Raw genomic sequence first — 72089 nt, 5'->3', positions numbered from 1 at the left:
TCTCCATAATTCTGCTGTCTTGGAGTAGTGTTTTGGTGCTGGATGAAAACTCAGCCCTCATCTGGCCATGCTTGGGTAACATTGAATGTACACTAGTGACTTTGTGTCATTAAACAATCTCATTTGAGTAATCAAAAAAATAAAAACTTAAAAATTAAAATTAAAAAATCCAGCAGGTCTAACATGTAAACCAGTAAATCCTTAACATTAATAGGGAAGAAAGTAAAAAACAAATACTCAACCAGGAAAACAATTAATAAAATTACAATGATTTGTAAGCCTCTCTCAATAATGACTCTAAATTTAAATATTAACTTACCAACACAGAGAAACAGAATGGCTGATTGGAATAAACACTGACTCCAACTCTCTTTTGTGTCTATGAAACATACCTCATTGTAAAGATACCCACAGACTGAGAGTCAAAGGGTGAAAGTCAACCAATCAAACAAATGGAAGTTGGAAATAAGTTTTGATAGTTATTTTGATATCTGGTAAATGAAGACTTTAAAATAAAATTAGTCAGAAGAAACAAATATTTCTACATACTAAGAGATAATTAAACATGAAGATGTATGGTGGTGATGGTGGTATGTATATGGCATGATTAATCAAATTTATGGGCTCCCAATTTCATAAAACAAAACTAATGGACATAAAAATCTGATAGGCACTGACACATTACACTAGTTAACTTCAGTACCTGTTCACATCTTTAGACGGTCAACCAAACTACAAATCAACAACAAAAAACCTTCAAAATTACATCATTGATCAAATGGATCTAACAGACATCTATAGAATATTTCATCCACCAGAAAGAGAATATATATTCTTCTCAGCAACCAAGAAACATTCTCTAGTATAGACCACATTCTAGGTCATCAAGTCTTAATGAATCCAAAATGAATCAAAATAATTCCATGTCTCTTATTAGTTCAGTGGAAATAAATCTGAAATTAGTAGCAAGAGAAGCTACAGATGAATTAACAAAAAAATACAGTACACATGCACAGTGAATATTTTTCAGCCATAAAGCAAAATGATATTTTTAGGAAAATGAGGATCATTATGCTAAACAAAATAAGCTAGATTCAGAAAGGCAAATGTCATGTGTTTTCTCTCATATATAACATCTAGGTTTAGGTGTATGATGTGTGTTTTCATGTGTGTATATGCTTGTAAGTCATAAAAGTAGGAAGGGGACCATGCAAGGATAAGAAGAGATTTTAAGGGAAGGAGAAGGGAGGGCAAAAGAGAATAAAGTGATACCTGTTACACGAAAGCAGAAGACAGAGTTCCTTAGGAGAAGGAAAAGGAGCAGCAAGAGCAGAAGAAGAGGGAAAGAACAGGACAAAGGGGAAGAGGGAAGAACAAGAACAAAGTGTAATGACATATATATATGAAAATGTCATAATGAAACCCATTACTTTGTATGCTAGCTTTAAAAAATTAGTTTAGCCAGGTGTGGTGGTGCACACCTTTTTGTTTGTTTGTTTGTTTGTTTTTCCAAAGGAGTTTGTTGTTTATTCCTTAAGCAAACATTGATTTATTTCCTCAATTTGGGGTGGGGGGCAAAGATTCCTTTGGTTGAACTGCTTCGACCGAAACAAGTCTCTTGCCTTCAAAGTCTCAGTGCTCTTGTAGTAAGAGTATTTTGGTCTCTTGCAGCAGCTGCAGAAACTGGCAAAGAGAAGGTAAGGACAAGACTGTGCCCTACCGCCGCCCGTGGAGTTTGCAACTATCAGAAACTAGAGATCACATGTTATAAATAGAGGCAGCAGCCAGGGAGGTCTGCTCAGAAAAAGACATCCATGTTGTATGCTTTGGACATCATCCGTTTTTGGATAACCAACGTCAATAAATACAGTCAAGTTCAACGCCCAGGAACTTGAATGGTGTGGCCAAATCATATGGAGGACCAGGAGTCCCTGCCCTGGAGATCTCAGACCTGTAAAACCCCTGAAATTTTTTTTCTCAAATTTTTATTAACATTTTCCATTATTATAAAAAAATAACCTATGGTAATACCCTCCCTCCACCCCTCAGTTTCCCCTTTGAAATTCCATTCTCCATCATATCCCCTACCCATCTCAATCATTCTACTTAAATATATACAATACCAACCTATTAAGTACCCTTCTCCCTGCCTTTCTCTTCCCTTTTTTTCTCCTTTTTAACTTACTGGCCTCTGCTACTAAGTATTTTCCTTCTCACGCAGAAGCCCAATCATCTGCAGCTAGGATCCATACATGAGGGAGAACATGTGGCGCTTGGCTTTCTGGGCCTGGGTTACCTCACTTAGTATAATCCTTTCCAGATCTATCCACTTTTTATACAAATTTCATAACTTCATTTTTCTTTACCGCTGAGTAGAACTCCATTGTATAAATGTGCCACATCTTCATTATCCACTCATCAGTTGAGGGACATCTAGGCTGGTTCCATTTCCCAGCTATTATAAATTGAGTAGCAATAAACATGATTGAGCATGTACTTCTAAGGAAATGAGATGAGTCCTTAGGATATATGCCTAGGAGTGCTATAGCTGGGTCATATGGTAGATCAATCTTTAGCTGGTTTAGGAACCTCCACACTGATTTCCACAATGGCTGGACCAGATTGCATTCCCACCAGCAGTGTAGAAGAGTTCCTCTTTTTCCACATCCCCGCCAACATTTATGATCATTTTGTTTTCATGATGGTAGCCAATCTGACAGGAGTGAGATGGAAACTCAATGTAGTTTTAATCTGCATTTCCCTGATGACTAGTGATGAAGAACATTTTTTTAGATGCTTATATGCCATTCGTATTTCTTCCTTTGAGAATGCTCTATTTAGCTCCATAGCCCATTTTTTGATTGGCTTGTTTGCTTCCTTATTATTTAACTTTTTGAGTTCTTTGTATATACTAGATATTAATCCTCTATCAGATATATAGCTGGCAAAGATTTTTTCCCATTCTGTAGGTTGCCTCTTTGCTTTATTCTCAGTGTCCTTTGCAGTGCAAAATCTTTGTAATTCATGAGGGACAGTGTTTTAATCTGTGGTTTTATTGCCTGAGCAATTGGGGTTGTATTCAGAAAGTCTTTGCCTAGACTAATATGTTGAAGGGTTTCCTCTACTTTTTCATCTAGCAGTTTGAGAGTCTCTGGTCTGATGTTAAGGTCTTTAATTCATTTGGACTTAATTCTTGTGCATGGACAGATAGAAGGATCTATTTTCATCCTTCTACAGATATATATCCAGTTTTCCCAACAACATTTGCTGAAGATGCTGTCTTTTCTCCAATGAATATTTTTGGCATTTTTATCGAATATCAGATGGCTATAGCTACCTGGACTTACATCTGGTTCCTCTAATCTGTTCCATTGATCGACATGTCTGCTTTTGTGCCAGTACCACACTGTTTTTGTTACTATGGCTCTGTAGTATAGGTTAAAATCAGGTATGGTGATACCACCAGCCTAATTTTTGTTGCTCAGCATTATTTTAGATATTTGAGGATTTTTGTGATTCCAAATGAATGTTTGGATTGTTTTTTCTATTTCCATGAAGAATGTCTTTGGAATTTTGATAGGGATTGCATTAAATGTGTAGATTGCTTTTGGTAACATTGTCATTTTCACAATATTGATTCTTACACTCCAGGAAAAAGGGATGTTTTTCCACGTCCTAGTGTCTGCTTTCTAGCTTGAGAGTTTTAAATTTCTTATTGTAGAGATTCTTCATTTCCTTGGTTAGGTTTATTCCAAGGTACTTTTTTTGTTTTGTTTTGTTTTGTTTTGTTTTGTTTTGTTTTTTGATTCAATTGTGAATGGGAGTGAGTCTCTGATTTCATCCTCTGTGTGTTTGTTGTTAGCCTATATGAAGGCTATTGATTTCTGTGTATTTATTTTATAGACTGCTGCATGGCTATAGGTTTTTGTCAGCTCTAACAGTTTGCTGGTAGAGTCTTTAGGGTCCTTTATATACAGAATCATGTCATCTGCAAATAATGATAACTTGATCTCTTCCTTTCTAATTTGTATCCCTCTTATGTGTGTCTCTTGCCTTATTACTATGGCTAAGAGTTCCAGAACTATATTAAATAAAAGTGGGGACAGTGGACACCCTTGTCTTGTTCCTGACTTTAGTTGAAAAGCTTCTAGTATTTCCCCATTTAGTAATATGTTGGCTGTAGTCTTGAAGTAGCCTTTATTATATTGATATATGTTCCTTCTATTCCCAGTCTCTGTAGGACTTTTATCATGAAGGGATGTTGGATTTTCTCAAACGCTTTCTCTGCATCTAATGATATGATCATGTGATTTTTGTCCTTCAATCCATTTATATGATGTATTACATTTATAGATTTGCATATATTGAAACATCCCTGCATCTCTGGAATAAAGCCTACTTGGTCAGGGTGAATAATCTTTCTGATATACTCTTGTATTCTGTTTGCCAATATTTTGTTGAGAATTTTTGCATCTATGTTCATGAGGGAGATTGGTCTGTAATTTTCTTTTTTTTGTTCTATCTTTGCCTAGTTTCGGTGTCAGGGTGATGCTGGCCTCATAGAAGGAGTTTGGTAGAATTCCTTCTTTTTCTATTTCCTGGAAAAGCTTAAGAAGCAAAGGTGTTATCTCTTCCTTGAAGGTCTGGTAAAATTCTGCAGTGAATCCATCTGGGCCTGGGATTTTTTTAGTTGGGAGATTTTTGAGAACTATTGGATCTCCATGCTTGTTATAGGTCTATTTAAGTAATTAGTCTCATCTTGATTTAATTTAGGTAGGTCATATAAATCAAGGAACTCATACATTTCTTTTAGCATTTCATACTTTGTGGAGTATATGCTTTTGTAGTACGTCCCTATGATTTTTTGAATTTCTCTGGCATCTGTTGTGATGTTAACTTTTTCATCTCTAATTTTATTAATTTGAGTCTCTTCTCTTTTTCTTTTGGTCATATTTGCTAAGGGTTTATCAATCTTGTTTATCCTTTCAAAGAACCAACTCTTTGTTTCATTAATTCTTTGGATTGTTTTTTGTTTGTTTCTATTTCATTAATTTCTGCCCTAATCTTTATTATTTCTTCTCATCTACTTGTTCTTCTTTACCCAAGGCTTTAAGGTGAAGCAGTAGGTCGTTTACTTGCGACCTTTCTAATTTCTTAATAAAGGCACTTAAAGCTATAAATTTACCTCTTAGAACTGCCTTCATTGTGTCCCAGAGATTTTGGTATGTTGTGTTCTCATTATCATTTGACTCTATAAATTTTTTGATTTCCTTCTTGATTTCTTCATTGACCCATTCATCATTTAGTAGTGTACTGTTTAGTTTCCATGATTTTGTGTATGCTCTATAGCCCTTCTTGCTATTGATTTGTAGTTTGCTTCCATTGTGGTCAGAGAGAATGCAAGGAATTATTTCAATTTTCCTATATTTGTTAAGATTTGCTTTGTGTCCTAATATATGGTCTATTTTAGAGAATGTACCATGTGCTGCTGAAAAGAATGTATATTCTGCAGAATTTGGATGAAATGTCCTGCATATATCTGTTAGGTCCATTTCTTCTATGAACTCATTTAGTCCAGATGCCTCTCTTTATTTTTTCCCAATATGACCGGTCAATTGATGAGAGTGGGGTGTTGAAGTCACCTACTACTGCTGTGTTTGCTGTTATTTGTGGCTTTAGTTCTAATAGTGTTCGTTTGATGAGATTGGGTGTCCCCATGTTAGGCGCATATATGTTTAGGATTGTAATGTCCTCCTGTTGGAGTGTGCCTTTAATCAATATAAAATGACCTTCCTTATCTTTCTTGACTAACGTTGGACTGAAGTCTACCTTGTCAGATATTAGGATAGCAACCCCTGCTTGTTTTCTAGGCCCATTTGCTTGAAACACCATTTTCCATCCTTTCACCCTAAGATAATGTCCATCCTTTGTAGAAAGGTGAATTTCTTGGAGACAACAAATTGTAGGCTCCTGCTCTGTAACCCAGTCTTCAAACCTATGTCTTTTGTTTGGGGCATTGAGGCCGCTGATATTAAGTGATATTATTGAAAGATGTATATTTATGTTTGCCTTTTTTTTTTTTTGTGGTTCCGGTTCTACCTTTGCTCTCTTGTATTAATTAGTATTTGAGTATTGCTTGTTTTTTCCAGGTTCCTTATATGTGTGCTTTTCCTTCTCTTCAGCATTGAGGAGTCTTTCAAGTATTTTCTGTAGAGCTGGTTTTGTCTTCAAATACTCCTTTAGCTTGCTTTTGTCATGGAATGTCCTTATTTCTCTGTCTATTTGAATGGATAGCTTTGCAGGATAAAGTAACTTTGGTTGACAGTTGCTATCTTTCAGAATTTGGAATACATCACTCTAAGCCCTTCTGGCTTTAAAAGTTTGTGTTGAATAATCTGCTGTAATCCTGATGGGCTTGCCTTTGTAGGTAACTTGATTTTTCTCTCTAACTGCTTTCAATATTTTTTCTTTGGTTTGTGTGTTTGGTAGTTTGATTATAAAATGGTGAGATGAGGTTTTTCCAGGTTTTGTCTGGCTGGGGTTCTAAAGGCTTCCTGTATCTGCATTGGCACCTCTTTCCCAATTTGAAGGAAGTTTTCTTCTATGATTTTGTTGAGGACATCTACTATGTCTTTGGAGTGAAATTCTTCTCTTTATACTATGCCCTGAATTCTTATATTTGACCTTTTCATAGTGTCCTGAATATCTTGAAATTCCCATTCATACTTTTCTATAAGTTTGTCTTTCTCTTTGTTGAACTGTATTAGATCTGCCACCTGGTGTTCTAGCTTAGATATCCTGTCCTCTCCTTCATCCATTCTGGTTTCTGTATCAGGGTGAGATTTTCTACAGTTTTTTATTTCATTAACTGTGTTCTTCATTGCTAGTAATTCTGACTGGTTTTTCTTTATTATTTCTATTTCCTTATTTATGTCTTGTATTACCTTCTTTATTTCATTAAATTGGTGTCTTGCATCTTCTTTGATTCATTTGATTTCTTCTTTGTTTCTTTTGATTTGTCTTTTGACTTCTTTGAACTTATTTACAATCATTCTTTTGAAATCTTTCTCAGGCATTTCCTCCAACTTGTTCTCACTGGAGGTCATCTCTTATGCATTAATACTTTTTGGTGGATTTATATTGTCTTGGTTTTTGGTGTTTCTTGTGTTATAATGTATATATGTTTGCATCTTGAATTAAGTTAATGCTTGTATTTTCTAGTTTGCTGGGTATTCTTAGCTATATCAATTGATCTGATGCTATATATCTTCAGTCTAGGAGATTAAGATGCTAGGTGTGGCTCTTAACAGTCTCACAATATCTAGAAAAGTGTTCCTAGGCATTGAGTTTGCCTGCTATGGGAGTAGTCAAGTAGGCTGAGTGGAACAGAATACAGGTAGATTCTAAAATTTAACTAAACGCTGTGTACTTTCAATCAACAACAGCAGCAAGTATTTATGCAAGAGTAAGTGTTATAACAACCATATCCTCTATCAACAAAGAGGTTAAATTTCTGGTCTGTTGAGGGATCCAAGTCAGCTTGTGACCAAGTGAGACCCTTCCCTGGTGCAATCCCAGTTACCTTTTTGGATGATTTTGGTCTCAGTCAAGTAGGGTGGCTGGGTCGCTGGACTGCTGTTCTGTTTTCTGGAGCTGGACACTGGCTGTTCCTTTGGGGCAAACCAAGCCTGGCAACTGTGGCCCTGCAGATGGGCACCCCCACTGCTGGAACTGCCACTGTTGCTGCTGCCGAAGCTGCCACTGCTGGGTCTGCTGCTGCTGCTGCTTAAGCTACCACTGCCACTGCTGAAGCCACCACTGCTGAGTCCGCCACTGCTGCTGCTGGAGCTGCTGCTGCTGGTGCCACTGCTGCTGGAACCACTGCTGCCACTCCTGGAGCCACTGTTCCCAGTGCCAGAGCTGCTGCTGTTGCTGTTGCTGCTGCTGGAGCCATGGCTTCCACTGCTAGAGCCGGGGCGCCGCTACCAGAGCTGCTTCAGCCTGCCTGTGTGGGCTCTGCATGCTCCACAACTCTCCTTCTTGTCTGCTGCCATTTTAATTTCTCATACACCTGACTCTTTAGTAAAAGTGTGTATTTTGCTATGTTTTCTTTGGCTTTTTTTCCCCTTGACTGCTTTGGCATGGTTCCTATGTCACCATCTTAACCGGAAGTCTCGGTGCACACCTTTAAGCCCAGCACTCAGGAGGCAGAGGTAGGGGGATTGCCATGAGTTCAAGGGCACCCTGAGACTCTGTAGTGAATTCCAGGTCAGACTGGGCTAGAGTGAGACCCTACCTGGAAAAAAAAAATAGTTTAAAAAGTAAAAGATACAGTGAAAAATTTGCATCTTCCCTGAACACATGCCCTTTTTTTTTTGTTCTCATTATCTCCTAAACAGTACAATAACTATTTACATGGTACTTGTGTTGCATTAGGTATTATAAGTTATCTACAGGTGATTTGAATTTGCATTTTCTACAAAGGACTTCTGCCTCTAGGCATCTTGGTATCTAGGTTTCCACAGAGGACAGTTCTGGAACCAGTTTCCAACAGACAACAAGATGCAGCTGGTCTTTCAAATGCCATCATTTATGTAGCCCTTATGTTGGATTTCTACATCCATGTTTTGCAACTATAATCTCCCATTCAAGCTTTTCTAGGATAGTATTTCTTCATCAAAGAGTAAGACATTTTTAATGCATTTGATACATTTTTGAATGTATAATTTTAAGAAATTTGAATCAAACAATTCTATTAATTAACAAGCATTATATTAACTAATTAAGAACTCAATATGTCCTAGAGTCAACATTGTGGTTTTAGATAAGACATAACATATCAGATATGTGCACAGTGCATGTGGAGGCTCTATAACACAGATTGTCATAGGATTTTATGCAAAATTCAATTTTTGTGCTTTTGTGATGTATATAATTGATTGTACCTGTAAGATATAAGTTGATTCATATAGAATATAGTTCACTTCTACAGAAATTTATTTTGATAAGTTATTTTTAGGAAAGAGCAGATCCAAAAAAGTAAACCTGTACAAATGAGATATTCAGTGATGTTTACAGTAATTACACGGCAGCAGAGGAGTGAAAGCTGGCTGGACAGAGACGACTGTTAGAGGACTATGTCTAACAAAATACTTAGGGCTAGGGGAGATGGTTCACTAGGTGAAGTGCTTGCCAAGCAAGCATGAGGACCTATGTTCATATCCAGGCACGGTGGCATGCACCTGTCATCCCAGCCCTGAGGAGACACATCCCTGTGGTTAGTTGAAGCAGTGAATTCCAGTTTCAGTGAGAGACCCTGTCTCACAAAATTTAGGTGAGGAGTAATTGAGGAAGACACCCATCACTGACTTCCACACACATGTAATACACACATGAATGTGAACCCAGGGGTGGAAGCATGTGCATGGGCAAGGGAGCACAGGTGATTCTGTAACATGATTGGGACATATTCAGTAGAGATCTTCTAGGGGACAATAGATTTCAGAAGAAAAGCTTGCACAGAGAGACTGAACCAGTGGATGTTTACACTCATTCTCTTTGCATCCAGAAATTATGTGAGGTTTGGGGGAAATTGAGTGACAAGACCACGACCCCATTTTAGAAAATTGTTCTGCAGAACACAATGAGGCAGATTGGGAGCCTCGTGGAGGTGGAGGTGGGTAGGAAGAGCAGCTTGGCCATATCAACTTGCTGACATTAAATTGACTGCTGTTGTTGGAACATGTTTCTCTGTCATCTTAATGACCAATTTCTGTAGTCATTTGGACTGGTTGTACAGTTGGTTCAGAGCAGTTGTTAAGTCATCTAGGAACCTGAAATGATTATTGATCTTGTTGTGAACAGCCAAACAAGTTTAGAAAAAAAACAAGCCTTGACTAGGTTCTATCAAGCCAAAGAAAGCATAAAGGAATAAAAGCCTTTTAGCCCAGGTCCTCAATGCACCAACTAGAGCAGAAAATATAAAAGGAACTTGTGATTCCAGAAAAATGTGCATGTGCTAGAAATTCAGCTCTGAAAGCATTGCTGGTAAGGCAAGGAGCAGGGGGCAGGTTCAGGTGAAGGTCACTCAGCTGTGAGCCTTGAGTGCTCAAGGGGTTTTACAGGAGAAAACTTCCCATTTATATTCTGCACACAAAAGTGCCATAAAAGTCCTTACTGTGGTTCTTCATGACCTGAGTGTGGTGGTTGGAGTCAGGTGTCCCCCATAAACTTAGGTGTTCCAGAGGCTAGCTTCCCCAGCTGATGGCAATTGGAAATTAACGCTTCCTGGAGGCAGTGTATTGTTTGGGGGCAGGCTTATGGGTATTATAGCCAGTTTCCCCATGCAGGTGTTTGGCACACTCTCCTGTTGCTATCGTCCACTTTATGTTGGCCAGGGGGTGATGTCCACCCTCTGCTTCATGCCACTGTTTTCCCCTGCCATTGTGGAGCCTCCCCTTGAGCCTGTAAGCCAAAATAAATCTATTTTCCCACCAGCTGCTCTTGGTCAGGTGATTTCTATCAGCAATGTGAATGTGACTGCAATAGTAAAGTGGTACCAAGGAGTGGGATTGCTGCTAGACACCTGACTATGTAGCTTTGGCCTTTTGGAGTTTATTTTCAAGAAGAATGTGGAAGGACTTGAAACCTTTGCCTAAGAGATGCCTTGCAGTGCTGTAAGTATAGCTTGATGGACTATTCTGGTCAGAGTTGAAAGACCTGAATGCACTAAGAACTATGGACTATGAGGTTTGGCATATGAGGGTGAGAAAGAGCTTTGAATTGGGCTAGCAGTTTGTGTGAGAAACCTGCTGTTATTCCCAGGTCCTGAGAAGTTGGGCTGGGTTGCTTTGCATAGAAATGAACTGGTATGAGCAAAGGGATATGGCACAGAAAGAAAAATCTTTGGGTGAACTGCTGCCTGTTCAGCTGCAATTCAGAGATTACAACCTTTGAGATTGGGCCAGCTGAGCTGCACTGGGGCAACAGGAAGAATGTAGACTCTTTTGAAGGGGACTGGGTGCTCAAGGAGTGTCCTGTTCTTCAGTCTGCTTTATTCCCCCCTGGATGAACAAATTGGCACCCTACCTGGTATTGTGGAGTATAAGAAATGCTGGAAAGGGGGTCATTGAGTTTGCAACACAGTCTTTGTTTTGGAAATGGCCATGGGCAATGTGAAGCAGGTTTGCTGGATGCCTGCATGGAGACCCCATGGGGCCATGAGTATGAACCGTGGGTTGCAGTGGAGACCCAGTGGAGATGCTGGGACCATGAGATGGCTGCTAAGGAAAGCTGCCAGCCTGATGAAGTTTTCCAGGACTGTGAATAGCCTAGCTGGAGGGACAGAATCAGAATTCCAGAGACTTGCTGCTGGTTAGAATTATTGCAGTGTTTTGATCTTTTCAAAGGATTCATGTATTGCTTGAATATTTCTTTGCTATGCCCAATGCCATCTTTTGCAGTGTGAATATTTATTCTGTACCATTATGGTTTTTGGGGGGAAGGATTTTTTTTATTATTATGGCTCAGTTAAAAGATCTTGGACTATGGAGATGTTTGAACATCATTGAACATTGAACATCTTTGCAATTGGTAAAACTATGGGGACTTTTAGAGTTGGTTGAGTGCATTGCATTTTACATCATGTATATTTACCAGTTTATGGGGACCAGGGACAGAATGTGGTGGTTTGAGTCAGGTGTCCCCCATAAATTTAGTGTTCTGGATGTTAGGTTCCCCAGCTGATGGCAATTGGAAATAAACGCTTCCTGGAGGCAGTGTATTGTTGGGAGTTGGCTTATGGGTATTATAGCCAGTTTCCCCATGCCAGTGTTTGGCACACTCTCCTGTTGCTATTGTCCACCTTATGTCAGCCAGGGGGTGATGTCCACCTTTGTCTGCTCATGCCATTGTTTCCCCTGCCATTGTGGAGCTTCCCCTTGAGCCTGTAAGCCAAAATAAATCTCCTTTTCCCATAAGCTGCTCTTGGTCAGGTGATTTCTACCGGCAATGCGAACCTGACTGCAACACTGAGCATATAGTTCCTTCCACTATAATTTAAGTTCCAGCTAGAGATAGTTTGTGGGGCATTACAACACACCCCTTTCACCACCAAGGGCACTGACAGAGCCTGAGCCAGTTGGGCTTATTGTATCTGACCAGCTTGATCATAAAGGGTAGCAACTTTTCAAGTCCAGAGGAAGAGACCTTCCTGAAGCTTCCCACCTGGGCTTGGCTATTCTATCAGAGCAACTCCAAATTCAAACACAAGAGTTTATTTCTAGCTCATGTACTTATCCACTGGGCATCAGTGGAAGTCTCCGAATCACAACATGCTTATGCTACCTAACCAGCCTCGTTTTACCTGCTGCCTGTGCACCAATCTGAGATGACCAGTTTTGCAACATAGAAAGTTTCACTTATGAGGCAATAAGCAGGAGTCCTGACACAAATCTGCCTCCCCAGGATAGAATGAGTCCAGGGCTATTCATGGAAGAAGCAAGCACCACGGTCTGAGGCATGGGGAAAGGTAATTAGAAACAGGGAAAAGGGATTGAATCAGTGGTCTGTGTTTATATATACAAATTATAACTTTCCATAAGATACCTGCTCAGAAAATACTGATGTTACAGTTACGTGAGGGGGGACCATGGAGCAAGCCTAAGAGAAGGACCATTGGTTCAATCAGTTTGAGATAGGCAACAGCAGCCTCCTACTTCCTGGAAAACTATTTAAACAAGTGTCACCATAGTGACCACACACTAGACGTGCAAAACTAATCGAAGAATACTGCCTGGCCACACAACCTCCAGCACTGATGGCAAAGACAAGTAACAAAAGTGAGTAACGCAAGGGGGTTGACTGCAGTTTCCAGTAATGCTACTTCCTCCCAGACTCACGATTGTACGTCATAGGGAAAGCTACTGAAGTGGGTGAAAAACAAGGAGGCTTCTAGAAGCTTTTACATGCAGAATTTTTAATATTTGTGTCCACATACCACTGAGGCTACAACTCATAGCTCAGAACTGAGTTCTGAGTAAGCATGTTCTGGTACACGGCAATAGGGATGTGTTGTCTGCCTATGTGTTGGGAAGGGGAAGAGAACTGAATACACATGAAGATCAAGCTTCCATCCCTTTCAATGCATATGTAGGTGTCTACTCAGCTGACCCCCTGGGAAATGTGTTTTGCATAACAAGAAACAGGCCAAGGAAGGGCTGGTCTACAGAGGCCTTGAATATCAGAGGTCCATTTAGTGACCCGCCCACGACTACTCTCTGAAGAGCACACAGCTTACCCTCTTCCAAAGAAATATGACAAGCTCCAGTGAAGTGTGAAGTGCTGTATTTTGTACAGCAAAGTATTTCTTCAGGATCCACTTGTGACTATTAAGGAGGGAAGAATGACCCATGGTGTGACAGTGAGAATCAGGTCCTGTTGGCTGTCGCCCCGGGCATCTCTGATTGCACACCTCCTTCTTGGTGCCACCTCTGCTGGGGTCTTTTTCCTGCCTTCAAAGGCTGATGGTTTTGCATTCTTTCAACTTTCTTCTCTTCTCAGTTTATGTTCCACTCTCCACTCCTTCCCTTGCTTAACTGCCACCTACACTTTAAGCTTGTTTCGGCAGTCATCTTGTGTAAGCCCTCTCTGAATTCCTGGGCTGGACACCAAGCCCCTCTTCTGTGTTCCCAAAGCCTTAGGGGATATTTTTATTACAGCGGCTCTTATATTACATGGAAAGTTACAGTCTCCTCTTCAAAGTCTCTAGAAATCAGGAGCTGTCGTTCATCCTTCTGTTCCCACTGCCTATCTGGAACTAATAGATACTGAACAAATAGAGGACTAAATTCTCACAAAGTCTCTTGGGCCAGGATAGCACCCACCTATAGGAGTCCTAGGAGGCCTCTTCTGCTGCTTTCCTCTAGGTGTAAATTTTCTATGCACCGTGAGTCACAAGTTGCAAGCCTGGCAAGGTTGTGGAATTACTGAGATTTGATGAGTCATTGTTAACACTTATAACAAGTAGTGGGCAGCAAGTGGGCATCTGAACTCCGTAGACAATTTCTGTTATTAGAATTACTTTCCATCCCAAGTCCTTGTTCTGCTATCAGTCATTATATGGTGAAAGAGACTGGAGATGGAGAGCCTGGGACCACTGCCAAGAGGGATCTTAGACTGTTGTTTGGTCACATCAGTTCTGCCTATGCACAGACAGTAAGGAAAGTGCCTGTTCTGAAAGAGCTGATCTTTTCCAGTTTAAGGCATGCAGCTGTTGGTTGAGTGAAATCAGCCCAAAGCTCCACCCACTTCAATTTCCACAGTACCCAATTCTATTGGAATTACAGATATCCCTAATACAGATTTAACTGGTTTCCAGATTATTAGCTGAGGAAGTTACCATTAAATATGCATCAGCAATAGTGTAGTTTATTGTTCATATCAGACCAAAAATGAAGCTACTTGAAATAAGAGGGGCATGAAGAAAAGGAGTTAACTCACTCTGGCTAAAGAAGACATATGTCAACTATTCTGAAGGCCAAAATCTGTCCTGATCTACAGAGAATCTTCCAAGTTGTTTAGATGAAGGCAATGTGGTTTTCTTCTTGATAATGTATTTATACTAGATGATCCCATAACTTAATGCCTGTCTTTGGGAGGGGTGTGTGTGTATGATATCTATCAGTTATCAGTACAAAAACTAATAGACCAAAGAAGGCTGCCTGCAACATCCTCTGTGAAGAGATCTTGAAGGGGCCTGGACTTGGACATCTGTTATAAAAATATTTTCATGGTACTCAGAATACAGGGAGGTTCTGGCCCATCCTCCTGTCTCTATCAATAGCATTAGACTTAGTTGAAATGCCAGAGATTAAGACTGTTTGCCTACATCTGTCAAAGTTGAGTAGATGTGCTGCTGGTGAGAATAGTGTTAGGGTGAGAGGTTGTCATTTTCTGATAGGTAAGTGTTTCATATATAAAGACTGGAATTAGGAAACATTGGTGGTAAGACAAGAAGAGCTTAATTGTTTTGAAGCATGATGTTTTCAGATAGTTAATACTAGCTACAATAGCACACAAATCCCAAAGTATCAGTAGATTAACACAATAGAAATCTATTTCTCATTCATATATCAAATGTTACTATAAGTGTGGCTTTCCTCCATGTAAAGACCAGAGATCCAGACCTCTTGCACTTGTTGGTCCTTGAATCATCAGCTTCCAGCTGAAATAGAAAGGAAAGAGTATTCTAAACCCCATGATAAGCAACATTCCACTTGTCTGTGGCCCCATCGCATGAACATAAGGGAATATACTCCCTGACAGGGGAATTACTTCCCAGCCACAACCCCAAAGAGAATTTGCTACTTAAACTTCCCATCCCTGTGACACACACCTGAAACAAACACTATAAAAGGATAGATTTTGGTTCACAGTTTTAGAGAGCAGTCCCTGGTGAGATGGCATCAACATTCCTGGGCCATGAGACAGAATATGATGGCAGAAAGGCATAGTGGAGCATAGCTCCTCGTCTCATGATAGCCAGAATGTACTCAACTGAAAGAGAGAAGATGGATGTAGCCCCGAGACTCTAACTCATTGATGTGTGGTCACTTTCACTCTGCTGTCAAAAAGGAGCAAGTGATCCACCGCAACTGTGATTCAGGCTTCCTTTCTTCCCGCCCTCCCCTTCTCTTCTGCTTTAGGAAGGGGAGTTTAAAGCAATGCGTTCATTCTCAGGAAAGGAAAGACAGCTCAGAAAGAGAGTAACTGAAATGAAACATCAATGTACAATGAGTTTTATTTCATAGTTTCTTAATTGTTAGACAAAATTGCATGCATCTATCATATGCATCATGATGCCTTGAAGAACACATAAGTTGTGGAATGGTTAAATCTACCAAATTAACAAATGTATTACCTTGGGAAGGTTTTTTTTTTTTTTTTTCAAGAAAAATACTTTGTTGGCATTAACTGTCATTACCATGCTACTAAGCAATCTCTTAAATTTATTTCTCCTACCTAATGCTTTTATATGCCCTACTATCAACATCTTAATTTGAATATGGGGTTCACTGGGGGAGAGGCCAGAGCAAGAACTGACCACACTGGCCCTGCTTATGCTCAATAGGGTGGGAGGTGACACTAACCCAGCAGAAATGATTGCTGGTGCATGGATCCAGGTGAGCAGGCATGGGAAGCTCAGAAGAGCTATTAGATGAGGATCGGATCCATTAGTCTTTTGCAAGAGTCCTAAACTTGTTTACCTCAAAGACCAGCATCCTGGGTAGCAGGTTAAAGCCTGTCTGGTTTGGTAACATAAGCAAAATATGCACAGACTCTCACTAATGCCTAAAGGAACCAGTGCATGAGCAAGAAATTAACCCTTGTATTTGAATTTGGAGTTGCTATTGCAGTATAATTGAGCCCAGCTGGAAAACTGCAGAAAGGCCTCTTTCCTTAGACTTGAAAAGGTGCCACCCTGTGGTGGTTTGATTCAGGTGTACCCCATAAACTTATGCATTCTGAATGCCAGGTCCCAAGCTAGTGGCAATTTGGGAATTGGATCTTCCTGAAGGCAGTGTATTGTCAGGGATGGGCTTATGGGCATTATAGCCAGCTTCCCCTTGCCAATGTTTGGCACACTCTCCTGCTGCTATTGTCCACTTGATGTTGGTCCAGCCTCTGATTAGGCCATGCTTTTTCCTGTCATCATAGAGTTCCCCCTCCAGTCTGTAAGCCAAAACAAATCCTTCAAATTTTGAATAGTCATAGCCTATAAATAAGGTTGTGTCATAAAATTACTTGCTTTAACAACATAAAAGTATAGATATTAGCAAGGCATGGCAAATGCCAAGGATTTCATTGCAAAAACTTAGTAAGAAAGGCTTTCTAAGCTATGTTTCCTTGTACCCCTACACATTGGTTCTACCTCTGTGGAGAGCCCTTTCTGCAGATTTTACTGATGGAAGATCTGAATTCTACAATGCTGATGGACAGCAAGTATAACTCTATTCCAAGACAGGTATTAGGTGTCAAATTTACTGGATTAAGAGAGACATATCTAGAGAAGTAATGAGTCATTATATTGGGGTGTTCTGTGAGAGAGTTTTCTATGGAGACTGGAGTATAGGTGATTGGACTAAATGGGGATTATCTGCTCTCATGAGTGAGAGACACCATTCAGCCTGCTGAAAGCTACATAGAACAAATTCAGAGGAAAGGCAACTTGGCTCTCTCTCTCTCTCTCTCTTGCTCTCTTTCTCTCTCTCTCTCTCTCTCCTGGAGCTGAATACTCTTTGACACCAAAAGTTGAGTATCTCCAATCTTTAGAGCCCAGGGCTTATATCCATGCTCTCCCAGATCCTTGGACTCCTGGATCTGGGCTGGACACACTATCAGCATCTCAGGCTCCCAGATTTCAGATGGTCTAAGTGAGATTGTTTCAGCCTTCATAATGGTATAACACGGTTTCCCTAACTAATTCCTATTTAAATCCATCTATCAATTGCTATCTATCTATCCAATCTATTTAGAGATGGTATTGGTTCTGAATCAATAGGGAATCCTTTTGGCAAATTGTACTGATAGAAAATCTGAATTCCACAAGGCTATTGGACGGCAAGCTTAACAGCAGAGATGTTCTGCAGACATTGCAGCATGGACAGCTGATTTCTGCAGATCAATATCTCAAGGTAACACAGAGATTCATAAGTGTGAAAAAAAACGTTTCAATTTTAAAAGGAAGCATTTCTTATAAACCTGATTATGTCATGCAAAGCATATACATCTAACTTTGAGCTTCTTGCAACAGTTCATTAAATGCATGTATCCTTGATTAAATAGCCATACCACAAGGACACCATCTTTACTCAAACTGCTAACTTGCTAAGAGATCATTTCAATTAATTTATCTTTGTCTGCCTTGCTTGTTCCATTGATGGCAGGAAACAAGTTGTCAGGTCATCTTTAAAAAATTAACTGGGAGCCTCTTGGGTCTGTTTAAGGCATTCAGGAAAGTAGTTTCCTTTTACAGTGCCTGCCTCTTGTCTTCTAGATGCAGGAGGGATGGGGGGAAAGGCAGTAGTAAGGAGTGATGGATGCTTTCTGGAGGCTAAGCCTGGTTTCTACAGGCTTTTTAGCCCCTAATCCTGAACACAATCCAAGTCCAAGGCTGTGAACGGCAAAAGACTGCTGCCTATGAAGGTCACCTCTTCCTGTTCTAAGAAGCTAGCCTCTTGCTACTCCAGCTTCTGTGATTTTCCCAAGCCCCAAGGGCATCCCATTTTAAAAACATAGGCCCACAGCTCAGGGCCTAGATTGCTCCAAAAGCTGCAATCTCTTTTCTCAATTGAAACGATCAGTTTTAATGCTCTTTATTGATGAATTCAATAGCAGGGTAACAACAGTAGGAAAATTTTGAAAGGGAAAAAGCATCCATAATCCCCCTCCCTCACTCAGTAACATGCTTCTGCTTATGTACACCCACTGGGACTTGTCTCCACTCCTTTAGAAATTTGCAGATTTAGGAATCTGCATTACTCTGTGTTTTCCCTGGTTGTTTTCACAAGCACAGCCTCTCTCCCTGGAAGCCATGGCCCCAAAAGGGAGAGCAGCAAATGACTGGCAACAAGATAGCTAGAATTCAGATATAACTGCTTATAGAGTGTGCTAGGCAGAATGGCAGTCTCAAAAAGGTGTAGCTATGTCCTAAACCCTAGAATTTGTGAATGCAACCTTAATCCCAGAAAATGTAATTGCAAAGGTAATTAAGAATATTGAGATGAAGAGCTAGGACAATGACTCAATGAGTAAAGCTCTCCTTGTGTGGTGGTTGGAATGTAAAGTGTCTCCATAACCTCATTGTTTGTGATTCGGCCTTTTATTTAACTCCCAGCTTGTGCAGGTTTGGGGAGATGGAGACTTGCTAGAGAAAGCATGTCACTAGAAGCAGGTTGGGGGTTTCACAATCCACCCCTGGCCCCTGCCAATGCTAGGGAGCTCACTCCTGCTGCTTCCTCAATGCTGAGATGACAAAATATAATGTCCGTTGCCTGTTCTTGCCATGTTATCCCTGCCATGGCGAAAGTTGCCCTTAAGACTATAGCTGAGGGCTAGAGAGATGGCTTAGGCATTAAGCCACTTGCCTGTGAAAACTAAGGATCCTAGTTCAATACCCCAAGATTCACATAAGCCAGATGTACAAGGTGGCATATATTTCTGGAATTTATTTGCATTGGATAGAGGCCCTGGTGTTCTCTCTGTGTGTGGCCCTCTGTTCTCTCTGTGTCTCAAATAAATAAATAATGAAATTATTTTTAAAAAAGCAATAGCTGATGGGCTGGAGAGATTGCTTAGTGGTTAAGGTGGTTGCCTAAGAAGCCTAAGGACCCAAGTTCAATTCCCCAGGACCCATGTAAGCCAGATGCACAAGGTGGCACATATGTCTGGAGTTCGTTTTCAGTGACTATAAAGGTCCTGGTCCACCCATTCTTTCTCTCTCTCTCTCTCTCTCTCTTCTATTTTTCTCCCAAATAAAATATTTACAAAAAAAAAAAACAAAAAAACCCTATACCTGAAATAAGCCCCTTTCTTCCATAAACAGCTTCTGATTGGGTATTTTGTCCCAGCAACAAGGTAGCTGTTATAGAAACATGAGAACCTGAGTTCAGATCCCCAGTACCCACAGAAAGTTCTGGTTACAGTGCCACACACTTGTAATCCTAGCAGTGGAGATGTAGAGACAAAAGAATCCTTGGGATTCACTGGAAGGCAAATCTACCCAAATCAGTGAGCTCTGTCTCAAAATGTAGAGTAGAGAGGAAGACATCTAATGTTGACCTCTGGCCTCTACATGCATGTGCACACAGATGTATATGCATACACATGCATACATACAACACAAATATACATACACTTGTTTAGTGGTTTGAATGTGGATGTATGTTCCCCATAGTCTAAGGTATTTTTGGTTAAGCATGTAACTTGAGTCTCCAGCAGGCAAAGTCGCGCTAGAGCAGATGTTACTGGGGGTGGATCTTTGCGTCCAGCCCTACTGGCTACGTGAAGAGCCAATTTGAGCTCTGGCTGTTCATGATGGCTGGCTGTTTGTTGATGCCTCTGTGCTATGAGTCGATGTAAGTAGGTCACTTTCTTCCACCACTAATGGTGTTTCCCTAGATTCTGTAAGTCTGAAATAAACCTTCCTCCCACAAGATGCTTCTAGTTGAGTGTTTGTCCCTGTAACAGAAACTAAGTACAACAACATGCAAAAACTTAAATTGATGAAGAAAAAAGAATGCTGAGATGAGATCATCTTGAATTAGCAGAGTGGATCCTAACTCCAATGACATGTGCCCTTATACAAAACTAAACAGCTAGGCATGGTGGCACATGCCTTTAATCCCAGCACTCTAGCGGCAGAGATAGGAGGATTTCTGTGAGTTTGAGGCCACCCTGAGACTACATAGTGAATTCCAGGTCAGCCTGGGCTAGAGTGAGACCCTACCTTGAAAAACAAAAAAAGAGAGAAAAAGAAACAGAAGAAGAGAAGACATGGGTGCATGTGAAGAAGCGTGTAAGATGAAGACACTAGAGCAAGGAGGCTCCAAAATCAGTGCTCAGGACACTGGCGTTTGGAACAGACACAGAATTCTCTCCCAGAGTTCCCATAGGGCATAGCCCTGGCTGTGTCTTTGAAGCTCTCTGGCTCCAAAACTGTGAGAGAATACAGTTCCATTGTTTAAAGCCAGCAAGTTTGTAGTAATTTGTTATACAAGCTCTACCAAACTAATTCAGAGGTCAATAGCTTTTCATAACTTCAAGGACAAGATTTTATGGAAGCCTGCCCAGGGTGCTTGGGGATCATGGGTGCCTGGAGTTTCTTCTCCAAGGTTCCCTAGAGTCTTGGCAGTCACCTGAGTTCTAGCTTACTTCTGAGCATCTTCCAGTCGTCCTTCAGTACTGCATGTCTGCTTTTGAGCTGTTGGTCACACACTAAAAGGGGGTTCGTGTTAACAGCCATTGATACTGAACTAATGTGGGGTTTTACCCCTCAAGTTACTTTTATATTTCATTCCCATCAGCCATACATTCTTTATAGTTACTTCTGGCCTGGACATACATTAAGACCAGAATGTCACTTTGGGGGTTGTGTTGATTGATGGATTTGTAGAACAATGGGGGAAAGAATATGTTCCACTGGCCTTGGTAGATATATGATGCCAGAGGAGGGTGTCTTTATCCATTGTTCTGATAGACAATGTCTGTGAAACTGATGCTTTAGACAAACACATGAAACTTCCTATTCCTGTTATATGATATAATTCCTTACCTAGGTATATTCAATAATTTTCTTTATTGTTTATGTTTCCCCAGAGTTTTCTGTGAGTGTTTCTCCTTTCTATTTATGTTTCAGATATTTTTTAAACATTTTTAGTAAGAAATGTTGGAATTTATAAAGAAACAGTTTTAATATCGATTTAAGTACAAAGGAGAAAGAGAGAGAAATGCTCAGGAGAAGAATACTACATGTACAAGTATGTTTGCAGACTTCTCAAGAGAGTAGCCCCTTCCAAGTTTATACAAGCGATTATATCCTTGACTCAAGTATCCTTAATGCAATTTAATGAGCCAACTTAACTGGACTATGGGATGCCTAGATTGATAGTAAGCATTTATGGCATGTTTATTTTGGAAAGAGATTATTGCCGCTTGGATGTATAAGCTTAGGAAATACTGCCCACACAGTGTAGGTGTGTGTCACTCAACCCACTGGAGGGGTGAAGAGAATAAAAGATGGTGGAGACTTAAATCGTGCTCTCAAACAAGCAAACACAGCATGCTGGTGAGAGTTCTGGGTGGGTAGAGCACTTGCTGTGCAGGCACGGGGACCTGGGTCTGGATCTCCAGCTCCTATGTGAAATACTGGACCCAGTGGTTCACACCTGTACCCCCAGCACTGGGAAGAAGGAGCTAGGTGGGTCACTGGGACGTGTTGGCTAGCTAGACTAAATTGGTAAGCTCAAGGTTTAATGAAAGACACCTAATGTCACTTTGGGCCTGCACACATGTACACACATGCACATACATGTGAGTGCACACACATACATGCATACCATACACACACTCAAAATAAGTAAATAAGTAACAAGAGCACTGATTGATAATGCCATGGCAACAAGCCTGTGAAGAAAATTTGTCAACAAAAAGAGAATAAATGACTAATCTCGTGTTCAGGTTTGTAATAGAAGACCATAACAGACATTTTTCTTGACTTTTAAGACTTTATTGTAATGATGTGGGGGGAGAGAAAGGGAAAGGAAAACACATGTACCGAGAGCAGGGGAGCCAGTAAAAGAGTGAGAGAGGTCCAGAAAGAGGGTCTGTGCGAGGAGGCAAACTGCCCTGCCTGGGCCTTGAGTGACGAGCTGAGGAAGAGACTAGTGGGAGTCAGCATTCCCACTTCTGCACAAATCTGTTCTCAGCATGGGCTGGTTCCAGAATCCCAGGCCAAGTTAGAGCCTGGCACACAGGAAAGGGGAGAGAGGGCATGGGTAGAGAGCTCTGGGTCTCATACAACTAAGGTATAAAATTTTAAGTTACAAAAATAAAAGTATCAAAGTATCATAAGGATGTTATTAATCAAAAGGAAACCTTTGGTTTTATAGCTAAAATCTAATACTCAAGGTGTATACATTTTTATTATAAGAAGTGACATGAGGCTAAATCATAAAAATGTGAATCAATAAGTAATTAGCATTTATAAATGAAGCTACTAGGAAAGACATTTTAATTTCATAGCAAGGAAGCTCAGGAATCAATTGACAAGGTGAAAAGTGAAGTGAATGCATGTTTGGTGAGCTGCTCATGGCTCCACAGGCTAAGTGAGGTTATAGGTCAGGTCAAAGACGTGTTTCACAAAAGTATGAGTGAAATGATGCTACTGTCTCAAGCCAAACCAGTAAATAGACACACAGAGAAAGGATGGGGGCCAACACAATCAACTTCCCACTAAGGTCTCTAAGAGAATTGTGTTATCTACTCAGGATACTTTTCAAGATGGCCTCATAAAAATGAATAAGAGAAAAGGAAACAGGAGGGAGGGGAGAAAGCAAACAAGAGTTGAGATCCATGTGGTGTTTTAGAAAGATACAAGGATGCATGAAGCTGGTGTAGTTGTAAAAATTGATTCAAGAAGACATAATCCTAAAATTTGGCATGCTTTCCTTACTTCAGAATCGACACATGTTAAGAAGATGCAGCACTTAAAATGAGCGAACAACATAGATTGTCATTGCATCCAGCTTATGCTGGCTTCCTGACATTATTTTGTCACACCTCACCACATTTACTTAGCTGTGGTGGAGTGGTGACGTGACATAGTCTCATTGCAATTCCTTGCAGCAGCCTCCTTATCCCTAAGGGCCATGAGAGAGTAAATAGTCCTCCTGGCAAGAGCCAAGCATGAGGAGGAGGCAGAAAAAGGGAAGGATAAAACACACAAAAAATAGTAGAAATGGAAAGAGGCGAATGAGAAGGAAAGGCAGAAGTATAGTGAATGCATTGTAAAGCTGCTAATCAGAGGCTGGCAAGCTGTGAGAAGTACAAAAAAAGAGAAATCTTGGGCTGGAGAAATGGTTTGGCTGTTAAGGCACTTGCCTGCAAAGCCCCAGGATCCAGATTTGATTCCCCAATACCCACGTAAAGCCAGATGCACATGGTGGCAAATGCATATGGAGTTCATTTGTAGTGGCCAGAGGCCCTAGAATTCTCTTTGTCGCTCTCTCTCTCTCTCTCTCTCTCTCTCTCTCCTTCCTTTCCTCTGTCGAATAACTAAATAAAAGAATAATAAATTATTTTTAAAAAGAAAAGAGAAGTCTTTCCCACACCTTCAGCTCTATGAAATTGTTACGGGTTCCTCTTTGAAGGCAAGGCTAATTTACCCACTTCAGAAAATCATGAATCCAGCAAATCTCTAACTGCCACCCCAGATCTGCCTCACAATAATGCACATAAAGCTCCATTCACATTCCTGCTAAATTCCTGAGGTCTTCCTCAGAGACTCTCTTTGGCATTGCATACTTGCCCACCATGTTGCCCTCACAATTTGGATGGCTCTACCATGTAGATATTGGATGATTTCTATTTCTATACTATATTTCAGCTCATCTTTGGGTGATTGCAAGTTAGTTGTCCATGATGGAATTTTTTTTTTTTTTTTAAAGGAACAAGGATTTTATTTAATTTTTTTTTTTTTTTTTTTTGAGAGCGACAGACACAGAGAGAAAGACAGATAGAGGGAGAGAGAGAGAATGGGCGCGCCAGGGCTTCCAGCCTCTGCAAACGAACTCCAGATGCGTGCGCCCCCTTGTGCATCTGGCTAACATGGGACCTGGGGAACCGAGCCTCGAACCGGGGTCCTTAGGCTTCACAGGCAAGCGCTTAACCGCTAAGCCATCTCTCCAGCCCCATGATGGAAAATTTTGATTGTCAATTTGTTTGGATTAAGAAGTGCGTAGGTAGCTGGCTGGGCCTGGTAGCATACACCTTTAATCCCAACACTCCAGAGGCAGAGGGAGGAAGATTGCTGTGAGTTCAAGGCCACTCTGAGACTACATAGTGAATTATAGGTCAACCTGGGGCTAGAGCGAGACCCTACCTTTAAAAGAACAACAAAAAAAGGGAAGTGCCTAGATGAGGGGTAAAGCATGCTGGTAAGTATGTGAAGTATCTTCAGAGAGTAATAAGGGGATAAGGACCTTTCTCTCTCTCTCTCTCTTTCTCTCTCTCCTTCTTCCTCTTTCTCTTCCTTAGTCCCCACAACTTCCTGGCTATTCTGATGTACACTGCTTTTTTCTACCACAATATGTCTGCCATGATGGATCTTTGAGACTTTTAGCCAAAATAAACATTATTTCCCTAAAGATGTTTTTCTCTAAGTTAAAAAAAAAAAACTGGTAATGGATAGTCTATATCCACTTCTGAAGCCTTATGCCCCACTTCCTATCCAATATATGTCATTTCAAGACTTTCTGTGACTCCCAATGTTGGGCTCAATAACCTCCTCGACTCCCACAGTGGGCCACACTGTGCAGCTTGCCATCCCTGTGTAGGCCAGCACCTCACTAGAAAGGAACTTAAGGGGCTTGGAGGCCATAGCAACCATGGTCAATGCCTGCTACTAACTGGAACATTGTTGCTGTGCAACACATAATATGGAACAAAAAATGAGTTATTAATTGTAGAATCATAAGAACAAGGTAGCTTATGAGACTGTGACAACATTTGATACCTATAGAAATATTATAGCTACTTTCTTGTTGCCTGGACAAAACACAGACCAGATACAGCACATGGAAGGAAAAGAGTCACCTCACCTTACAATCTTGAGGGGAAATTGCATCACAGAAGAGAAAGCCCAACAGACAGTTGGGCATCACATTCTGTCACATTTCAATGGCAGGAAGGGAGGGAAGAGTGAGGTAGCTATACCCAGTGCAGAAAGACCAATAGACATCAAGGCTCACCCCAACGACACATCAACCCAGCAAAATGTCCACCTCCCAAAGGCTCTACCAGGGTTAAGCATGAGGTTTAATCACAAACATATAAGGGACATTTCACACTCAGAGCACCATAGAAATTAACTTTTCCTTTAAACAAAAGGTAGCTATTGGGATATGCAACCCAGAAGTTACATTTTCCCTCAGTCCACCTCAAATTTACCAACAGTTTTAAAATAATAGGTGTCAAAGATTTAGTCCCACCAGTAAAGGTCTGTTGCTTAAAATTTATAATTTCTTCTCTGCATCAGCTCCCATTCCTTCTCTCCTTCTATCCTGTAATAACCATGAAGAAACATTTATCCACAAGTGGCAAGTGCCTTAAATTATGGCTTCTTTTTCTTTCCTAGGCTGTTTTCTCGTGTCTCTCTTATGAGTAGCCAACCTACTCAACACGTAAATTTAAATAGCTCACCACGTAAATTCAATGAGGACAATTATCCAGGCCAGTTACTCCTTCTTTACTATGATAAGGGAGAAAGTCTAGATGTTTCTGTATGTCAAAGCACCACATTTTTACTAGAGAAACATAACAAACTTTTCTATTTGAAGAAGAAGCCTGTTTTTTCCTCTGGCTACATCTTGCATTCAAATCCCTTGCAAATTATTTTTTAAATTCCAAGGTTCATTAATTTTATTGAATCTGTTCCTGGTTTTTAATTAAATCTTCATTTCTCCCAGTAACCTTTAGAAAAAGATAGAAGTCACATTATCATATTAGAGAGAGGATCACAGAGCAGGGCTGACATGAGAGGGAAGTACAAAATCACTTGGCAGCTTTCATATAAATTTATTTTTGTACCAAAAACATTAACATTCAAAAGCAATACTTTTATTGTACAGTATAAAATAACTTCACTAAGTTAAAAATTGGATTATTTCTTGCTGATAAACCATAGTACCTTTTCTATTAAACAACAAAATTTACAACTTTCAGCACTTGTAGAAAAAAAAAAAAACACCTGTTCAATAATTATATAAATACTCTTGACAGATTTCAGTAGCCTATTATATATCCTTTTTGGCAATGTCAGCTTTCTAAAGTCAATTAGCTTCTAAATTTGAAAGGCACCTGGTGGCCAACATCCCACTTATTATTCAAGGCATCCATTTTAATTTTTTTTTTTTTTTTGCACAGGTTTGACAAGTCTGAAAAATCTATTAAGTTAAAAAGAATGAAGAAATATACTCCATTTAGTATTGGGAAACAGTATCCTCCCCCCCCCCCCTTAGCTGCAAGTTTTCCCCAGGGGAATTACAAAGTGCACCAGTTAAATATGTCTGTACATTTAAAACATTAAATATGTCAACAGTAAGACATTTTTAAATATTTTGAGTCAAATACTATAACACAAATATAATTTACAATACTCTGTGCAGAAAACATTACACCTGAAATATAACTTTAGATATTATATAAAAATACACATATTTTCTTTCATTAGAAACAGTACTTATTTGCATGTTCCGGCATGATGTAACAATTCAAAAGAACCCTTCAGATGATGATTCATTTGCAATTAGATGACACCCTCTCCACTTCAAGGTGTGTGGTGACACGCAGCCATGGGTTAGATCCAGAGAATATAACTCCATCCATAGTTCACCTGCAGTTTTTTTTGTTTGTTTGTTTTTGTTTTTGTTTTTGTTTTTTGATGAAGGCATCTGTACTTCCTCCAATCTGGTTGGATTCTAGCAATTCATTACAACGTTGTAAAACCACTATGTAGCCCCCGAGTCCAACATCTCCCATTGGCTGTACACATGCAGGCTTTCCATGGGGTCAACAGCCCAGAACAAAATCCTTGTACCATGTGGGCCATGCCTCTTAGTAGTCTTACGTCCTTATATACACATTCCTTGGTTTCTTGGTACAAAGTTGCCAAACATCTAGGAAAGGCATGCTGATTCTCCACAGAACGAGTCTCAATCTATGTCTCGAACTTTAAAAGCCCCAAAGTACGTAGCATCTTGGTCAGGATCCAGCAGGGAAGGGTTAGACACTTCCACACTGATTTCCTCACCGGCTCGCAGCTTAAAGAGTCCTCCCACATTTATGGAATAAAAGTGGAATTCGGAATTCCCTGACCAGTACTTGGTGCTTCCTCCTTTCATCAGGGTATGCGAACTTGGGAACTTGATGCTGGTTTTTGTGACATATGCCATCAGCTGAAGATACTCCGTAGCTAGGTCTCCGGAAGTTTCATGATGCCGAAAGCAAATGTTGGCATACAGGTAATAGTAGCCATCATGGTTAACCCGTAGTTTCCCGTTGCTCAAAGTCATATTGGAGATCTTAGCCCAGCCCCGGTCATAGTACCAAGAGGACAGACTGACTTTACGGGAACCTGTGAGAAAAAAAAAAAGCATGACATTTAAAAATCCAGGCCTGGAATGAGGAAGATGTCCTCATTATTTCATTACTTTGGTGGGGAGGACAGCACAATAGTTATTATTCCAACGTAAGAATAACTCATTTTAAAATTCATTTTCTGTTTGGGGTATATTCTATAGGTACATTCAAATACTTCAGTGTGTTTTGTCAGGCAAATTAGAGTTACAAAGACAAAAAGTCACTAATCCTGCCCACAAGGAAGGTGCAGGATGTGGAGGATAATGCGAGACAGTTCAGAAGAGAAGAAAGTGTGAGGGCTGGAAGGACAGGTGCAGATGATTGCTCTCAGAAGAGAGAGTATTTTCCCCCAGAGCCATCAAAGTTGAGATTGTGGAGTTGCTATTAACTTGGAGGTAACTTGAAGGAAAAGGATTCGGCCACACAAACAAAGGCAGAAAGGCCATTCTAGGTTGAAGGAGAAGGATCAGCCAGTCAATTCAGGTAGGAAAGGTGCTGGCATAGGAAAAGGAGTCTTGATCTTTGCATGCTGGATCGATTCTCTCATCTCACAGGCAGAGATACATAGAAGGAATGGAAATCTGGGTCATGGCAACTTGGGGTAATGACTAATTTCCTAAATTCTATTGTTATCATCTCTGTCCCCACCTCCAAGGGACGTGTCAGCCAGGCTCCCACAACTGAACAGTTGTCCTATGAGAAACCCAAAGAGAAGATATTCCTGCTATTGCATCCTAACTTAACAACTTCTTGCAACTCACTGTGGCCAAAATACTGTAAAATCTCTCCCCAGTGACCAAATTCTCTTTCGCTTCCTTCTCATTCCTGAAATGAGGGAACAACTGGCCCTCAAGTTACTGCTTCTGAAGAAGTCATGAAAGTTCTAAAGAACATTTGAAGCCAACTGCGTGTCCAGTGCCCTTCATATCCCGAATCCTTGGTGTATTTGGTTGGACCTTTAAACGCTGGCAGTACCTCTGTGATTCCCCATTTCATCCAAGATATGCATTTATGCAGACACCAACTGCTCTACTGAAAATGGTGATGCTCTACAAAGCTACACTAAACTAACCCAGCCATCCTCTGGAGTCAGCAACACAAAGTGGAGTTGAGTCTCAGGCTACGGGAGAAGGTTCATTCCTGCAGCAGGAGAAGCTCCTTGCAGCCATCATGCCTGCCTGCCCACAACTTAGGTCAGTCTTGAGCAGGTAAAGGACAGAAATCAGCCCAGGGAGACCCAGATAGACAAGTATTGCATGTTCTCTTTCATATGTAAAATTTAGGAGATCTCTCTCTCTCTCTCTCTCTCTCTCTTTCACACACACACACAAATAGAAAGGGAACTGCCTGGGAATGAAGAGAATGGGATACATAACATACTCAAAAATGGCACTATGAAATCCATCGCTTTGAATAATGAATATATCTATATATATATGAATAAAACAATTTTTGAATTCTGTTCTGTTTTTATGTGTGTGTGTGTGTGTGTGTGTGGAGGAAGAGTACATGCCACAGCATGCATGTGGAGGACAGAGGACAACCTCAAGGTGTTTCTCCTCTCCTCGCATCTTCTTTTGAGACAGAGTCCTTTTTGCTGCTGCTACTGATGCTTGTGAGTTTTGGGGTTCTCCTAGCTCCATCTCCCATTGCCAGAGGTACAGTGGGATTACAGACATCCAGCTACAGGTCAGCAGGTTCTCAAGCAATCACCTTTAACCACTGAATCATCTCTCCAGCCCCCACAAAACATTTTTTTTAAAGGAAAAAATCAGCCCATGCACTTATACTCGAGGCTCGGGCTGCTTATCATTAATAGTGGAGAAAATAAGATGGGAGCACATAAAACATAAGCCTTTTGTGTTCACATGCTGTAAACCAGAAGGTGAGCACACAGTGACAAGAGCTCATAAACAAAAGCTGCAGAGAGCCATGGTGATCGGGACAGCTGAGCTGAGCAAGAGGCCCAAAGAGGCAGAAAGCAGGGAGGATTTGGGTCAAATTTGAATGGGCTGAAAAAATAGAGTGTGTTATTGGTTAGACACTATGCAAGCAAAGTGTGTGGGGGGAATTGTATCCATGGGGAAAATGCAGGCAAGTTAGGTAGTGTGAATAAGGGACTCACAAAAACGCAACATTGACAAGATGGGAATATATGCTATGCTCAGGTCAAAGGGCTTTACGTGCCATCCTGGTTCTCTAAAACTAATGACACATTGAATACCCCAATCTCCTGGACCAATACTGTGCTCTGATGTTAGATGTTAGAAAAGAAATCTCTGCAAACATTTAACCTGAATATCTCCCTACGGAAAAACCACAAATTCTGACCCCCAATACTTCCTAATGTATTCAGCAAACTGTCCACAGAAGGCAGATTTTGATTTCCTAAATAAACATGCCATAGATCTTCAAATTGTAAATGCCAAGTCAAAGTTCACTTCTTTTGAAGCATTCAGTCCTGGCCAACACTAGAGACAACAATGAGCTTAAGGGGTATCGGCCCAACCACAGAGCAAACTCTGTCTTCTCAACAAAGCATGCTGTCACTCATTTCCCTACATCAAAAACCAAGAAATTGGGCTGGAGTCTTAGTAATTATGGCACTTGTCTGCAAATCCTAGGGACCCAGATTTGATTCCCCAATACCCACATAAGCCAGATACACAAGTTGGCACATGTATCTGGAGTTCGTTTGCAGTGGCTTCAGGCCCTGATGTGCCTGTTCTCTTTCTCTCTCTCTCTGTCTCTCATAAATAAAATATTAAAAAAGAAAACAAGAAGCTATCAGAACATGCCCAGGAGTTTTGCCTGGGATCTTTGGCAGTGATTTGATTTTAGGTACCTGCAGAGGAAGCTTTATAACTAAAACATGCCGGCTGTTGCCACACAGACGCTGGCACACAGTCTCATGCAGTATTTATCACAGACCATTTAAAACTGAACTGAAAAGATAAATGCAGGGCACACCACACACACACACACACACACACACACACACACACACACACACACAGCTGATGGACCAATATTAATGTGATTGCCTTTGGGAACATGCAAAACAGTTTCCGACTCAAGGAAAATTATTGTAGCTCCACCACAATAGACAAAGAGATAAAGTTTGTTTATGAAGCAAGCATGCGGGTTTGGGTAGGTACTTTAGAAGAAGATTCTTCTCACATCACAACAGTTGGTTTCACATGTTTTATATCTTCAATCAGGAAAAAAAAAAATCTTCCCATGGCTTGTGCTATGATAATGGCTTCAAAATCATTTGTTATAAGTTGGGAATTTGAAAGAAAGAAAGAGAGAGAGAGGAAGGGAGGGAAGAAGGAAGGAAGGAAAAGGAAGAAAAGGAGGAAGCTAAGAAAATAGAGACAGAAAAAGAGAAGGGAGGAAGAAAGGTTTGCTTCATCATTTGTACATCAAAAGAAATTTACACAATTATTTAACTAAACCAAAATAATGATACATCATATTCACTGAATGCTACATGCCCACTTCCACACAGCAACATAATCTGCATAGTCACCCTACCAGGCAGATGTGATCTCCACGGTCATTTAGACATAACAGTGCTTAGACACAGATTGCAGTACCTTGTACAAGGTCACAGGGCCAAAGTACTACAATGGCAGTCAGACACTGGAGCCCTTGTCATTAGACACTACACTAATCTACTTACAAGAAAAGAAAATATAAGACTCTTGAATTACTTCCCTCTATCAAAGCCAACACAAGTACCTGGTATCCTGTTCACAGAATAATGTATAGCATAGAGTTGGGAATTAACTAGAGTGCAACTTCAACTTCTAATCCTGCCACCACTATGACCTTGAGCAAATGACAAGCTTCCTAAACCTCTGTCTCCCGGTGTGCAAACCCTCAGTGATAATTACCACTTGGCAATGTTGTAGGAAGGATGAGAAATAATGACAGTGGAACAAAATGTCCCATCCATAGGAGGCATTCAGTATGTAAGGCACCAAGCACTAACAGTCATGCTCAGACATCACTCTGCCATCACATTCTCTCTAATCTTTTTGATTTTTACCTAGCCCCAAGTGAGTAACCAGTGGGGCTATGTGACGACTACTTGGTGCATGAGACAGCTGTAGGCACAGAGCTCTGGGTCTTCATTTCCAAAAAGTAATCAGGTCTCCAGTCTATTAAACTACCCAGGAGGAACTATAAGCCCCAGGGAAGGTGCGGCTTCCAGAGGACTACAGTCCGTGAGCCCCTATCTACTTCCTCTCTGACAGACGGCTACGACGTCCCTGGCTCCCTGAGTCCACTTCAGAGGTCAGTAATGGAGATGTGTCAACTTAAGCCAACGTGGTGGCTAAAACCAGATAAACTTATGGGGCAACTGTACTTCCCAGGTATATGCTCAAAATGGCAAGCATTTAAAATAAGCACCCCTTGGGCTGGAGAGATGGCTTAGCAGTTAGGCATTTGCCTGTGAAGCCTAAGGACCCAGGTTTGAGGCTTGATTCCCCAGGACCCATGTTAGCCAGATGCATAAGGGGGAACACGCGTCAGGAGTTCGTTTGAAGTGGCTGGAAGCCCTGGCGCACCCATTCTTTCTCTATCTATCTGCCTCTTTCTCTTTCTCTCCCTGTCACTCTCAAATAAATAAATAAAAATGAACCAAAAATCTTTTTAAAATAAGCACCCCCATAATGATCTGAAAATAAAAGCTGATGATGTCCACTGTGACATGATTGAGAATCACTGTGTCTAGAATATGGATAAATCAAAGGCTATGGTCCTTTCTTTTGGCTTGGAAAGAAAGGGTCTCAAACATTTTAGTATCAGGCTTAATAATAGGATTAGATATTTACATGGGCTGATAAACAACTCTTGAAATATTTTTCAGGCTAGATGCAAATAGAGCTTACCTGTTGGGATATTAGTGGCATTAATAGTAAGATGAGCAAAAGGCTGAGTTTCAGACTTGCCCCTCTTAGCCAGATCAAACCGTGAACCTTCCATCATAGCTGGAGATGAGAGAAACCATATTAGCTCAAAAAGCAGAGACCCTATGGGACTTCAAATAATCATACAAATTCATGTTTACCTTTTTCTGGTCTGATGTGTTGTGACCCAAAGATGTGTTGTAATTCCTGAAATAAAAAGAGAATTTTATTTATAACCTCCTTCTATCTCTAAAACAGGAAGAATATTTAGGACTGTTAGATTAGATTATGATAAATTACTATTCTTTCAAAAGATGCTGGAAGTACAGAGGCAATGAAATTCCTACATGTTGCATTTAGCTATCAAATGTGGGTGACCCAGGTGAATCAGATGTGGATGTGCTTACAAAGTTCACCACACACACTATTCAAAAAATTAGGGGGAGTAAAAGACAAAGTAAATTATAAAACATGAAATAATTGAACATAATTAAAATTTTCTTGCAAGTACACAAATGGAGGTGAAGTTAACTAGGAAGTAACAATTACACAGAATATATGATCCTCTTAAATCTTCAGGGAGGCTCTTTTATGTCTATTTCATTAGTGAATTCCTGTTGTAATGCCAAGGCTCAACCCACAGGAAAGAGAATGATGCCCCACTCCCAGTGGTTAATTTTTTATTTTAAAGTCACAGTGTATTTAAAGTACTATGTGGAAGCCTAAGAGCTTTTAGAGCACCGATAATTAACGTAACATATTGCTGCAGATACTAGTCTAGAAGCACAGTCCAGGAAAAGAGCCCTAGCAGAGAGCACAGGTAATTGTACACCTCAGTGCGAGCTGGCAGAACGAGGGCTCCGCTAGCTAACAGCATGCGCACCTGATTTCAGCACTAGCTAACAGTAAATGTCCCATCGTGGTACGTAACAAGGTGGAGTGGATGCAATTTCAGGATCTCACCTTGGTTCAGATCTCTGCATAAAGTAGGGCTGTTAACAGCATGTTGCTTAAGAAGATTACATGAGATAAAGCAGGTAAGTTGGGTGCTTGGTAAAGTCAAACACCTAGATACCAGCAACACGGGAGAGAGTTCTAATGTCTGTCTTGCTAGCATAACCATTCATGCTACACCCCTACTCCCAGGATGTTTTAAAGACAGAGAATATAACTTAAGCTCTTTGAGAATCTGGATTGGGGGGGTTGGGGACATACAGATTGATGAATGGGATGGACGGACCTAATAGCAGAAGTTCAACTGTTATCAGCTAGACAGGTCCTGGAGATAAGATAACATTTATTCTTCTGCCTTCAGTACCCCCAGGGGAGATGGGAATCTAATCTATTTTTAATAACTCTTGGAAGACACAGCACAGCTGACTTCAACAACACATTCCAAGTCCTGAAATCATGGTGTGGCCGCCTTTTAGAAAGGAACATAAAGGCTGAGCTAAAGTCAGCTTCTGCCCTGGTCTAGGCCTGAGGCCCTACCTAACCCTGAGAGCACACTTCAGGGGGGATCTAGGCAAACTGACCCTGGGAGCTGAACAAAGCAATGGCCTTAATAAGTTTCCTTTCCATCCCCACTCCTGCTGTTTCATAGATCTCCAGTTTCATAGGTCTCTTTTCAAGACTTTGGAATGTCAATACTGACCCAGTTTCTAGAACACCATGGTTTGGGCTTCCCATTTATACACTTATATACACAGTATATACTTGTGCACTGTGCACAGCTTTATTCATTTATTTATACAGTGTATTCATGTATGTATCTTTACACATCTCTCTCTATATATGTATATATATTTACATACACACACACACACACACACACACACACACACACACATATATATAAAGAGAGAGAGAGAGATCTATATATGTACTATATATAGATACAGATAGATAGATATAGTCCTTACCTAATTAGAGTAGGAACCATAGAAACAAAGCAACTCAGAGATTTAAAGCCAGCACTCATTTCCCTGCTGGCTTTAACCTACTTAATCATCAGGAGATGGGAAAGGGCACAAAATGATGCAGAGCTGAAGAGAAACCCATGCCTACAAGGGCCTCTTCCATGTTTTTCTATGCAAGCAGCCTTGTTTTAAAGAAAACCATCAGCTCAGTAGCTCTCAAACTCGAGGGGGCATGACAACGTCCAGGGGAGCATGCTGAACAGACTGCAAAACCAAGAGGTCTGGGCTGGTGTTGTTAGCTTAGAACCTTAGTGGAGGTTGGCAAATCCCCTTGGCATCTGCAAGGATTCGAGATGGAAAAATGGGAGAAATTATCTTGAAGCTCGAGACCTAGGCTAAAACAGCACACTTAAGCCATGATTAAGTGGGCAGGGACCTGTTCCCTCTCCCCCGGGAATGCACTTTCCTTGCCCGTTTAATCAGTGACTTCTAGGTCAGAGCTGCCACAGGCCCATTTAGCTACAAGAAAATTCAATAAATAGCACCTCTCAAAAAGCACTTTCTATGCCTGCTGTAAAAAGGGAAAAAAAGACTTCATGTCCCAGAATGAATTAAATCTCTGGTTAGAAACCCATGAGGTAATGCTCCTTTAGTGTTATTTCTCTAGGGTGTCCAAGATTGCAATTTCTTTCAGAAATCCTTTAAGAAAGTTTCAGTACGAAAAAAGGAGAGCTTATGATGATTCTAAGATATAAGATCGCAAAACAGTTTTCTAATAAGTGTATCTGTCCCAACTTTGTGTGTGTACATGGTAACATATGTATGTGGGCAAATGTGTGTGTATATGGTACCATATGTGTATGGGCACATGTGTGTGGCTTCACATGCACATATGTGCACAGGCCAGAGATTGACATTGGGTTTCTTCCTCAGTCACTCTCCATTTTATCTTTTGAGACATGTCTTTGCACTGAACCTAGAGCTCAACTAATTCAGTTAGACTAGTCTGTCCCTTCTTCCTAAATGGGGACAGTTCTGGGATCCGAACTCACATGGCAAGCACTTTACTCACTGAGCCATCTGCCCATCTCTTCCCCAAGTTACAGAGCTCCAAAGTAACTGCTACTTGTGTGCAATCACAAATATAGCATTCTTCTAAGTCTATGCTGTTAAGGTACCTTTGTGCTTCAGGACTATAAAAAAATGCTTGTAGGTAGAACTTGATGTACCCCAGTGCAGAAACTGGCTTCACTTCAGGATTACCCTTGAGGTTGCCCTGGCTCCATTTACAGCCAATCAAATTCTACCAGCTTGACAATGACATGATTGTTAAAAGGAAAAGGATGCTCCCAGGAGATTCTAAGGTCCATTTTTGTGTCATATTTCTAGCCATGTATTGAAAGTCGAGTAACATCTTCCGTTTTTAACTGTGGTTGTTTGAATTAGGTGTCCCCCATAAACTCCTGTGTTTACATTGCTTGATCCCCAGCTAATGACCCTTTGGTGGGTGGAGGTTTGCTGGGGGAGGTGTGTCACTGTTGCTGGACCTTGGTGGCTTATTAGCCCTGGCTTGCCAGTGTTAGTTCAGCTCACTCTCTTTCTTGCTGCTGTTTTCACTTGCTGTGGCAGAGGTGATGTCCATCCTCTGTTCACACCAAGTTTTCCTCTACCATCATGAGGCTTCCCCTCAAAATTTTCAGCCAAAATAAACAACTTTCCTCCCTCACATCAGCTGCTTTTGGTCTGGTGCTTTGTGCCAGCAATGAAAAGATAACTGCAACACCAACCAGGTGTTTGCCTTGACTCTGGTGAGAAAAGGAGCCTGGGTCACTATTACCTCATTTTCAGAATAGAAAATAAGATGGCACTTGAAATTCTGTTTTTGTAAGTATGCCTCTACCCCTTGGTAAAGTCATCATTATCAAAGATGCTTTGCAAAGCCATAAAGAAAATACCCATAGTTTATCCAGTAATTAAGGGGCACAGTTCCCTCCCTGAAGTAGTAACTCTGAGAAGTTCTAGCGTGATTGAGCATCTGGCTGCTGGGTATCTGGAGATCTGACAAAAGGGGCCTAAATGACAAGAAATCTTACCGCAGAATTCCCACGGCTTCAGAACAGGCCAAGCCATGCCCCAGCTTGACTGGAAAGCTTCCAGGCACCATGGCCCAGGGCAGCAGCACCAGGTACCACTCCACAGGGCAGAGTCACTGTGCTCCCTCATTCCATCAGACCAATACTTTGCTGTGTACATCCCAGCAAAGATCTTTCTTGAACACCTCCCCTATTACTTTTCTTTCCTAGAAACCCTGTTGAAGGATTATGAAAACTTCAACCCCCAGCTGACAAATCTACTTATTTAGTAAGCTTTGTTATTTCAGAAGCTAATTAGGGCATCTTAAAATTTATAGCCTTCCTTCTTCCCATCTTATCACTCACATATTGCTTCTGCTTTCTTTGAATTCAAAATAATCTGGTAATCTAATTTAAAGAAAGCACTACAAAAAAAGGTATACAAACTGTTTTCTTGAAACAAACTATTCTGATAAAAATGATCTTTTAGAGCAGTTTATATGTGGGCTGGGGAGATGGCTTAGTGCTTAAGGTATTTATTTGTCTGCAAAGCCAAAGGACCTAGGATTGATTCTCCATGACCCATGCAAACCAGATGCACAAGGTGACACATGCATCTGGAGTTTGTTTGCAGAGGTTGGAGGCCCTAGCATACCCATTCTCTCAATCTCTCTCAAATAAATAAATATATTAAAAATCAAAAACATGAAGTCTATATGTACTTCATCTTTATTAGTCCACCTGTTAATTAATTTTAAAGAACAGCTAGCTCTGAATAAATAACAGGTACAACTGCGTATGATCTACACTGTCAGAATGGCCACATGTTTACATAAAGAACTGCAGCTGTCTCTGACAAGCCTCCCAGAAAACAGCTGGAGCAGAAGCCTGAGTGAAGAACAGGGCAATGGGCAAAGGGCTCTCCTTCCCACCCTCTCTCTGTGAGGAGCCACCATCAAGTTATTCAGTTATCTGCAAGAGAACCTAATGTTCTGTCACACCCCAGATCAGCCAACAGCCTTATCAGAATACAGCTACATGCAGAGGACACAAGGAATGGCCCCTTGGCTTCTTATAGATGGCTAAGCACAACTAGGATTATTCGCTGTAATAAGTTACTAAGAAACTTCACACGAATAAATGAATGTATTTATGGCCAAATGGCCTTCTAAGCAAATTTACTCATTTTATAAGCATAATTTAGATCTAAATTATATTAGCTTCCTTTGACCCTCCAAAACAGGACAAAAAAAGGAAAACGGGATTAATTTAAACAAAGAAGTCACAGGCAAAACCAGAATAAAAGAAACCTTCTGAAACACTGCCACCTAGTGGACACTGTTCAAAATTGACGCGCCTGGGACACCGCCTTAGCCAGACCTGCAAATTTCAAACTCTAGAAACAACAGAGACAAGAAAATTTCACTACCTTCAAACTTTTAGCCTCTATTCAGACTGCATTAACATTTCCTCTTTGCTGTGGGATCTATCTAAACAGACAGGCAAGCAAGACATTTATTTATTATTTTTAAGTTTCAACTTTCACTTAACTCATAGAAATAAAAAAGATTGGGATTTCACAACTTCTTCTCCAGGGACCAAAATATACGAAAGATCAATGTGATTGTGTAATTGTGGTCTTAAGTAATGTCTCTTTTTAGCTCCTCCTAAACTTGACATCCAAGAAGTTCAACTCCCAAGGGTGCAATAGGGAAAACTTCCAGCCTGTTAAGACTTGACTCTCTTCAGACCCTTGAACATATCATATATATATATACATATACATATATGTATATATATATATATATATATATGAACATGTGATGTTTACATACAAAATATGTCCATATCTAATAACCATATATATAATGTAAACATCACATGTTCGTACCATCCTTTCCCTCCTCCCTGCCCCTTTTCTGAAGAGGCCTTCCTCATTGGGGATGCAGGTCAACCTCATAGGTATTATGGGTCATGCATTATGGGGCAACAGTCAGTTATGGGGGAGAGGCAATGTCTCTGTGCAAAATGTCTCAACTCCAACAATCTCTCCGCCCCCTCTTCTGCAAATTCCCTGAGCCATGCTGGGAACATTTTAAATGTACTTCAGTGACGGGCACTTAGAGCATACAGATGTCTGTTTTGGTAGGTGTTGAGTGTCCTCAGTATCTTTCTCCATCACCCTTGTGTGATTATCAGCTTAACCAAGAGCGCAGCAGTCTTGCTCATTTCCCCAATTCCCCGGTGGTTTCAGCTGGGGACAGGGTGGAGTGCGCTGGGTCACTTATCTCCTCAAGCCCCCTTGAACATCTTTTAAAATGTTTTAGGAACTTTTATCAAACACAGGGACAAGGAGGAATCCCAAAGCCAGCTTATCATGATAAATTGCACCCTCTTAGGGACAACCATACTGTGTAAGAATGAGTATGAACACTTAAAACTGCTTTTGAGTTTTTTGAGCAGTTAGGAAAGCTTCGCTCCAGGTAACTTAAACACTGACAACCACCACCAAGCCTGCCTTAGCAAACTCAGCAGAATCACTGCCCAAAACAAGACTTTGATAACAGTTCAATTCAGGAATAAATGTTATTAAATTCATCTTAAGTTTGTTTAACTGCAATGTTTTTTCATCCTTCAAAATAATAAAAATAGGTTTAGGTTCTAATTGAGGGCATTCCATGAAAAGGTCAAGTTGCTGGAGTCTGAGTTTCCCGAACTGAAAACCCCACCTGTGCACTGTTATACAAATGGTGTGTGACGCATGTGGTACCTGTCAATCAGATCGTAGGAGCAATTTATACAGCCAGATGCTTGAAACTACTGGCACCAGCCAGTAGCTCAGGTCTCAGGTGGCTGCCTCCCTCTGCAGTACCAGCAGCAGCTGCAGGGACATCTGGCTGGTTGAACAAGGATTTAACACCCGTTTGCCAGATATAATACAGGGTTCATACACTTGTTAACATATGTAATGCATTCATCTTAACATCTTAATGATACCCTTCATGTAATTCTTCTCCAACCTAGTTACAAGAATAGTACATTCATCAGCGAGTTCCCACACAAATGGCACACATGAGTTGTTTCTAAAAATGAATAGCCAGTTTCCTATCCCTGCAGAGAAGTCCTGCAGACTTCCACCTGGTAACTGCTTAGAAACCCATCCCCTCCTGTCCAGCAGCGTACCGCTGCCTTCCTTCAGCCTTCCATCACTCCTTATGATGGTGGCAGCAACAGCCTCCTATCCTCTCCCCTGGTCTCCTGCTCTCCTCAGATTAAGGTACTGCTGCTATAATGACTATCTGAAAATACAAGTGGAATATGCCCCTCCTCTTCTTGAAAGCCCTCCGAGGTTGAGTGGTTTCAGGAACAAGCCCATGACTGAGGCTTATGTCTCTCACTACGTGCATGTCTGTGTGACATACAGACGTATACACAAAAGACAGACAGAATGGGTGCACTAGAACCTCCAGCCGCTGGAAATGAACTGCCGATGCACGTAGAGCTTTGTGCGTCTGACTTTACGTGGGTCCTGGGGAATCTCGCCAGGTAACTAGGCTTTGCAGGCATGCACCTTAACCACTGAGCCATCAATTCAGCCCAACCTTTTTCAGCCAGACCTAGTTATGTTAATAAGATAATTCAAAGGAAGGAGGCTGATTTCCAGAGGAACTAATTGCATGATTAGGAGGTTGAAGTTTTCAGCCCCACTTCTGACTTCTATAGAGAAAGTAAGACGAGTGATGGAGTTCAGTGATCAATGATTTAATCATTCAGGCCTACTAAACAAACTCTCAACAAAGCTACTGAGTATTGGGACCTGGTTCTGAGCTGGCATGGTGCTGAGTATGGTGCTGAGAGAGTGGAGTGCTCCAAGAGCCAAGGATGCTGGATGACCCGCCCCCTCCGCGTCTCTTCATTTCATTGGTTGTGGCTTATATCGGGGTAAAAAAGGAAGGAGAGAAGGAAGGGAGAGAGGGAGGAAGAGGGAAAAGGAGAAGGTAGGAAAAAAGGCTGTTAAGGAGCTTGCCTGCAAGCAACCTGGGTTCAATTCCCCAGTACCCACGTAAAGCCAGATGCACAAAGAAGCGCATGCATCTGGGGTTCGTTTGCAAAGGCTAGATGTCCTGGCACGTCCATTCTCTCTGTCTCCCTCCTCTCCCCCCCCTCCACACCCGCTTTCAAATAAATAAATAAAAACATTTAAAAGAGATAGAGAGGGAGAGAAGAGGAGGCAAAGGGAGGGAAAGAAACAGAAAATGAATGAAAAGGTTTCCATGAGAAATTTTTAACCTGAGGAGAGGGGTGCTGGGAAAGCCTGATTTATAGCTGGCTGACCAGAAATACAGATAACATTGAGGCCATGAGTGACTGTAGACACTGAGTTGTCGAAAGAGTCAGAAATTGCTGAAGGTGAGGGAAAAAATAGAAGAACACTTCAGAAATGTGGTGCATTTATAGAAAATAGTAGCTTTTCATTTCACCAAGTTAGTATACTTCTGTATCTGCTCACCTGTCCAGCTGCCCACCTAGACTACCTGCCCAGCTCTCTCCTTCTTCCTTCCCTGTGCACAGCCCCTCTCCCATGGGTGTTAACAATGCCATCGGCTCACTTCTGGTGGTTCTACCTGCAGGAACCCAGCGTCACATTCAAGCACACACCCATGCTTCAGGAGGGTGGATTAGCACTTCCCACGCTGGCTCCTCTTTACCTACAATGCTTCCAGATATTTTCACAAGGCACAGACTTAGAAATCCTGGCCTCAGCTTCCCCTCTCCCTTAAACCTTACAGTGACCTCTTAAATGTGCAAGGCCTGCACAGTTGTGTCAGATAGTCTAGTGATGGTCCTAGAAAGAGTAAGGGCGACTGTTCAGAACCAGCCCAAAGCAAAGAAAGTCAAGAGTGGGATGCTTTGCTCACTGCTGCCTGATCCCAGGCATGATGCAAACTGCCTCCCAGCCCAGCTTCCCTTGGTAGAACTCTACAGAGACCCAGAATGGAAGAACCAGGAGCTTAGGGAAGTGAGAAGGCAGCTCTTCACTTCTCCCTGTCAGGGATCAAAGGGGAGAAGGGTCCAGCAGCCCAGCAAGTAGAGGGGAGAAGACACACAGATCAGATCTCCTCCTCTCACCGAGTAGCTGCCGCCATCCTATAGCCATCTATGACACTTATGGTGAAGAGCTGGACCAAGATATGAGTTGATCTCCCCTCATCCCAAATACCATAAGTGGGGCTCCATTTCCTTCCGGGGTGAGTGCCAAGAGGTGCATCTCTGCAGCATGAATGTGCCCTGCCCCCCAAGGGCCTGAAGAACAGCACATCCTTGCTTTTATAAAGCAGAGTGATGCTGTTCCTGGCAGGGTGATGGGCATGCTGGGAATAGAAAATTAGTTTTTATTGGTTAACCTTCATGGTTTAAATGAGGAAGCTTCTGCTACAGTTAAAGGTCCCCCTGGGCTTTCATAAAGTCACCTTATGACAGCAATATTAGTCTTCATAAAGAGCCCAATTTTAAATTGTCTTACACTAGGCTACTCGTTAAAAAAAAGAAGAAGAAGAAGTTGAATCCAGGAGCTCAGCAGAGACATGCTGTGTGCAAATGCTACACCTCTTCATTCCTCTGCAATCCTGACACTGACAGCGGCTTCCACATCTTCCAAGCATCCCCTCCTCAGAAAAAGATGCTCTCATGCTGCTGGAAATGTTTCTCACCTCCAGGAATGAGAGTCACAGGAGAGTAGAGGTGTCGTGTGCCAGCCACCATAGAGAGTGAGGCCAGAAAGCAGAGAGCCCAGGCCACCCTAGAAAAATGCCCCCTAACAGGGTCATGGCTAAGGAGTGGGAAGCTACCTTCTAGAAGCAGCAGGAGAGCACATTGGAGAGGGACCTCCAGTCCTAGCGATCACCTGACTCTACAAGATGGCTAGCTTCCAAGAGTGAGCACCTAGCCACCCGGGGCACCTCCAGCAGGGATAGGCACAGATCATTCATTCATTAAATTTGTTCTTTAAGCTGTATTGCTACATGGCTGCCACTGGAGACAGAAATGAACCTTCACGTCTCCTGATCCTTACAAAGCTCCCCATTTGGATGTGCCAGCCCAAACCTGGACCCACATGCTTAGTGCTTTGACAGGTGTGATGAGAAGGAGTCCTACTCCCACAAACAGGAAAGCAGGCATGAGTAGGGGCCAGCTCCTTTCTTTGGGACATGCCTGTGCTGAACTGTGAGACACAGACGCACAAAGGTGAGGCAAGCGCAAGGTCTCACATGCCCACTAGGTGGCGCAAATGTCTGGAGTTTGAATGCAGTGGCCCTGGAGCACCAATTCTCTCTCTCCCTATCTCTTTCTCTCTAAAAGAAGAAAAGATTTTAAAAAAAAAAAAGGAGCCTGAAGTGTTAAAGACCAAGAACAAAGACCTACTTCAACCGTTCCCCCACTCAATGAAGCGTATAATACCAATAGCCTATTGTTAGGTAAAAGACAGCCGATGGTGAGGCTTGGGGAGAGGCTGAACAGGCATGCAGGCACAAGTAAATCAATTTGTTTTTCCAGGTAGGGTCTCACTCTAGCTCAGGCTGACCGGGAAGTCACGATGTAGTCTCAGGCTGGCCTTGAACTCTCGGCAATCCTCCTACCTCTGGCTCCCAGGTGCTGGGATTAAAGGTGTGTGCCACCAGCCAGACCTAAAAATCAATTTTTAAAAGACGGTAGATGGCCTTGGCTTGTCAGGCAATTCTGTGGGTCTTCAGATTTCCCACAAAAGCAGATTTTATAAATGTTAAATATGACTGGGGCTGAATTGAAGGTCTCAAAACTGTTATTGCAAAAAAGAGGTGAAAGCCTATTAGAAAACCACAGCATGACAAACGCTTTGATTTGGAAACATGAGTGCCCCAAAACTTTAAGTTTCTTTGTGGGTTTATGGAAAATGCTCTTAGGACACACACTTGGGCATACCAAGGCAAAGAGACAATGGATAGGATTTAGATTTCCCCTTTGTTTCCTTTTTTTTTTTTTTTTTGTAATTAAAAAATCAAATGAGAATTGATGGCTACATAACAACTCCACTTGCAGGTACAACCTGTTTAAATTTTTATTAATCCTTATTTACTTTAGTTTAAAATTGGAGAAAGGCTTCTTTTTGTTTTTTATTATTTGAGTGAGTGATAGAGAGAAAGAGGCAGAGAGAGAAAGGGCATGCCAGGGCCTCTAGCCACTGCAAATGAACTCCAGATGCATGTGCCACCTTGTGCATCTGGATACATAGGTACTAGGGAATCAAACCTGGGTCCTTAGGCTTCACGGGCAAGCACCTTAATCACTGAGCCATCTCTCTAGCCCCAGAGAAAGGCTTCTATGGTAAGATTCCAAGGAATCAGCTTTCTCTATGAGGAAAATACAATTACTTAATCTGATGAATATTTAGGTTTTAAATTAATCTCAATCTCTCTCTCTGTCTGTCTCTCTCTCCCTCCCTCCCTCTTTCTCCTTTTGCTTTCCTTGCACATAAATAAAAATATTTACATTAATATTTGTGAACTCATAAAACCAGCCACAACTGCAAGTGACTACCTAGACTGTAAGTACATATGCCTCAATAGAACTGTGGAACTCCCTCCAACAGGTGAATGATTTTAAATCTACTTTTCAGTAACTTTCTCACTTTATCTACCTATATAATTCTAAAATACGTTAACCTTTAAAAAATAAAATCTTGACCACCAAAACTTTTCATAGATTTGATATAGTACTCTTGTTCAGTTAGTGAGTTTACTTTCCTACCTACTCAAGGCTAGTGAATGTTAGAGACTGATGGCGGTTCGCCTGCGCTCATCCTCTCCTGATCCTGTCAGTTCCAGGCATTTCCCTTCCTCAAGCTTTATAGGCAAATGGCCACTCGGGTAGAGACCAGGACTACATTGCCGTACCTCCCTTGCAGCTAGGTTCACCTCGGGGGGAGCTGCCAACCAACAGGACTCTGTTAGTTCTGAGGTAACACTTCCATGCACTGCCTCACGTTTTCTTTCATCCTTTCCCTAACTAGAAATGACAACAAAAAAGAAGTCACCTGGGACACAGAGATGGAAGGAACACTTTGAAAAAAGAGAAGCATCCAAACCAGGCCCAATGGCTCATCTCGGGATTATAATGTGAGACTAGAAAAACCTATCTAGTCACTGAATTTATGAGGCTCCCTCAGCTTAGACTCCAGCATGTGACAGCAGTGGAAATGTCAGGTACCCTAATCTTACGATCAGGTGGTAGTGTGCTTGTGCATTAGGAATTAATTCTAAAGGAAATGAGACCAAGCATACACTGATTCCTTGGGGGATTGAAAAGAACTGATGATAAGAATGAAGAATGAATGCTTTTCAATAATAATGACTCTCCTAGCTTACTCCAACCCTCCAGTAGGTCATTAGATCAGAAACTTACACTTCAGAATCTGCTGAGAAGATAACTTACTAGTAGTCATTGACATTATTGGTTTTTCCAATTCCGCAATGGAATTACAGCCTTTTATATAATTGTACTTTCATTAGGAGTTAGAGTCAGATTTTCAGGACACATTATAGGCTAGGATCTACAAAGTGAACAGACTGTGGAGAGGCAAACATGCCCAAGGGAAAGGGGAGTGAAGTGAGAAAACCAGCTGATGTTACTTGTGACAAAATCACCTAGATGGTCATGACGCCGAAACATCATGGCCCCGTCTCTGAGATTCGTGACTACCACGCATAGCACCCACAATGTTCCAGGTCAGTAAGAACCCTACTCACAACCTTCTTGAATGGCTTTCTGATGTGGTGATGCCTATTTCATTCAAGAACATTAGCTTAGAGTTCATTGACTCATCACTCATTTGTTATTTTTCTAATGCATTCCTAAGAATAAATTGGGTGATATATTTAAATATACCTAAAGCCAGGCATGGTGGCTGATGCCCTTAATCCCAGCACTTGGGAGGCAGAGGTAGGAGGATCACTGTGAGTTCGAGGCCACCCTGGGACTACAGAGTGAATTTTAGGTCAGCCTGGGCTACAGCAAGACCCTACTTCAAAAATAAAAAAATAAAAAATAAAAATAAATATATTTAAATATGTGAACTGATCACAGAACTTATACTAATCAGTTTTGCACTGTGGCCTAAAGTCTGTAGAAATTTGTGTGCATGTGTGTGTGGTGTGTGTGTAAGTATTCATATGCGTGTGCATGCATGTGAATTTTGGTCTCTCTATATTTTATTTCTTTGAGACAAATCCAGGCACCAACTTTGGAGTTCACTGATCCAGCTGCGCTAGCTCACCAGCAAGCCCTGGTGAATCTCCTGTCTCCACCTCCCCAGTGCTGAGCTTGCTAGAGATCCGAACTTAGGTCCCCACACTTGCATCAACACAGCAAATATTTTACCCACCAAACCATCTCTCCAGCCACTAGACATTTCTTATTGCTCATCTTTATGAGGTAATGTTTTGTTTGCAGTGTCAGGGATCAAACTCAGGGCTTTGTGCAAGCTAGGAAAGCATTCCACCAAAAGTTTTAATGTTCCTAAGCATCCATTATGTATGTACTTAGATACTGAACAAAGTCATCTCTGTATATTATGCAATTTAAAATATCCACAGTTGGCTGGGCATGGTGATGCATGCCTTTAATCCCAGCACTCGGGAGGCAGAAGTAGGAGGATTGCCATGACCTCGAGGCTAATCTGGGACTACAGAGTGAATTCTAGGTCAGCCTGGGTTAGAGTGAGACCCCACCTCAGGGGAAAAAAAAATTATATATATATAATCACAATGTACAGATGTAAAGATTAACTTTTAAAAGCTGATATAAAAGCCAAGGGCACCAGTAAATCCTCATGCTTCCTCCCTATCTCCTTGGGGATTGTCTTGAATGCATGGGACAGCTCCTTTGAGAGAATGAGGTGATTTATATTTGAGCTCTCTCCTTGATATCACTCCTTCAAATACCTTTTTTTTTTTTTTTTTTTTTTTTTCCTGAGGTAGGGTCTCACTGTAGCCCAGGGTAACCTAGAATTCACTCTGTAGTCCCAGATTAGCCTCGAGGTCATGGCAATCCTCCTACTTCTGCCTCCCAAGTGCTGGGATTAAAGGCATGTGCCACCATGCCTGGCTCCTTCAAATACCTTTGCTAATAAGTTTTAGAGTTTTTCTGTAAAGGAGGTCCCAGTGTGAAATCTACAACCCAGCAAAATGAAGTACAGAAGTCACAGCCCCAAAGACTCACAATACACACTTGATCCATGAACAGATGTCTCTCCACTGAGACCAACCAGGTTGTCTGAGAGCAAGTGCCCACCCTACCACACAAGGTAGCCTGGGTAAGTCCTGATTACATGCCTCTCACCACTCCAGCCAGCTGGCAGAGCCCAGGGAGGCTGCCAAAACAGAAAACAGCAGATGCTGTAGTTGTACACATGGTTTCTTTCTTAATTTTTAAAAATTTATTTGAGAGAGAGAGAGAGGCAGATAGAGAGAGAGGTAATGGGTGCACCAGGACCTCAAGCCACTGCAAGCGAAGTCCAGATGCATGTGCCACCATGGGTTCTAGGAAATTGAACCTGGGTCCTTAGGCTTCACAGGCTAATGCCGTAACTAAGCCATTTCTCCAGCCCCTAATGTTTTCTTTATTGTCATAGACTGTTAGGACAGACTTTATAAACTGTGGTTGGTAAAGTTGGATCAGCAAGAGGCTTTCAGATATCTGTACTAGCGGAAAGGGAAAAGCCAAGAAAACCCAGCCACAAACAGAAAGGGGGAGAAACGGCACTGCATGTCTTACCACAGCTGCCTGGGTAAACACCACTTTTTGCACACATATAATGTGATATTGTGTTTCTGTCTGGTATTTGTTACCACTGGACAGGCTGATCTCTCAATAATAATTGCAAACACACATGTAATTTTGTTTTATGTGTCCACCCAACATCTGTGTTAGAAGTAGAACTAAAATATAGACCTACTTATAGAATGTCTAATACATCCATCCTATTTTTAGAATTGGCAAGAATAACTAGAAATCTGATTGCTTTGGCAAGTTGCACAAAATGTCACATTAACCAATAACCTGCATCAGAGGATAGCTCGTTTGGCAAACCATTAATCTGACTAGATTAAGAGAAGACCAAATCTTTGTGTACAGAAAAAGGTGTGGCACAGTGCTCAAGCTGGCAGTTGCACTATATGATCCCTGGTTAACTGTAACATAAGGTTTTGTTAACATCTGTCTACTTTCGAAAGATTAGGCCTGGCATCTTCTACCTCCAGGGCACATTGGAATATTATCATCATTTCTATATTATTACTACCATTACAGAAGTAAACAAGGAAATAGTGACCAGAACCTGGAAATTTAGGGCATAGTTTCTAAGTCAAGAAGTTTGAGAGCTGGAGAGGTAGCTTACTGGTTAAGGTACTTGCCTGTGAAGCCTAACGACTCATGTTCGACTCTCCAAGTCCCATGTAAGCCAGGCGCACAGTGACACAAGCACACAAGGTCACACATGCACACAAGGTCACACATGCACACAAGGTCACACATGCACACAAGGGGAAGCATGCATCTGGAGTTTATGGCAATGGCTGGAGGCCCTGGTGTGCTAATTCTCTCTCTCTCTCTCTCTCTCTCTCTCTCTCTCTCTCACACACACACACACACACACACACACACACACACACATGCACACGTTAAAAAAATGTAAAACTTATGGGCTGGAGAGATAGCTTAGTGGTTAAGGCATTTGCCTGAAAAGCCAAAGGACCCAGGTTCAATTCCCCAGGACCCATGTTAGCCAGATGAACAAGGGGGCACACATGTCTGGAATTCATTTGCAGTGGCTGGAGGCCCTGGTGAGCCCATTCTCTCTCTCTCTGACTCTTTCTCTCTCTGTCTGTGGCTCTAAAATAAATAAATAAAAAGAAAAATAAATTTTTAATTAAAAATTAAATTTAAGCAAAAGAAATTTGAACTAACAATCTACTATCCATCTATCCATTTACTAACCACAGCCACATTTGTCTTCTTTCCAAATGGAAAAGAGAGAGAAATAATACTTGCACAAAATCTCTGGATGCCACAGTCAGCCACTACCAACTTCAAAACAATGCTTCTAATCTCCTTAAAATATTCTCTTCAGCTCTTTTACAGATAATTAAAATGAAAAGAAAAGAGTCAATGGCACTTAGTGAGCTTTAATATTCAGTAATCATAGAGTTTCCAAGTAACCTCTACTCAGCACCCTCAACGTGGACCTACCTTCTGCACAGCTCCTCGAAAGGCCTGCTTAATTCTCCTACATGAGTCAGGTATTACTTTCGTGTCTTCACTCTGCATGGATGTGTCTTGCAAATCTGCATTTTCGTGGAGTCTCAAAATTTTATAAATGCAGTGGGTGCTATCTTCTGATATTCTATTAGGATCCATCTGAGAGGGGGGAAAGGATATGAGAGTGGTTAATGTCAATTATTCTATTTTAATAAAGTATGACTTGAAAATAAAAGGTTGATTCTTATAAGGGTGTTATCTTAATGTCCTCCATGATTAATAGTTAATAAAACATTACCCTCCAGTTGATGAAAACACTGACTTCTAATTTATTTTGATGAGTAGCAGCCAGTCATCCACAACATAGGACATACTTCTGCCATCAATTTTTAGCAGCAGAAATGCTTGCATGTGACACACAGCAGACTTCTCAAAGATGTCTGACAACACGTAAATCTTCACAGAAGGGAAGCCCATCAAAGAAATCCCATGTGATCCACGCAGGAGAGAAACTCTTTTGTCTTCAAAACATATGTACACCAGGCTTGTGGATTCACACCTATAGTCTCAGCATTTGGGAGGCTGAGGCCAGAGGATTCTACAAGTTTGAGGACAGCCTGAGCTATATAGTGAATTCCAGACCAGCCTGCACTATAGGATAAGACCCTGTCTCAAAAAAAAAAACAAAACTGAAAAGCAAAGAAGTATATATGCAGCATGACAGATAGGATAATGAAGTCCCCTTGCAGAATCAGCATGAAACCTACATAAATCAGGCAAAATTAACATCACTTTTAGCCACTGTGTCTATCTGCCATTTTCCTTAATAAATGAACATGTCAGTCAGCCAAAGAAGGGGACGAGAACTCCATTTCCTGGCTCCAAGCTAGTTTAACATCTCATCAGTATTAGTCAAAATGGCTGCTATCTCTATCAAAAGGTCTTTGGGAATATGTATGGGTGACATCTGTTAGCACATCACTGTGGGGACCGCTGCACAAGCAGGCCAAAGGAATACGCTGGGAAAGGCTATAATTCTTGTAATGGATAGTCTCACCCAACATAGCACCACAGAGTTAGTAGCTGACCACCAGGTTAAAAGCAGTGTCCAAGCCTGCTCTTAATCTCAGTACTTGGAAGGCAGAGGCAGGAGGATCACAGTTAATTTGAGGCCAGCCTGGGGCTACAAAGTGAGTTCCACATCAGCCTGGGCTAGAGTGAAACCCTACCTCAGGGGAAAAAAAAAAAAAAACGTATCCAACTGAGCATCTCTCTAAGCACTGCTCCACAGACCTGCATGCTCCTCCCCATATTCCCATCAGGTTTAACTGCCAAGGAAAAGGGAGCTCAGTTAGTTACCAATCTTTTTAATGATAGTTTCACTTGATCTGTTTCTTAAAACATGTAAGGTATTTCAAGTGTATTTGCTTATCAGTAGATACAAACTAAACAAAAAAAAATTAAAGGGAGAAATAACCTAGTTTTGTAATAAGCAAAGCTCAGTCAGAATTAATACTAAGTTTCTCTTTCCATGAGTCAATCAGTTGTTTGAAATCATCAGGGAAAAAAAAAATGTGCATCTTTATTAACTAACCTGGGAAATAGACTGGAAATTAGCCAATCTGCATTTGAAGCTCTCAAAACAAAATGACAGCCGTTTAACAAATGTGCACCTACTGATACTAACTTTAGTTGGCTAGGCTTGAGTCCTCCTGACAAGTTAAAAGCCACAGCACAAGAGCCGCACGGCCTCACACCAGTGCCCAACGTGCAGCCAAGCACCCGCATGGTTCACAAGGGTCAGCAATGCAGAACGTAGGATCCACTCTGGCACAATGCCAGGGAAGCTGCCTCTTACATATTAAACTTTGAGAAGTAATGCTTTAATAAAATGTAAAATATGTAAATATTGTGTTAATGAAATAATGACAAATTTCCATAGTCACCAATTATTTTAAAAATTTCACAAGCATCACTAAATTGTACAAAAATACTAAAAGTTAATGGTTTGGTACAAATAGAATACAAATGTTTGTCCCTTCTTTAAAAAAAAAAAAAAGCTCATGTCTACATCCTCCCCTACCCCACTGCCAGCCAGTTTCATCAACAACCCTATGATGGGGTCTTATTGTGGAATCTTTACCCAAATGCTTCAAAAATGAGGTTGAGATCCACTGCTCAGAGCTCAAGTATGTGTAAAGCTTCAACTGTTTTCCAAAGACATCACAATAGCATAACAAAATTAACTTGGAAATGCGCACTTATTTTGTCTCCTTTAGATCTATTTTGAACCTATGACCCAATGTCTTTTCTCATTCCAGTGTCCAGATGAAAAGAAAGGAACAGCCAGGCGTGGTGGCGCACGCCTTTAATCCCAGCACTCAGGAGGTAGAGGTAGGAAGATTGCCATGAGTTCAAGGCCACCCTGAGACTGCATAGTGACTTGCAGGTCAGCTTGGACGGGAGTGAAACTCTACCTCAAAAATAAAGAAGAAAGGAAGAAAGAAAGAGAGAGAGAGAGGAAGGGAGGGAGGGAGGGAGGGAAGAAGGAAGGAAGGAAGGGAGGGAGGGAGGGAGGGAGGGAGGGAGGGAGGGAGGGAGGGAGGGAGGGAGGAAGAAATGAAGGAAGGGAGAAAGGAAGACAGGTTTTGGGAGAAACAAGTGCCAACATATGTACAGGTAAATGAGAGCCTGACTCCCTGCCAAAGGAACAGCCAGACAGGGAGCAGGGTTGGTGCTGAAGGTTCACAGATGCTTACTGAGCGCCTGCATGAATACAGCCCCCACTCAACAGCGTGTGTGTGTGTGTGTGTGTGTGTGTGTGTGTGTGTGTATACACACACATACATACATGCATACATATATATGCATACAACAGTCTGGATTAAGCATTTACATAGCTGAAAAATTGTACCATTTTTTCTACTAATTAGGTAATTTGCATAATAAGAAGCTAGCAATGGACATACATGTGTAGAGTTGCAAATCAGTTGAAGAATCTTTTTGGTCTACAAAACATGCCAGGTATCTGATTGTTAGATGCTGGGGGAAAGGTGAACAAAACAAGTAGCCACTGCTATCTTCATGGAAGCTATAGCAACTGCAGAACACAAATTTCCACAAAATATCACAGCAAGCTAAGTCACAGATGAATTCATTGGACTACACGGGTCTGAAATCACTAGATTTTAAAGGGACTCTTAATGTTGCCGGGCAAGCATTTGCCTATCATGTTTGAGGCTCTGAATTCCATTCCCTGTCACACAGGCACATACACAAATACAAGTGTTCCTATCACATAGATGTGTTGTGACTACACAATAAACTTTTTTTTTTTTTTTGTAAACTTCCTAGAAACAGAACCACCTGTAGGGTTACGCAAGGCAGGATGCTTGACATTTGTGCGGCTTCCTTATCTGCTTTTTCAAACAAGCAGTCTGCACACCTCAGCATCAGATTTACAGTGGCAACTGCTGGCCTTGGTAAAAAGCAGCCATCGAGGTTGGCACTGGGCGAGTGAGGGCGGAGTTAAAGAGTGAAAGAGCTCCAGCTTTCTTCAAAGCTTATCTTAGAGTATGGTTATGCAGATGACACACAATATTTTACAAGCAACTTTTTTAGAAAGGCTTTTTTTTTTCTTTGAAAACCAAATGTGAATACTATGTGGTAAATATATAGCCACATGCTATTTTCCCTTTGGCAGGGCTAGTGTGAGAAAGCCAATCTCCACGGACCGCATTCATATATTAAAATAAAATAAAACAAATTTGTAGGCACAGGCAATGTGAAACACTTGGAGGCCCATTCATTGTTAAATATCAAGTCATTGTGTTTTTGTTTTTGTATAAGTCACCATGTCCTGCTTATCTCTTTCTTTTTTGCTAAACTGTAAACATGTTCTCTGATACTAAACAACCTCATTCTCATTCAAGCATATTCACAAATCCCAAGTACTTAATTTACAACTTTCAAAACATTCCTATTGTAACTTGACTATGAACTATGTAACAAACCCCTCAAATTATAGAAAGGTGTCATCTGTTCCACCTCCAATCACACCTTTCTATATTTTGAAGGCCTTCTTTCATGTTTAACACATAGCCCACAACTCCATGGTGAATACCAACAATTCCAACAAAAAGGGCCCCTGGAGCCGGGGCGTGGTGGCGCACGCCTTTAATCCCAGCACTCAGGAGGCAGAGGTAGGAGGACTGCCGTGAGTTCAAGGCCACCCTGAGACTACATAGTTAATTACAGGTCAGCCTGGGCTAGAGTGAGACCCTACCTCAAAAATAAAAAAAAAAATTTAAAAAAGGGCCCTCAGTGGAGTGGGAGCAGGGAGGAGGGCAATGATGGTATCAACACATAATGTGTCCATACAAAGTTTCTACTTAATAATAAGAAGAAAGAATATAGATGTGGAAAAATTGAATACCCGTGTACCTACAATGTAGCCTCCACAATTATGGATGCAGTACCCATAACTGTTTCGTCTATAAGCTACTGCTTCCCTACCTCCACATACATTCTCTCCATCAATTATTTTGAAATGAATTCCAAACAGCATAGCATTCCATTTGTAAGGATTTCAGAATGTATCTCTAAATGATTAGGACTCCTTTACATATCAAATGTAGGTACCATATTCAGTGAAATGGTATCAGATGTAGTAGTGTATTCTAATGAACACATTACTCCATGGTGTGCTGAAGATGACCTTCTAGAAATGCAGTACAGAACTGGATTCAAAAGAGTAAATATTTTGTATGTCTTAAAGAAACCAGTTCTTCATGGTGATTGGAGGTTGAGAATGTAGTTCCAATGGCTGGCACTTTACCTGGGCACAACCCCCAGCACCACATAAACCAGGCATGGTAGTGCCTGCTGTATTTCCAGCCCTTGGGAAATGGAGCCATCTTTTAATATATAGTGAGTTCTAAGTCAGAAGTCAGCCTAGGCTACATGAAACCCTGTGGAAGGAACGAAGGAGGGAGAAAGGGAGGGAAGAGGGGGAAAAAAACAAAGAAACTGTACCCAGAAATGTCCAATGACATTAAATTCTCTAAATGAAAAGTAGCTAATCTCATATGTTTACACTGGGGAAAGGTTTTAAGCATTTCTCTGTTATTTTTGTGCCACCAGGACTACTGTATGATGGTAGATGGCCATTAGAACCACAGACCTCTCAGCTTGCCCCACCACAGAATTCCTTTAGGAAAGCTGAGCAATTGTAACAAGAGCCCAGCTCTTCATTCCCTATATAGCCATGTCAATTTCCTTAGCTCTTGGCAAGCTAAGTTGTCAGAGTCCCCGGAACTTGTTCATTCCCCACTGTTCCTTTTATGCTCAACAGTCACTACACTATGGCAGCTAGGAAAAATGTCTCATGTCTCTAAGGTGTTAGAAAGGAGAAAACAAAACGTAGGGAACTACTGCATCTTCAGGCGTGAGTGCTGCTCTGCTGGAGGCGCCCTGTGCCATCAGGCCCCGTGCACATGGACAGCGGAGACTGCACATTTAACAGATGATTCTTAAATTGTATCCCACAACACTTAATAATACCATACATAATGCTGGGTCTCAACATACAAGGATTATATAGAGATTCTTTATAAAATGCTGGAGGGTAGTGGTGAGCAAATTATTCAACTTTGACTGCCTTGTCCTTCAATGAAAGAAAAATATTTACTCACTTTCATGTGCATTTGTGTAATTCATACTGCAAGTAAACGCTCAAAAACTGTTTTTAGAAAAAAAAAAACCCAAACACATAACGACTGTGTTCATTAACACACAAATACAAATGTTCAGAAGAACTGCTCATGACGTTTCTATTTTTGTTTTAGTAGATAACCACAAAATGCAAACTACTGGATCTGGAAGCCTGACCAGAAGCCCGTGATTAAAAGAACAGTTCAGGACATTGGCACATGTCAAAAACCCATTTAATCCAGGCAATGGCATGCTTTAATGCACCCAGCTTGGTTTAGTTTAGTAATCACCTTTGAATTTGAAAGCCAATTTAGTCCAAACCCAACTTTCTTTTCCCATAAAAAATGCACAGTCAGCCCCCCACTTCCTCTGAGAAAGAGTTCATAGCACCAGGCAAGAATATTTGAATGAATCCAACCAACTGCTCTGCAATTTCCAAGAAGACACAACAGCCTAAACCACCAGAGAGCACAGCATTACACATTTACCCCTTCCTCTCTCCTGTCTCCCAGCGGTGCTCAGCTTCTGCTACTCTCTTCAAAGGTTCCTTGCTGCCTAGACTGTAGCCAGCCTGAGCCATCTCACACACACCTCTTCCTTCCTCCACCCACCTCACTGGCTGAAACTAGGTTGGGGTGCAGTTCGGCTCCCTCCTCCTTCGCCCCTTGGAGCTGAGCACCACAGGAGCTACAGCAACAGGGTCAGTACCTTAGCACCTTCATTCTACCCATCTGGAGACCTGTGCGTGGCTCCCAAAATCCGTGCCCACCCCGCTCTGTGGCCCCAGCATCCTTCCACTGAGGAGAATGGAAGGTGTAAATATTGCCCTATAAGGGTAATATTTATACATATATGTTTTCTAAGCGAATTGGAGTTGGTTCTTGATTCCCAAGGACTCATGCAGGGAAGCAGAAAGTGTATGATCACTTCCAGAAGCGGCCAATCCCGTTGCCCGGGGAAATTCAAAGCCAGAGACAGCAGCGCAGCCACGAGCGCGCCAGGGCGCCCTCGGGTGTGCGGGAGAAAGCGCGGGAGAGGTGGCCTGCCGGTCCCCGCACCGCACGGTCCCTTGCTCCGAGAGCCACGGTCCCCCTCCTGAAGAGGCCAGAGCTGCGGGGCCACCACGCGGCCAGACTCAGTTTCCCCCGACGGCCCGGGGCGGCCCCTCACCTGAGCTCGGAAGTACAGGAACAGGGCGACGCTGCAGACGAGCTGGCCCAGCCCCAGCCCCAGGAGGGCCACGAACGTGGAGCGGGAGGCTGCGGGGGCCGGCGCGGCGGGCGCGGGCGCGGGCGCGGGCGGCGGGGCGTGCAGCGGGCCCTCGTGCGGGCCGCCGCCGCCGCCCATCTCCTCCGAGCCGCGCAGGTACTTGCCGCAGTCTCGGCTGGCCCGGCGCATGGCGCGGCGCCCGCTCTCGCTGCGCGCTCCGCTCCTCGCTCGCTTCCCCCGCTGCCCGCAGCCCCAGCAGGCGAGACCTCGACGCCGAGCGGTCACCCAGGGCCTGGCAAGCGAGAGGGCAGGGCGCCCCCCGGACGCCCCAACTCTTATAAAGCTCATGGAGTGGGCTGGCCTCGGGGACCAATCAGCCCTAGGAGGATGCCTCTTCCACTCCCACTTCTGCCCTCTTCCTTCCTTCCTTTCGCCCTCCCTCTCTTTCTTACTCTCACCAAAGGGCCTCTTCCCTTCGTATGTGGGCCCCTGGAAGAGGAGGCTGCGGCTAGGACCAGAGGATCCTGACTTCATCATTCCATTGCCTTACTCGTCCTCGTGGAGGTCCAAGAGATGGGCCAACCGGGAAGGATGCGCATGAGTTTCTGGATAAAGGACAGGAACATTCCTCAGAGCACTTCGCATCTCCAGAGGAGTTAGATCAGGTTCAGTGAACTCTGAGGACCCGTCAGCGGGGAGCACTCTCAAGGGTTTGGAGTGGTCTCTGACATGATTCCAAGCATAGCATCCTGGGCACTTAGGAAGACTTGGAGAAAAACCTTAACACCCTTCCCATATGCCCCTTAAAGCGTCTTCAAAGTGGCTTTTGAACGATGCTGCAGGGCATCTACAGACTCCTGCGAGAGGAGAGAGGGAAGGGGGGGAGGGGGGGTGTAAAGCAATGCAAACCAAATTAAAGCAACCCAGCGGGGCTCCCCCTACAGCCAGGAAAGGGAGCTCTTACACGGAGATGAGATGATAAATTAAATGTCAGTTTCTTGGCCAAAAAAAGTTAAAAGACTTTTTTTTTTAATGTCTGTATTCAGAATTGTGCCCACAAATTTCGGTACATCTTCAAACGAAAGAAGTGTTTGCAAAATTTTTTTGCTTATTCTTATTTTAGTAGAAACTTTGTATGGACACATCATGTGTTGGTACCATCATTTCACTCCGCCTTGCCCCCATTCCACTGAGGGCCCTCCTCAGTAGGGTTGCTGGTATTCCCCATGGGTTTGTGGGTTATGAGTGGTAAGAGAAGCAGTCAGTCATTGGGTGGAGGGCAATGCCTCTGGATATTCCCTCCCAACCTGTGGCTCTTAGAATCTTTCTGCCCAATCTTTGGCAAAATTCCCTGAGCCTTGGTGAGTGTGTTTAAGTCTACTTGAGTGTGGAGCTCTCAGCAGGTTCTGGATCTCTGCTTTGGTATGTGTTGAGTATCCTCAGGGTCTGTCTCCTTTCCCTGACACAGGTTGTCAGGCTTGCCTTGGAAGCAGCACTCTTGCTCACCTCCCCAATTCCTCTGTGGTTTCACCTGGGCCCTAGCTGCTGTGTGAGGGGTGGTTCTTCTCCTGCCAGGGAGTCATCTATCTTGTCTTGTCTTGTTAATAGATTTTGGCTGTCCTCTCAGTTCTTGCTACTTTCTGAAAAGGAAAAAAAGTCTCCAAAAGAGACTGAGATCAGCATAGGTTACAGGGGATAAATATTCTTAAGTTACAGAGATTTTGAAGGATGTAGCCCCTATTTTGTCCAAAACCTGTGAGAGCTTGTCCTTGGAGACCATAATCTTGGTCTCCATAGGTTCTCACTTGGTTCCCAGTTCCAGTTCCAGGCTCTTTTCCACTGAATAGGTCTCTTAGTCAACCAAAAAGCCATTGGTTACCCTCCAAGACTGGGTGCACCATTGCAAAGGTGTGCAGAGCTTGCTGGCTGCTTTTGAATAGCAGTGTTTTCTGAAGGCTCACAACCTTTCTGGCCACTTTTCCACAATAGCTTGTGTAGCACTTTCCAGCAATATATAGGCTAACCATCTGCGAACTGGCTCCCTTCCAGATTCCAGCCAGATCTCTCAGTGTTCTTTGTCAGCAGCACATGGTGTCTTCAGCAATAAGGTCTTATTTTTTACTTCAGGTAATCAAGTGCTGTGAGGGAAGCCTACCTTGTTTGGGGGACCCCATAGGTCTCTCTGATCAACAGCTCAGGGTGGGTAGCAACTGATTCCTGGTACAGAGAGTTACAGGTCAGAGACAAATATTTTAAGGTTAGTCTTCATCCCACATTCTCCAGGGCCCTTCTTACCAGATGATCACCCCATACTTCTGTTGAGGGTTATATCTTTTAGTCTACTATGCAGGAGAAAGGTTTCTATGCTACCAATTCATTTTGGGTTTTGTTTTATGTGTATTACCCCCCCCCCCCAACCTCCCATTCACCTCCCTCCAAGCCCTTCCAACCCTATTGTCTCTCCTTCAAGTTGCCTGTCAGGTATGCCTGTAACTCAAGCTGTTCCAGTTAGGAACCAGAAATGAGGCAGAACATGTGGCTTTTGTCTTTCTGTGTTTGTGTGAGTTCACTGAGTATGATCTGTTCCAAGTCCATCAACTTTCCTAAAACTTTCATTATATCACTTTTCCTCACTGCTGAGTAGAATTCCATTGTGTAAATGTACCACATCTTCACAATTCATTTGTCCAATGATGGTCACTTGGGTTGATTCCAGTTCTTAGCTATTTTGAATTTAGCAGCTATAAACACGGTTGGGCAAATATCTCTGCAGTAAATTGTGCATCTGGCTTAAGGAATCGAACCTGGGTCCTTTGACTTTGCAGGCAAATGCTTTAACTGCTAAGCAATCTCTCCAGCCCCCCCCCTTTTTTTTTGAGAGAGAGAGAGAGAGAGAGAGAGAGAAGAAGAAAGGGAGAGACAGAGAGAGAGTGGGTGTGTCAGGGCCTTTCAGCTGCTGTGGATGAACGCCAGACACATGCGCCCCCTTATGTGCATGTGTGACATTGCATGCTTCTGTCACTTTTGCATCTGGGTATACATGGGACCTGCAGATTTCCAACAAGCGTTCTTAGGCTTCGCAGGCAAGTGACTTAACAGCTAAACCATCTCTCCAGCCCAGATTATTTGATTTTTTATTTCTTAGTTTTTTGAGTTCTTTTTAGATTCTTGATATTAGGCCTCTGTGGTATAGCCAATGAAGATTTTCTCCCAATCTGTGGGTAATCCATTAGCTCTGTTTATGGTATGTCTGTCTATGCAAAAGCTTTTCAGCTTCATGTGACCCCACTGGTTGAGTGATTATATAATTTCCTGGGATAATGAAGTATTGTTCAGGAAGTCATTCCCCACTCTTACATTGTAGAGAGTTCCCCCTATTTTTTCATCTAATAGTTGAGGAGTTTCAGGTTTATATTGAGATCTTTATTCCACTTGGAGTTTATTTTGGGGCATAGTGTGTCTAGTTTCATTTTTCTACATGTGTTTATCCAATTTGTCCAGTACCATTTGTTGCAGATGCTGTCTGTTCTCCAGTTTACATTGTTTCTTTGTCAAAGATAAAGTAGCTATAATTTTTGAACTAAAGGTTGAGTCTTCAGTTATTTCCAATGGTCTATATGTCTTTTTTTTTTAATTTTATTTATTTATTTATTTATTTATTTGAGAGCGACTGACACAGAGAGAAAGACAGATAGAGGGAGAGAGAGAGAGAATGGGCGCACCAGGGCTTCCAGCCTCTGCAAACGAACTCCAGACGAGTGCGCCCCCTTGTGCATCTGGCTAACGTGGGACCTGGGGAACCGAGCCTCGAACCGGGGTCCTTAGGCTTCACAGGCAAGCGCTTAACCGCTAAGCCATCTCTCCAGCCCTATATGTCTGTTTTTATTCCAGTACCATGCTGGGTTTGTTACTAAGGATTTGTAATGTAGTTTTAGATTGGGTAGGGTGATACCTTCAGAATTTTTGGTTTGTTTGTTTTTTTGCTGAGTATATTTTTGGAAATCTGAGGCCTTCTATCATGCCATATGAATTTTGAGATTATTTTTTGTATCTGTGAAGAATGATGGGTAGAAGCCAGGCGTGGTGGTGCACGCCTTTAATCCCAGCACTCAGGAGGCAGATGTAGGAGGATCGCTATGAGTTCAAGGCCACCCTGAGACTCCATAGTGAACTCCAGGTTAGCCTGGGCTAGAGTGAGACCCTCCCTATCTCAAAAAAACAACAAAAAAAGAATGATGCTTAGATTTTTATTGGTATTGCACTAAATATGTATATTGCTTTTGGTAGAATTGTTATTTTCACAATGTTAATTCTACCTATCCAGGAGTATGGGATATCTGTGCATCTTCTCATGTCCTCTTCACTTTCTTTCTTGAATGTTTTTATGTTTTCATAAAACACAGGTTCTCCACATCCTTGGTTAGTGTTATTCCAAGGTATTTGATTTTGTTGTTGTTGCCATTGAAAATGGGACAGCCTTGCTGATTACTTTCTCTGTGTCTTTGTTATTTACATATAGAAAGGCTACTGACTTTTGTGTGTTGATTTGGTGTCTTGTCACTTTACTGAAGGAATTAATCACCTGTAGAAGTTTTATGATGGAGTCATTTGGGTCAGTTATATACAGGATCACATCTGCAAATAGGGTTAGTTTGACTTCTTCCTTTCCAGTTTATATCCCTTTTATATCTTTCTCCTGTCTTATTGCTTGGGCTAGGACTTCTAGTACTATGTTGAAGAGCAGTGGTGAGAGTGGGTACCCTGTCTTGTTCTCAGTCTTAATGGGAACTCCTTGAGTCTTTCCCATTAAGTATGATTTGGGCTTTAGGTGCTTTGTATATAATAATTTCCCAAAGTTGACAAACAAACATTAGGAAGAGGGAAGGGACTATGTGAAACAGATTGTTAGCTGTTTCACTGTGGAAGTTTGAAAAGGCTTTCTTTCTATATCAAATATATATGTAGAAATATTCAAGGCTTATAGATATATAGATGCAAATAAATGCTGAGGTGGTGTTGAATTTGAAATTATCTTCTTCATACCTTCTCCCCCACCCCCAAACTTCTTGTCTCCTTCTTTTACTTCCTTATTTGAGAAACAATTCTGTATTCTGCCCTTCTTATAAATCTTTGTTATGATCAACAATTTTTCAGACATAGTATAGTTAAACTCACAATGAATTTACCCTTCCACTCTTCTTAGTAGTATTTGAAAAATCAGGGTTTATTTAGGTCTTTTGCTTACTTGAAATCTTGATCTTCATGTTACAAGGAGGTCTCTCAAATTTCTTGAACATGTTCAGGTATGCTTGGCCTACAAGTTTCATATCCAGGACCATAGTTTTCACATGTCTAATACTTCTCCCTATGGCATTCCATTCCTAGTTCCACTGAATATTCTCCACTGGGTACTTCTTACAAGGCAATGTGTCTTTCGTGACCAGTTACATTTTTATTCATTCATCAGTATTACACTTTCAAACTTTTGCAGTTATCTTCTCTGCTGGGATGAAACGCAAGACAAAATAAAAACCATCTGATTGGAGGAAAGGGTTTATATTGGTTTATAGTCTTGAGGGGAAGTTTCAGCATGGCAGGGCAAGAATGGCAGATCAGAGGCAGGACATTACATCTTGCCACAGCAGCTTTCAGAAAGCAGTAAGGGTGAGCTGACCTCTAAACACTGGAAAGATGGGCTAATAAACTTCAAGGTCTACTCTCCCCGCCCCCCGCAGTAACACACTCTTCCAGCATGGTTCCACCTCGCAAATTGCCACAAGACAGGGACCAGTCATTCAAAACACATGAGGTTATGAGGGACATTCCACATTAAACTACCCCATGAACTGATATGTCAAGCCTATTAGTTCATGGACTTTTCCTGCATCGTTCACCTCTATAACATTGATCATTTCCTACAGTATTGCCTGGGACATGTGGTGCATAGGAAATACTGGTTGAAGAAATCATGAGCGAAGAAATCCCCTTTGCTACTCTCAGCCTCCTGCTCCAAGCCATAATACTTCTGCCCTGAAGTAGTCACACATCTCTGCACTGACCCTACTCCCTTCGGCCTGGCTTTCTCCCCTCCCCAAACAATTCTAGGCACATGGACCAGGACTTGCTTTAAAAGCAGAAATAGATATTGTTTTCATACTGACAATGGCTTTTAAATGTTATTGCTATAAAACATAAAGCCTTGAGATTGCAAACTTCAACTGGCCCTTGGTGAACTGGTTGAAGACTCCATTCTACAATCACTCAGCTTTGAGTGCCAGCTTAGTAGGATGTGTCCATGGCTAGTAACACTGATAGATTAGAAATTCCCAAAGTTGCTGGTCTCAATACTCCCTACTCATGTACAAAAATCCCTAAGGGCCCACAAAGAGCATTCATTGATGTGAGTTATAGTCATAACTATTTGGCAGATTAGAAATCCAAGATGAGCAAATGTTAACTTATGGAAATCAAGAGTTCAGTGAACAAGACAAAGAAGCAGACCAAGAATAATGTTTTCAACTGTACAAAATTGGGCAAAAGCATTGACATTCCATTCTGAAGCATCAGTACCACCATACCAAGCACTTCTGTGGACATGGCATTTATGGCTTCCTAGAACCTCCTGAACAACATTGACACATCAGGTGACTCTAAGCTCTACAACATGGCTTCTATCATAATTTTTACTTCCTTTTTCACCCACCATCCTCACACTATTTTTTAATTTTTTGTTTATTTTTATTTATTTGAGAGCCACAGACAGAGAGAGTAAGAGGCAGAGAGTGAGAGAGAGAGAGAGAGAATGAAAATGGGCACACCAGGGCCTCCAGCCACTGCAAACGAACTCCAGATGCGTGCGCCCCCTTGTGCATCTGGCTAATGTGGGTCCTGGGGAACTGAGCCTTGAACCAGTGTCCTTAGGCTTCACAGGCAAGAGCTAAATCACTAAGCCATCTCTCCAGCCCAATCCTCACACTTTTTGATCCAGAAATACAGAACTATTTCTATCCTCCTATTTCTTATCTTTCCCCCATTGGTCATTTCATCTCTTCTGCCATAATTGCTGTTCCCTGACCTTGTCACTTGATGTTGTAGTTACCGTTTCATTGCTAGAGAAAAACACCAACCATCTGATAGGAGGACAGGATTTATTTTGGCTTATAGTCTCAAGGGAAAAGAAGGGAGAGCAGAAGATGGGCATTATTACTTCCTGCCACCACAGCCAGCAGAAAGCAATAAGAGCTGAGCTCTGTCAAGAAGAAATCTGTGATAAAATACCTCAAAGCCAACCCCACATACCTCCTCCAGCAAGGCTCACATCCCAAATTGTTACTAGTTGGAGACGAAGCACTGAAAAATGTATAGGAGACACCTGATTCAAACCACCACATTTGATTACCAGCTTATCTTTAAACATTCAATTAAAGACTTTTGCCTTTAGGAACTTAGCTTGATACCCCTCCTGTGGTTGGCGTTACCCCTCTCACCAATGATTTCACCATGTGCAGGTGTTTTCACAGGCCTGGAAGCTTTATCCTCTTCAATTTGCTTCTCTATGTCATTGTATTAGGTAAGGTTCTCGAGAGGAATAGAACTAATAGAAGGTATATAGATTATAACACATACTAAAATTGGCCTGGGTAGTCCAACTGAGGCTATCTGCACACTGGAAAGGCTAAAAACACTGCTGCTGCTCAGTATGCAATGCTGAATGCCACACCAGTCCTAGTCTATAAATAAAAACCTGGAAGATTACTAAAGAGTTGCTGGTATTGATTTCATGTTGAAGGTCTAAGAAGCTGTAGTTTGATGTCCATGGGGAATGGCGGCAACTGCAGTGATGACAGACACATTAGCTCAGGAATAAATAAAGATACAGGCAACACTACATCTTTCTCCTAAAAAATTCAGGACCCATGAGCATGGTGGCTCATGCTTTTAATCCTGGCCCTCAGAAAGCTGAGGTAGGAGGATAGTAGTGAACATGTCTAGGCCAGTCTAGGCTAGTAAATTCCATATCAAACTGGGCAATAGTAAGACCCTGACTGCCTCAAAATAAATAAATAAATACCTTTTAAAAACTCAGGAGCTTGGCCTGGAGAGATGTTTTAGTAAAGAGTTTGACTGCAAAGCCAAAGGACCCAGTTTCAATTCGCCAGGACCCTTGTAAGCCAGACGCACAAGGGGCACACATATCTGGAGTTCATTTGTAACAGCTGATGGCCCTAATGTGCCCATTCTCTGTCTTTGTCTCTGTCTCTCTCTCTCTCTAGAGTAAATAAAATTAAATTAAAAATCAAAGAAACAACTTTAGGAACTCCCCCTCAAACACTTTTGAAATGTGGATTTATATGTCCATTGATATATTTCCATACTAGAAATTCAAACATGGTTTTATTAATTTGAAATAACACATTAGCATATTTTATAAAAATAACTAGTACCTGGCCATCTTTGGAAAAAATTAATGAATTAATAAACCCACTCAATGTGAAACACTGTGAGGAAGATATCTTTCTTTTGCTTGTCACTGGGCACCTTGCCACTTCTTAGAAATTTGCTTTAACACTGACCACAAGTCTTCAAAATCTCTTCAGTTAAATCTCTTGGCTTTGATCCTCATTGCCTATGAAGATTTGGTGTGGTATGGAGATGGCCTTCTGTATCTTCAAGCTTCATATCCATTAATTCAATCAACCATGGTCATAAATTTCTTTAAAAATCCATAAAATGCCAAGTAGCAAAATTTGAAATTTTCAACACAGCAAGCACTATGATGAATCTATTCAAATAAGATGTACAAGCATGGCATTAATATTTTAAGTAATCCAGGGATCATTTAAAAAGTACAAGAGTGTGTGCAGCCTACATGCAGCTACTGTGTCATCTTATACAAGGACTACAGTACCCACAGATATCAAGGATTGACTAAACTTGCCAAATCTGAAACAAATTATAACTGATTCATGACCTTGGCTTGTATAAAGTACATAGCCATCCCCATAAGTACATGAATATACCTTATCCTGGGGATAGGGATAGCTCAGGAAAAATCCATGAACCTCCTATACTATGTCCTTGGCCCTTTGGTCACTCTCTTTCTCCTATGAGTGTTGATGCCTCTTCTGATCTCAGGTCCAGGCTGTTTTGCCTTCCTGAGCATTCAGTGAATTTTTTTTTTTTAATTTAGATCTGGTCTCCATAAATGTACACTTTACTCCCATTGCCCTTTACGAGAAACCTGTCCTCACTGCATTCACTTCAATTAACAAATCAATTAATAAACTATAACAAGTTAACAGCAACTTATGTTAATGCTGACAATCTGGACATACACTGTGTTAGTCCTAAAGGAGTGCATTTCTAATGGCAAGTTACCAGATACCAAGTGGGTTAGTTACTTTTGTCATTGTTATGACAGCCTACATAACAAATACAACTTAAGGATGAAACCTGTTTTGGCTCATAATTTGAGGTTACAGTCTTTTGTGGTAGGGAAGGCAAGGTGGCAGGAGTGTGAGGCTGCTGGTCACATGGCATCACAGTGGCAGAGTGACAAAGGGTGCTGCCATGTCTTCTCCTTCACCTCAGTTCAGGAGCCCCACCCACGGAATGAATGGTGCCGCCTTTCAAGTTGGGTCTTCCCATCTAACGTAATCTCTCTGGAAATACCCTCATGGACAGACATGCCCAGAAGACTGCACCCTAGAAGATTATAAATCCTGTCAAGTAAACAATCAAAATTAACCATCACACCAGGGAAAACTAGAGAGGAAGTGGAAGAGAAAAACCTCTGGTTTGAAAGAAGTGCCCCTGCGTATAGCTCAGTGACTCTTTCATGCACAGTGAAGGAATTACTCTCTGTAACTGCACCTCTAGCTTTCTGTAGGTGGGAGGCAACTCTGTGTGATTGGTTTTTAATTACTATTGAGTTCAATTTTGAAATTATTAAATATATCATTTAAAAATTATATGTAATTCCTCTCCACTGAAACATTTCTTCATCTTCAATTTAGATGTCTTTTTTTTTCTTTTTTTTTTTTTTTTTTGCCCTCCTCCATTCAGGATAACATGTTGATGGACCCAATATTAGGCAGGATTTGTGCAACTAACAATGGCTGCTGTGAAGTTATAAATGCAACTAGCACTTTGTGTTTGGAAGACACTGTTCCAATGTACTCCTCACCATCCTTTGTCTCTTACATTCTTTCTATCACCACTTTTGCAATGGTCCCTTTCCCTGGACCTTGGAGGGTGTTATAGAGATAACTCACTGCTGAACACTCCACTGTTCCTTCTCAGCATTTTGATCAGCTTTGAATTCCCCAGAAGTCATAATCATCTGAAAGAGAAATTTTTCTGACCAAAAGCAAGAGTAGTACTAATATATGGGCATAAACATAAATATTTAGAAAGTAATTTCATGGTCATAATATATCCATTTATCTAAACAATAGCATTGCCTTCCCTCATAGGGCTTATGACCATTCCAGGCATAAGCTAGGGTTTTAGTATCTGGCACAGTTTCTTCCATAAAATGCCCCTCTAATATAAGCAAAGAGAACTAGTGGGCACATATTGCCTGGCTAGCCACTTTTTTAGCTTTCAGGGTCCACTGCTAGTTAAGGCCACTGATGACTTCTAACCCTCATTAGTCCTTACAGCACTTTCTAGCACCATGGCCACTACTCAGCAGGGAGGAAGATTCCAGTTAAGTTATAACTTGATTCCTGTGTCCTGCATCCAAAGCATGTGGTGTCTTCAGCAATGTGGTGGGTGGAGGAGGCTGCTCACTTCATGGCAGCCAGGAAGTAGCTAATGGACATTAACCTTCTCCCTCTTCCTCCTCTTCCTGATTTCTTCTTTCTTATGTCTTTTCTCCTTCTCCATCTCCTTCTCTTCCTCTTCCTCATCCTCCATCTCCTCCTTCTTCTTCACCAATATCCAGTAATGTGAATGCCCATCATACCTGAATATGTCTAGTGACTAGAAGTGTCTTGGGCAATGGTGGACACTTAGGAAGTGAGGCTAAGGAATATGCTTCTTTACCAAGAGGTTGGCTTAGCAAGGGCCAATGGGATTCTTTCAGATCTGGGAATATTGAGTAGATTCCACATGTCTCTCAGGCTATATGTGGTTACCTCTTAGTAAACTATGGGATTGATTCTTTTCAGACTTCACATAGTCTATTAATACTTATGGTTCTAAAAATAATTTGACCTATGAATTTGACTATGTGCTCTTATTTCTATACTGCAATGTCAATACCTGAATCCATAGGTAAACTTCACATACCCACATATTCTCTGTGTTATTTAAGATAGGGAGGGTAGGAAAAGAAATTGCCTATGCTGACATCTTTCCAGAATGCTTATTGCCCTCTCTCTTCCTCTAAATCACCCTTTCATCCTTTTCTGCCTATAGCACCACCATGCCTTCCACACTTCTATCCTTGCCACCAGTTCTCTCCCACTAAAATCGGTCATCTATGATCTATTGATCATATGCAACTGGGCATATAGCTTCCTGAATACACAAAGCCTGAACTCTTTTTAAATGCTTAATTTGTCCTGCCTGTGTGTTTAGGTCATCTTCTATCACTATGGACTGTGGATGGAAAGGTCCAGTTTTAGAACCAAAAGAATAACTTATGTGAAAATAACTCAGTGGCTAAAGTCCTTGCCGCACAAGCATGAGGACCTGAGTTCTGCTCCCCAGGACCCACACTGTGGTGGTTGTTGCAGTCAGCTCCACATTGCTGGGATGAGCATCTAAACCAGATACAATTTGTGGGAGGAAGGGGTTTATTTCAAGCTTGCAGATCCAGGGGACATTGGAATTCAGACCTGCCCCCAGTGAAAAGTGACCCCCATCAGAAGTCTGCCTACTAGGGGCTGAATCTGCAAACTCAATTTTACTAAAACACCTGAGTCTATGGGGGACATACATTCAAGCTACCGTATTCTGCCACTGATCCCCAATAGACCCATGGCCATCTGACATTGTGTTGTGTGCACTAAACTCATTACTTAAAAGGCAGATTATGTTAATTCAGTTGCCACACTATCCAATCTTCACACATGTTAATCAAGTCAGATCCCCTTTTTCCCTTATCTTCTCAACTACCCTAACCTCCTGGGGCACTCACATGTGACATCACTTGGCCCGTGGGCAGTGTTCAGGGTTCAGGCCTTGCTACACTCTGTGCTGGACTGCCCAGGGGTCCCATGGGGTGCTTCTTTTCACAGCAACACAGACAGATACGTGGAATCTGCCTCTCTGAATTGAGTGACAATTTTCTGAGCTTTTGCTGGGGTTCTTATACCCATTTTTCCCTCAGTCATCCTGGCTGCTGATAGCCACCTTAGAGTTAACTCATATCAGCATATCAGCTGGCAGTGGGTCTCTGGTCTTGGCCCCTGCTTGCCATGGTGATCTTGTCACTGCTGAGTGAATGCCCCATTTTCACTTCTAACTGTTGCTCCTAACAGTCCCCATTTTTACTTCTAATTATTGTCCCTAACATCTTACCCCCTTATGCCCTAAGCCTAGGGGGTGAAGAGGCATCAAAAGCCTCAAAACGTTAAAGCATAACACATTGCAGATCCATAGCAAAATTGAAAAATACATCAAATAATCATAAAAATGATTTAAAACAACTAATTGTATCACATTACGAGAATGTTTTTCAACAGTCTATATTCAATAAAAGACTGTTGGTACAATTTCCACGTCAAATAAGCAGAAAGCTGAAATAAACAAAAGTTACCAAAAGGTGGTACTAGCTCCCTTAAGCAATATCCTCCAAAGATCTAATGGGAAGTGATGGGTTCTTTTTTTTTTTTTTTAATTTAATTTATTAGTTTTCATTTCAGTGAATACAGGCAGTTTGGTACCATTATTTAGGCTCATCTGTGATCTACCCCTTCCCATTAGACCCTCCTTGTTAATGAAAATGGGTCGTGCATTGTGGAGTTAGCCCCCAGTTATTAGTATGATAAATGTCTCTGCAAATCATGACCCAACATGTAACTCTGACATTCTTTCCGCCCCCTCTTCCGCAAGATTTCCCTGAGCCATGTTGGGTTCATTTTTGGTCTGCTTCAGTGCTGAGGTGTTGGGGGCCTCTGAGGCTTTGGCTCTCTGATTTGGTAGGAGTTGATTTTTCTCTGCGTTGATCTCCTTCCCCTTTGTGCTGGTATCCGGTTCACAGGAAAACATCACCCTTGCTTATTTCGCCAGTTGTCCTTAGTTTTAGTTGGGCCCCTTTTGAGGTATGTTGGGGCAGCTCTCTTCTTAGGATCTGCATCTATCTGGAAAAGAGAAGCAGATTCTCCAACGGAGAGTAAGTTAGCACCCGGAAAATTGAGATAACACTTACTTTTTTGATAGACAGCTTGATAGGTGTAGGCCCTCTTATACCCCGTGATTGATGGTAGCTTGATATTGTAGAGTGGGCTTGTGTTTGGGTATGGTTCTGACTTGTTTCCCAGCTCCAGCTATGGGTCTGGTACCACTGAGTGGTTCAGTTAGCCAAATCAAGAGCAATTGATTCCTCACCATGGCTGTGTACCACTATTGCACTTGTGTGGGCATCACATCCGGTTATTTGTTGCTAATTAGGTTAAACAATGTGTTGCTTGGACAGATCTTGGTCATTTCCCCCAGTCGCCTATGTAGCGCCTTCTGGCACTAGACACTCTGACTGTCTGGGGACTGACTCTCTCCTGGCTTCCAGCCATGTCATTCCATTTTACGCGTCAGCTGTGTATGGAGTCTTCAGCAATAGGGTCTTATCACTGGCCTTTGGTGGGTCATCAAGTACTCTGACAGAAGTCTGTCATTGTTTTGGGAAACCTTGTAGGTTTCTCTGATCAAAAGCTCATTGTGGATTGTAGGCCCAAGCTGGAAGTGGGGGTTACAGGTCAGTGTCCACTAAGAAATTGAGGAAAAGGATAACTAATATACAAGAGTTAGAGAGGAGAGAGATAGAGGGGAGAGGGGGAGAGGGAGGGAGGGAAGATGTAGGAGATTTAGGTCAGTCTTGATCCTACCCTCTCCAGTGTCTTGTGGTTCAGGTGTTTCCTGTAAGGGTCTAGTGAAGGTTCACCATTTGGTCTGTCTTTTAGGAAGTAGAATTTTATGGTACCAATGCCGTTTGGGTCCGGATTACTGTTTTCCACCCTTTGATTCTCTCCCCGCCCTCCCATCCATCTTATTGTCTAGTCCATGAGGTGCTTGCTGGGTATGTAGGCATCTTGGGAAGATTCAGTTTAGGTGTTGCAGATGAGTGAGACTATGTGTCGATTTTTTTTCTGTGATTGGGTAAGTTCGCTGAGAATGATCTGTTCCAGGTTCAACCATTTTTCCTCAAATTTCTTTATGTCGTTTTTTCTTACTGCTGTATAGAATTCCATTGTGTAGATATACCACATCTTTGTTATCCATTCTTCTAATGATGGACATCTGGGTTGATTCCAGCTTTTAGCTATTATGAATTGAGCTGCTACAAACATGGTTGAGCAAATCTCTCTGGCTTTTGGTTTGAAGGTTTTAGGGTACATGCCCAGTAATGGTATAACTGGGTCTGTTGGTATTTCTATAGTCAGCTTTTTCAGGAGTCTCCATATTGCTTTCCAAAGTGGTTGTGCCATCCTGCATTCCCACCAACAGTGAATGAGTGTCCCTGCTTCTCCACATCCTCGCCAGCATTTATTTTCATTTGGCCTTTTGATGTTGGCCATCCTTATTGGGGTAAGGTGGAATCTCATAGTTGTTTTAATTTGCATTTCTCTGATGATTAGGGATGATGAACATTTTCTTAGGTGTGTGTTTGCCATTTGTATCTCTTCCTCTGTGAATTGCCTGTTTAACTCTGTGCCCCATTTTGTGAGTGGGGTATTTGTCTTCTTATTGTTTAGACTTTTGAGTTCTTTGTAAATTCTAGAGATAAGGCCTCTATCAGTTGGATAACCTGCAAATATTTTCTCCCATCTGTGGGTATTCTATTGGCTTTGCTTATTATATGCTTGTCTGTAAAGAAACTCTTCAGCTTCATATGATCCCAATGGTTGAGTGACTGTTTAAGAACTTGAGCCACTGGGGTTTTATTCAGGAAGTCTTTTTCCATTCCTATATCATGGAAGGTACTTCCTAAATTTTCTTCCAGTAGTTTTCGAGTTTCTGGTCTTATGTTGAGGTCTTTGATCCATTTGGATTTGAGTGTAGTGCATGGTGAAATGTGTGGATCAAGTTTTAGTTTCCTGCATGTGGTTATCCAGTTTGTCCAGCACCATTTGTTGAAGATGCTATCTTTTTTCCAGTCTATATTGTTTGGGCCTTTGTCGAATATCAAGTAGCTATAGTTGCTTGGCCCAAAATCCGGGTCCTCAAGTCTATTCCATTGGTCTATACTCCTGTTTTTATGCCAGTACCATGCTGTTTTTATTACTATGGCTTTGTAGTATAACTTTATATCGGGTATGGTGATGCCACCAGAGGTATTTCTTTTGCTGAGGATATGTTTGGATATGTGAGGCCTTCTGCCTTTCCATATGAAATTTGAGATCATTTTTTCTATGTCTGTGAAGAACACTGTAGGGATTTTAATTGGAGTTGCGTTAAATCTATATATTGCCTTTGGTAGGATTGTCATCTTCACAATGTTAATTCTGCCTATCCAGGAGCATGGGAGGTCTTTCCATCGTTTCAAGTCCTCCTCAATTTCTTTTTTGAGAGTTTTTATATTTTCGTTGTATAGATCTTTTACTTCCTTGGTTAACGTTATTCCAAGGTATTTTATTTTTTTTGTTGCTATTGAAAATGGGACTATGTCCTTTATTTCTTTTTCTGTGTCTTTGTCATTTGCATACAGAAATGCTTCCGATTTTTGTGCATTGATTTTGTATCCTGCTACTTTGCTATAGGAGTTAATCACCTTCAGGAGTTTTGGGATGGAGTCTCTCGGGTCTCTTACATATACAATCATGTCATCGGCCAATAGCGCTAACTTAACTTCTTCCTTTCCAAATTGTATCCCTTTTATTTCCTTC

The 72089-nt window shown here is 41.7% G+C and overlaps 1 protein-coding gene across 1 annotated transcript; it reads right to left on the bottom strand.

The window, feature by feature from the left end:
• Positions 1-27193: 27193 nt before the first annotated feature.
• On the bottom strand, positions 27194-56226 carry Tnfsf11 (TNF superfamily member 11). The gene is made up of 5 exons (XM_004650995.2): positions 55999-56226; positions 49108-49275; positions 32996-33041; positions 32817-32915; positions 27194-27910 (listed from the first exon to the last, which is right to left on the bottom strand). Exons 1-5 carry the CDS (start codon positions 56224-56226, stop codon positions 27489-27491), a joined length of 963 nt encoding a protein of 320 aa, XP_004651052.2. The 3' UTR covers positions 27194-27488.
• Between the last annotated feature and the right edge of the window lie 15863 nt (positions 56227-72089).

The sequence above is a fragment of the Jaculus jaculus genome, chromosome 3, assembly GCF_020740685.1.
Source record: "Jaculus jaculus isolate mJacJac1 chromosome 3, mJacJac1.mat.Y.cur, whole genome shotgun sequence".
Classification (NCBI taxonomy): domain Eukaryota; kingdom Metazoa; phylum Chordata; class Mammalia; order Rodentia; family Dipodidae; genus Jaculus; species Jaculus jaculus.
The sequence above is the reverse complement of the archived record's forward strand: the minus strand, read 5'-3'. Positions and strand labels throughout refer to the sequence as shown.

Excerpts from the sequence above, each read along its gene's own strand:
- Tnfsf11 (XM_004650995.2), bottom strand. The coding sequence starts at position 56,226 with ATGCGCCGGGCCAGCCGAGACTGCGGCAAGTACCTGCGCGGCTCGGAG. Across the intron at positions 33,042-49,107 it reads TTCGAGGAGCTGTGCAGAAG|GAATTACAACACATCTTTGG; the intron begins GTAGGTCCACGT and ends TTTTTATTTCAG. Across the intron at positions 27,911-32,816 it reads TGCCACTAATATCCCAACAG|GTTCCCGTAAAGTCAGTCTG; the intron begins GTAAGCTCTATT and ends TTTTTCTCACAG.